This window comes from Peromyscus leucopus, chromosome 12, assembly GCF_004664715.2.
Source record: "Peromyscus leucopus breed LL Stock chromosome 12, UCI_PerLeu_2.1, whole genome shotgun sequence".
Classification (NCBI taxonomy): Eukaryota; Metazoa; Chordata; class Mammalia; order Rodentia; family Cricetidae; genus Peromyscus; species Peromyscus leucopus.
Window position 1 is genome coordinate 47,680,635 of NC_051073.1, and position 71,934 is coordinate 47,752,568.

Here is a 71,934-nt window from a genome sequence, read left to right on the forward strand (position 1 = left end):
ATCACATGTCTCACCTATATCAAAAGAACATCACGGTCTTCACCTGTCACTGAGAATTACAATATTGCCTCTCACTGGGGCATTAAAAACTTACAGAATTCCAAAGCAAAAAATAAATAAAATATTTATGATAATGTTAAGAAAGTAAACAAGTGATTGGGCATTAAGTATCCTGTAATTTTGGGGGCTTCCAATTTTGAGTCTTCACAGGAGTATAAAATTCATGTGTCAACTTTAGACTACCAAAATAATTTTAAGTAATTAATAGTGGTATGGTTATTGGTAACTTAAACCAAATTAAAATAATTGAGTATAACTACACTAAAAATCTTCTCTTTCCATCTTAATTATGGCAGTAGGTTCTTCAAAGCTAAAACTCATGAAGAATCTACTTTTTATATCTAAAACTCACATCATCTAGCCAGACATCCCAGTGTATGCTAGTAATCCAGTGTTGAAATGGCATAGACAGGCAGATTCCTGGGACTTACTGCCTAGACAGAGTAACTGAATTGACAAGTGTCAGTCAAAGTGAGAGACCAAGGTTGACAGAACCTGAGACAATGTCACAGCTGACTTCTGGCCTGATCATATATGTACACACATGCATAAACACACACACACACACACACACACACACACACACTCACAAGACACATACAGACACACATACACACACACACACAGTGAGAGAGAGAGATAGAGAGAGAGAGAAGAGAGAGAGAGAGAGAGGAGAGAGAGAGATGGGGATTAAGTGCCAGAACATAAATGTGGAATGAGAATTTTCCTCCAGGGTAGGTTAAGTTCTTGGGGTGGAGCTCCAGATAGAACAGTTCCTTGCATGAGATAAGGACACATGAGTACTTTAAAGTTTATTTATGTTTTATATGGTGATATTAATAATAGTAGGAGACCTTAGGGATAAACAATAAAGGAACAGTTAGAGGTGAATAATGATGTGTTTGTATATCAAGTTGACATGGGTCAGTTGTCCTGGTTGGTATTTTTGTCAAATTGACACAAGCTAGAGTTAAATTGAGGAGGAGCCGTGGCTCTCCTTTGAATGGGGATACCTTACTGTTTAAATGATAACTAATTTAATTTATTTAAACACTGTGCAGGTCAAGCTCTCAGACTAAATTTGCAGTGAGATTAGACTTTTTTACTTGGTTCCCAGCATTTTTTTTTTACATTTATTTTGCTCCAGGGTCTGCTCTGTTCCCAATTTCTTGTATTGTACTCCTGGTCAAGTGGCATGCTTGGAACTTGACCTGAAAATAAAGATAGATAGATGATAGATAGATAGATAAAAAATCTTTCCAAAAGCAAGCATTGCAGTTACCTTCCAGTTTTTCTATCTTTTGAACATGTTGCTCAGTCCTCCAATCCTAGGACTAGGCTTCCAAACCATACTTGACAAAAAAGTCAGGCTCCATGCTACCAAACAGTAACATTCTCCAAAATGATCTGGGTCCTTTCTACGTTTGTTTAAATATAACCTATTAATAATTGATGAGAGAGTGGAGTGAATGAGACCTGAGAATGTGAACACAATTTGTACCTGCCTGGAATAGGGAATTGAGACATTATGGAGCCTTGTGCCAACCTTGTTAACAGGGAATGCTGGGATTACATCCCAGATGTCTCAGTTGGCATCAGTCAGCTTCAATAAGAAATGTTTGTTCAAGCTGTCCCTTAATTCTGTACTCAAGTTCTAAACTCCAGAGAGGACAGCAAAGAAAAGCAGAAGTTTTGAGAGTAGAGCTAGCTCCTAGATGATCATCTATGGGCACAACACCCAGGTTTGCATAAGTGACAGTAGATAATGGCCATTCTGTTCAATAGCACTGCCTTAAAGCTTCATGTCCCACTCTTTACTGGGGTTTGGCATGGAAAAGGCAGAATAACAATGATGGAGTATGACTGCAGAGGGATATGTCAATGTGTGTAACTCCCATTGATAAGCATGTTGAGAGATGTACTATGAAAACATTAGCAATTCAGAATTCTTTTTCTTAGCTCCCACAGGTTCCTGTTTAGTTTTATAATAAAAATCAATTACCAAGCAGGAGAGAAGGGAGCCAACATCCATCACCATACACCTGTTTTTGAAATAACTTTGTTTAGGAGAATAAAACCTTGAAAGTGAGTATAAGTAGCCTTTGTGGTCTCAGGCAGTCTATGCCTAAAATGAAAACAACGTTTCAAGAGTCACCACTGGGCCGTTCAGCTGGTCAGAGTCAACAGCTGATACTTCTCCTATAACTTTGGGGAGGGTGTGAATTGTGTAAGTTTCAGCTTTTCCAAACAAGTGAAGAGGGTTGACTTCCTCAGTCTCATGAACCTCACCTCTTCTTCTTTAGACCAGTGTCTTAATTCACAGGAAATTGCTATATAGGACATCCGGGCTGTCAAAATGTACTCAACGTGTTTACACCATTGAGGTGTGCTTGTATATATTAAGGGTGCCCAGGTCAGCTATGCCACAGTGTATGAAAGCATCTCATCTGGTTCAGGCCCTGGAACCACTCCTGAGCTTCTGGTGAGTCAGTCAACTCTTGGGAATTTTCTCCGCTTCTCCAAAATGGCTAGAACAGTTACGGTCTGGTCACTCCTGTTGCCTGCTCCCTTCTCTCCCAGAATATTTCCTTTCCCTCACAGCCACAACAGAGCGCAGTGATCTCATCTTCTCTGCCTTTTTCTTCCAGCCTCTAGACACCGACGTTCAAAAATGAAGACTACAATCTGCTCCCTTCTCATCATCATCTCCATTCTTCAACTGATGATCCCAGTGAATACTGAGGAGACCTTAGATTCTCTCCTGGAGAAAAAGATCAAGAAACTTCTCAACTGTGGAGGTATGAGATGAGTAGGAGAAACCATAGCCTAATCCTTGCTCGTGCTGATGGTTGATAAAGCTTAAAATCCCTTGTACCCCACTCTGAGATCTCAACCCCTGTTCAGTCCACTTCATGCCTGCCTTCCTGACCAGGGATATCTTGAGTACTCTACCCTTTTGAATCCTTAGGTAAGAGATCAATGTTCTTGATGATGATGAAGACAAGGAGCATAGGTCCTATAATTTATGAACACATTATGAAACAGGTATAATGTTAAACTTTTAGTTAGTTTGTTTAATTTTCATTGCCACTTTAGGAGGTAAGAACACTTTACTTTCTACTACTTTCTCTTCACAAATGAAGAAACTAAATCTTAAAAGTTAGTGAGTGGACTATTATGGAAGCAGTGACACCCCCAAGATAGAAGAGGACCTATGATGGAATGTGAGAAAGATCATGGGCAATATCACTTTTTTCCTCTTACTCAGGTGAGTGTACCTCCACTGTGACGAGGACTCTCTCCTGCACTAGTGTGAACGCTAGAGGCAGACTAGCCACCTGTCCTGCTGGTGAGTATCTCCTCGAGGACAATTTGTGAATAAGGTATCCCTGTGTCCAAGCCATCAATTCCCTAATACTGCCTTCTCCTAACTCAGCTTTCTGTTTCCATGGAGCTGAGCATAGTGCCAGGTGCCTAGACATCCCTTCCTAGTTGTTCGTTACCTTAAGGATGCTGCTGAAGGACTCTAGGGTTCTGCTCTTCCTGTAACCTCTTTGTGCCCACACATGCCCGCCCTTCTTGTCCCTTGATTGTCCAGTAATGGATATGGCCTTCCATTATTTTCTAATCTATCCCATATATTGGTGAGCAGGGGGCCAGAACAGGGGTGAAATTGCCATCTATTGAAAGACAGTGAAATCCACCTTCCAAGTCATTCAATTTAAGTAATTTTTGCATTTCATTTGCTTGAAGAGAATTCTGAAGTTTGAAGAGCTTTATGCCCTGCAAAACCTAGATCTACCTATGCACCTCCTAAGAAGAAAGGACAGTTAGGGACCTTCCATTTCTTGCAGTCTAAAGGCTTTTATGTCTCACATGACTATGCAGGGATGGCTGTCACTGGCTGTGCTTGCGGCTATGGCTGTGGATCATGGGATATCCGAATGGAAATACTTGCCACTGCCAGTGTTCAGTCCTAGACTGGACCACCGCCGCTGCTGCAAACTGGCCTGAGAAGGAAGAGGCTGAGAACCCAGTTTTGAAATGACGACTATAACAAAACCTCAGTCTCAACTTGGACACCTGGCTCATGTCCCCTTAATGAATTCATATTACCCAGTAATCCTGCTTCTTGAAAAATAAAGACAAATTTTCACCTGCCTATGTTATGTCTTTTATGTTATTACCCCTAACTTGGGAAATCTCTCGCTAGAAAACATTTTCAGTACCTCACATTACATCTCAGTATGGCATGTGAGATTTGTGGTTAGGAAAAGATGGGAAAGGGACTGATCCTCCACTTCTTCTATTCCCTCATTTTTAACAGAAAGTATTGAGTACATTGTTTGGCATGAAATATAGTAAATCAAATACCATGCTCTTGATGGAGCTCACCAGCTGGAACAGTGAACTCTAACCCATGTGCAGGAGAACTTTGCAAGACGCAGGCAGGCAAGAGGAAATGGAAAATAATTTCTAACCTTTTAGTACACACATCTACTCTTTCTTACTTAAGTACCCATGATGGCATTCATCAAGGTGACTTCCTTCCCTGTAGCTTTCTTTCGAATAACAACATAAAGCCACATCTCTCACATGCCACTGAGTCTTACTATACATTTTTCTGGGTGTAAAAACTACAGAATTCCAAACAAAAAATAAGCAAGTAAGTAACCCAAGGACTTGGAAGTGACTGTGTCTTAAGTTGATGGACTTGAATTTTTGGCCTTCATGGTCCTGAATAAAACTATAATTCAGCTACAACTTTGGATTACCAAGAATGATTTTTCTTTTTATTTATTCTTCTCTCATGTATTACATCCTGACCACAGTTTCCCCACCTCCTCTCCTCACAAGCACCCCTGCTTTTCTCCCCCAGATCTACTTCTCTGTTTCACTCACTAAAGGGTAGGCCTCCTAGGGATATCAACCAAACACAGTACAACAAATTACAATAAGACCAGACATATGCCCTCATATGAAACTTGGCTGAGGCAACCCAGTAGGAGGAAAAGGGTCCCAAATTCACACAAAAGAGCCAGACACAGCCCTTGTTTTCACTGATAGGGGGCCCATGAGAACACCACGCTGCACAACTATAACATACATGCAAAGGATGCAGTCAGACCCATGCAGGCACCCAGACTGTTGGTTCAGTCTTGTGAGACCTTATGATCCCTTCTTAGTGGATTCTGTGGGTTTTCTTGTGATGTCCTTGACTTCTCTAGCTCCTTCCTCCCCTTCTGCAAGATTAACCAAGCTCCACCTAATGTTTAGTGTGAGTCTCTGCATCTGCTCCTATCTGTTGATAGATGAAGCCCCTCTGATGACAATTATGCTAAGCTCTGGTCTATGAGTACAGCAGGGTATCATTAGTAATCATTTCATTTCCTTTTTTTTTCTGGTTGTACTTTATTCTATGCTAAGTCTCTGGGCTATCCACTAAGGTTCCTGGCCCTCCATGCATGTCAGGCATGGGATCCCTCTTGTGAATTTTATTCTGTTTCCCCTTCTCAGGGAGATCCATGTGTCCCCTCTTGAGCCCCCCCCCCCCCCCCCCCCCCCCCCCCCCCCCCCCCCCCCCCCCCCCCCCCCCCCCCCCCCCCCCCCCCCCCCCTCTTGAGCCCTCCTTGTTACTTAGCCTCCCTGGTTCTGTGGATTTGTAGCATGGTTATCCTTACAGCTAGCATCCATTTATAAGTGAGTACATACCATGTTTGTTCTTCTGGGTCAGATGGAACTCAGAATGATCTTTTTCTAGTTCCATCCATTAGCCTGCAACTTTCATGATGTTATTTTTTTTAAGAGCTGAGTAATACTCCATTATGCAAATATATATTTTCTTCATCTATTCCTTGTCAAAGGACAACTAAATTGTTTCTAGTTTCTGGCTATTATGAATAAAGCTGCTTTAAACATAGTTGAGCAAGTGTCCTGCGGTAGGATGGAATGCCCTTTGGGTATATCGTTATGAGTAGTGTAGCTGGGTCTTGAGGTAGATCCATTCCAAATTTTCTGAGAAACTGCCATATTGATTTCCAAAGTGGCTGTACAAGTTTGCACTCCCACTAGCAATGGAGGAGTATTCCCCGTGCCTCCACATCTCATCAGCATGAGATGTCAGTTATGTGTTTTTGACCTTAGCCATTTGGTCAGGTATAAGATGGATTCATTTTGATTTTCATTTCCCTGATAGCTAAGGATGTTGAACATTTTTTGTTGTCGTTTTTTTTCAGGACATGGTTTTTCTTTGTAGCCCTGGCTATCCTGGTACTCACTCTATAGACTAGGCTGGCCTTGAACTCACATATCCACTTGCCTTTGCCTCCCAAGTGCAGGGAGTAAAAGCATGTGCCACCACCTCCTTTAAGTGTTTCTTTGCCATGTGAGATTCCTTTGTTGAGAATTCCCTGTTTAGATCTGTACCCATTTTTATTTGGATTATTTGGTTTGTTGATGTCTAGTTTCTTGAGTTCTTTATGGGAAAAGATTCTCACCAACTTCAAAAATGATTTTAAATAATAAATATTGAGAAACCAAGAAGAATTTAAATATATTCACCATCACTACAATAAGAATATTCTCTTCCTGTGTTTATTGACTAATGACAATGTATTTCTCAAAGCTAATAACCATAAAAAATAGAAATTCAATTAGATGCTGTGATATATCTATGAATATATAAATTACTTATGTCCTCCATTTAAAAATGCATTCATAGGTATACTGTATTGCTGAAGCCTGTGCAGCTAAAGGCGAAACTTGAAGTTTCTGGAAGAGAAGAGCAATGACCATGGGCAGATAGATACATAGACACCCTAGTACAGATATTATAAGGACACCTTTTACTTTGAAAAGAGAGCTTTCTTTAACAGTTTGGTATGTTTTAATGCAGAGCAGGGTTACTGAGAGTGTCAGCCCTTATCTTAGCAGTTGTAAGTGTTCAGAGCTACCTCCAGAACATACTGTCCCCAAAGGCACACCTAAAGGCTATCAGATCACCCTTCAATTTTCCACAGAGATGCATGCATGTGTGAAAGCCAAGGGGGTGATTATCTGATCACAGGTTGCCCTTGATTTTAAGTTTGTCCTTTATTATTCTCTCCATAGCAACAGTCTATTTCTTAATTATTTATCAAAATGTTTTTAAAAGTTCTATTCACTGCCATACTGTTAATCATTGCAATCATAGTTCAATGTTCTTATTTATAGCTACTCAATTGAGTATTTTAAAATATAAAATAGACCATGCATTATCTTGTCTCAATTATTCTAACTCTAGTGAAGGTGTTCTCAACCTGTGGGTCATGACCCTTCTGGGAGTCCCATATCAGATATCCTGCATATCAGATTCATATCAGTAGCAAAATTACAGTTATGAATTAGCAATGAAATAATTGTATGGCTGGGTCACCACAAATATGAACAACTATGTTAAAGGGTAGCAGTATTGGAAAGGTTGAGAACCACTGTTCTAGTGACAATAGATGAAAAATTATGTCCTACTTATTTGAGGAAGGCTAACAAAAGTCTGAATTCTGTGGCCCCTGAATATACTTCTGAATTCATTTCTGACTCTTGCTGACTTCACTCTGGTCATGTCTGCATTCCTATACATTACACTCACCCTCCTACTTCCTACTCAGCATGAACAAATTAATTAGTGTACAAGTCCAATTCTGAGTCCAGGTCAGCTTCTTCTCTTACTTTCTGCGCCTCTTCTTCTACCCCAGTCTTGACCATAGGGCAGCAGATAGGTTTTTAACAGATGTTTGGGTCCCACAGTATTAACAAGATTCCTATCTGTTTATAGACAGTACCTCTGAGAAAGAAAATATAGAAGATGAAGATGGAGGCCAGAGGCTAGCAATAGTAAAAGTGGAAGTCAGATTTTGTAGGTCGGGTTAACATAACTGATGACTATATGGCCAATTTCTTGTCTTGTGTGTTAACAAAAGTCTGATTTATTTCAGGGTTGTAGGGTATCCTGCCTAGGAGAATAAATATATATTAGACACAGTAATGGAACTCACACCTTTCTTGGCCAAATATTTTGTTTCTTAACCATCTCTGGATAAGGTGAAGTTACACAGACTAGAGGGTCACCTAAGTCAGACCATAAGAGAAATCTGCTTCGGCTTTCTGAGAGTATGCTTCTAAAGTTAAAACAAGCACACAACAACAAAAACAAAAACAAATCCAGGTTTAAGCCTATGTCTACTTTTTAGAGCAGGGACAAATATGGTCAAAATATATAATATATTTGAATGAAAAGCCCATAACAAAATTTGTCACTATATGCAATAAATATATGCCAGTTTAAAAAGTGAAGAAAGAAAACCAGGCTTAAAATTGTGCAGGACCCTTGTTTCTTGGACTGATCATGTAAGATGATGTCTCATGCTATGGCGGTCCTCCAGTTTGTAAGTGGGACGTGTACTGTTGTTACTCCCCATAGAGAGAATGAGTTGAGAGCAATGTCATGCTAGGCAAGCAGATGACAACCCATAATCTTTCATCATCTCATATGTTTACTGCTTTCCCTTGTTGAATCAGTAACTAAAGGGCTCATAATGAGAGATGTTCTCAAACTTGGCAGCTTTTACCAAGTGGAGATGGATAGAAGAAAATTGAGAGATGAAAAGAAAAGGGCAGGAAGATAGCCCTACTTATACACACACACACACACACAGAGAGAGAGAGAGAGAGAGAGAGAGAGAGAGAAGAGAAGAGAGAGAGAAGAGAGAGAGAGAGAGAGAGAACCAGAGCAAAGGTTTTTTGGATAGAAACTGTCTCTTGTACTTTTTGAAAACTCCATCCTCTCCAGCTGTCTTAGATCACAGGTGCTGCCAGCGTGTTTGTTTGTTGGGAGAGGGGAGAGAGGGGAGAGGCTGAACTTGTGACAGCCCACACCTCTAAGAAGTATCTATCCTCCCAACCTCTGAAGCTCTGTGCTACACTGTCAGTGATTCTGATGCATAGCAATCTTCTGGGCATCCCTGCTTCTCAGGGGTCTCTACAGAAGCTTAGCTTTGTTCAGCAGTGCAGCTTACCCTGTCAACTCCTCACAGCACCAGGTCCTATTTTCCCTACCTATTTTTTTCTTTGCTGTCCCTCCCAACCAGTCTTGAGCAGTTACAATGTTAGTGTTTTCTTAACTCTTCACTTTTATCTTAAGAGGTAAGCAGTGTTAGTTTTTCCATTTTACAGAAGAGGAAACTAGAATGTAAAGAAGTTACCTAATGCATCCGGTGGCACACAGCTACCAAGTGTCTTGCTCTTGCAGCGACTGACTGATTAATATGAGCAGAAGAGTGATGCAGGTTTTCAGCAAGGGTACTGGCCGATAAGGTTCCCTGTCACTTTTTCCCCACTTACTTTATTTTGTGCCTGTGGAGGGGGTATGCAAGTGCCATGGTGCATGTGTTAAAATCAGAGAACAACTTGCTAATTTGTGTCTCTCCTTCTACTATGTGGGTTTCAGAACTTGAACTCAGGTCACTGGGCTTGAAGCAAGCAATCTTATCCTCTGAGACATCTGACAGTCGCAATGGTTCCAATCTTAACACTTAACTGTCCCACAGAAAAAGCCTTTATACAGTCTGTAACATCTCTTCCCTGTACTGTCTTCACTATTAAAGTAATTGGACATCCTGTTCCTCCAGTGAATAACGATATGAAGCTGAAGGGCTCTCTGCTTACCCTCTACTCTTGCTGTGTACCTAGGCTCCCACTGCCATCTCCTCACTGCTTAGTATGCTGGGAGTTAGGAATAAAGCAGCCCATTCAGTAGGTAGTTAGTCTGGGCCACAAGACCAAACATACAAAAACCCTAATGGAGCCAGGCGGTGGTGGCGCACGCCTTTAATCCCAGCACTCGGGAGGCAGAGCCAGGCAGATCTCTGTGAGTTCGAGGCCAGCTTGGGCTACCAAGTGAGCTCCAGGAAAGGCGCAAAGCTACACAGAGAAACCCTGTCTCGAAAAACCAAAAAAAAAAACAAAAAAAAAAAAAAAAAAAAAAAACAACAAAAAAAACAAAACAAAAAAAAAAAACAAAAACCCTAATGGAATGGGTGTCAAACCTGAAAATACATAATAAGTTCTAGGTAACCAGTTATTAGCCTAAGGAACAAATAACCCATTCCATCTATTAGGACCCCCAACTCACCAAGATGTCATCCAATAACCAGCCTTGTTCTATTTCCAGGTTCTTTTTACCTCTTGGTGCCTTTGGCAGGCTTTTATGTCACACTTTTTCTTAGGCAGGCTTTTTTTCTGAACCAATGCCCTTCCATTCCATGTCTCCACTAGTCATTATCCTTCATACACATTCAAATGAACAAACCAGGTTTCTACCAACTGAATACCTAATTTGCTTAGAGACAGTACCACACTAGCCAAGATATAAATGGAACCAGGTCCAGAACACTCCTTGGCCACACATCTTTTAGATTCCCCCTTGTTTTGGGAGCTTCTGCTCTGCTTCCCAATAAATTATTGCACATGTGCTCTTTTCTAAGCTTTGCTCTTCATTTGAGATCATGGGCCACAAACTCTACTGCCACCTGGGAAACTTGTGGCAGACTGTCCCTAGTCTGAAAATTAAGTTATTGGGTTGAATTACAACCCATACTCATGTCTCTTCCCGTCTTTGTTTCTTAAGGAGTTAATTAACACAGGACTCAAGGTTTAGTTTCACTTCCTTCCTTCTCCATTAATCTTTCCCACTATATTTTTCCCTTTAATATCCATCCTTCCAAGCCTAATCTTACATTTTCTATGCTCCATCAGAATTGAAAACACCTAACAGGTTGTTGGTTTTTTTAGTTAAAGTAACTGAAAGGCTTTTCCTACAACCCAAGAATTTTGCCTTCCTCTTTCTTCCACCTCTATTCCTCACACTATGCAGGGTACATCATCACTGGACAGTCCTGTGGCTATGTCTGTAGATTATGAGACATCCTGGCATAACAACATGCTATTGCTAGTAGGATCCCACAGGATGGACTACTGCCCACTATTTCTGTTACTCTAAGTAAAGGATGCTGAGAGCGAACTCTATGAAGAAAGCCATAGAGTCATGACCTCAACAGGAAACTTCTACAAAGCAAACCATGATGGTTCAACACATGGCCTCTTTGCCTGTGACACTCTACATCCCAAATAAAGATAATTGGGCCATCTCTGTGTGCTTGTACATTAGTATTAGTCCTTGAGCTGAGTCTTCTCTATCTACAAGATATTTCCCCCTTTCCAGGATTCCAGCTAGTACTGAGAAGTTTATGCTATGGGGAGGATCAGGGAAACTGAAATCAACATCATGCCCTCAAGACCATCTTATCATTTTATTCCTCTGAAATCATTGAGTTTCACTGTTCTAAGCTTTGTTCCTGGTATTTGAGGTACAGGGAATTACAACCATGTGTATACCTAAAATATTTCTATTTTGAATATTCCTTAGACATCAAGGCATGTATGCTTTGATTGCCCCAGAATGACCTGAATTCATTGTCTGTCCATCATCCTGATAACCATATTCTCTTTCAAATATGGATAATAATGTCATTCAGGCCAGTGGATCAGGTAAAGTTTGCCACTGAAAAGATAATTATTCTCACATATTTAGGAAAAGATGGCATTCCATGACAAACATCTAGGAGGGGTTCATGGAGTCAGCCAGGAGGCAGAGTGCAAAAGGGAAATATGGGCAATAGCCTATAATGTGATTTCAGTATGAGGGCTCATGAGGCAGTATGAAGAGGTTTGGAGATCGAGGTGATGGCTCAGGAGTGAAGCATTTGCCACACAACCACAGATACCTGAGTTGAGATCCCCAGGACACATGTAAATGCTACTAGAATATGACAGTCTGCTTGTAATGCCACTGGTCAGGATGTGAAGATAGGGGATCCTGAGGCAAGGTGGCTAGCTAGACTAACCAAATTGCAAACTCTGGATTCAGGTGCAGGGCAATCAAAGAAGTCATCTGGCAACCACTTCTATCCTCAAATGCATGCATATGTGAGTCCTTACACATGCATGCACACAAATACATATGCATACATATATACAGATTCACATGCAAACCACATGTTTAAAAAAAAGGTGGTTAAGGTTTGGCTAGCCTCAAATTTTTCAATGGTGTCTCAGATGTAAGAGCCCTCCTTGGAAGCCTGTTATTACCTGGCCTAGTAGTAGCTAGAACAGGTACAGATTAACCTAGAGTAAATCCAAGAGAGAAGGTGGATGAGGTAATGGGCTAATGAAAAAAAACTATGAAAGGAGAGTTGCTCCCCACACTTAGGAATTAGTTAGCATGCCCTAGAGGATCAGCAATACCCCATTATCAAAACATGAGTAATTTACATACTCTTTCATAGGTCTTCAGGTTTCTTTGCATTTTATTTACCAAAGGAACTTGGTAAACAATTCTCTTTTAAACTATCTTGATGTTCCAATTGGAAATTTCCTGTGCAGTGCCCTCAGATCCTTTCTACTATGCTAGAGTCTCTGGCACAAGGGTAATATTCAGTTCTCATAGTATGAGAATTTGTAGGGCAGTTACTAGACATCTTGGCAAACCTTTTAAAGGCTTCCATGCTTATGTCTAATTCTCATATCAGATTACACTTACTGCAAAGCAGTTCTTCCATGGAGTCTGAACAGTTTTCCCAATTATTCATTCAGATCCTCAAACTGGACATCATACTTATATCAAAAGACAGCCCCAGAAATTAACCTGTAAATTTGTGATACTCAGGAAAGAACTGAGGCGGCAGCCTCACAGAGGGCAACTTGAAGAGAAAGTGGCAAGTGTCTTTGTGTCTCTAGCATCAGTCCTTGGGAACAGTCCATGATCCCCATGGAATCATGAGCCAAGATGGGTCCTTCAACTGTCGATGTTTGTAGCTTACCCCCAAAACCTGAGAGATATAATCATTGTGTTGCCTCTAGCACCCAACACAAATGAACCATCATCTGCTTCAAGCTTGAAGCTCCAGATGACCACTCCACCATGTAGGATCTGTAGCTGTTTGTGTTAGGCTGACGGGTTCTCACTGCTTTTTCAAGAAGGAAGCATAAATCATCAAGGTTACAGAATCTTTTAGGCTGTCCCACATGATTCAAACAGCCTACTTCAATTATACAATAGGAAATCAACAAAGGAAGAAAAGATTCCTAGCTACTAGGTGGGAGGAGGGGGAGAAATGAATTGAAATCACCATCTCTCCCCCCATGGGTCCAGTGTGAAATACTCTTGCAAATCTAAAAGTCATATGGAAACCTACTACTGTGGAAGCTCCCTGAACTCTATCAGACTGATTATTTCTTTAAAGCACTGCTTTCTCTGTATTCAAACATGTTAGCTTTCACACTGAAATCTCGGAAATAACTCACTGACTCAGTGGTGAGGGAAGAACAAAATATCTGTTACTGGGAATAAGAAGTTTGTTAGATAGATTAAGGACAACTGCTTACATCAGTAAACCTTTTAAATTACATGTGCGTGTTCTATGTCATTTTAATAGCTGTTATGATTATTGGTAGTGATAGATTCAGGTTTATTCATTTTCTTTAGGTTTTAAATTAGCATACAGAGTAATGAGCTTCATTATGACATTTTCCCACAGTCTTTGTTTTCCCTGATTTCCCCTCCCTATTCCCTTAACTAGGTTCCCTTCCTAGGACCAGTTTCCTGGTCCACTTTACCTGCACACCCCCACCCCAGTAGCCCTCTTGGTTTTCTCATCATATATTTATTACTCTCTTTTAATCTTTTCCCCCTCCACATTCCTAAGGCATTTTTCTTAGAGTCTTCTTTGTGGTTTCATGACTTAAACACACACTTTCTGAAGTGTAATGATCCTAGTTAGAGCACAATATACTCAAAGTAGTTTTTCTTGGGAAGTATGAAGTAACTAACCACCCATTCTTGTCTTATTTACCTTAAACCTCTCATAGACTCAGTGTTTACATTAAATGTTGGTTGAGTCTCCCCGTCATGAAATCTTCTGTGGTTTTGACTTAATTCTCCCAACTATTTGCCAATGAGTAGTTAAAACTTCCTTTTCTGGAATTTGTGATAAGTAGGGATGGACAGGAAAGGATTAACAGGAGATGGATGCAGGTACTGAAGTGGGCGGAGACTGTGCTTAGAATAACATGTTTCTTCTCAACACAGGCTGACAGCTGATTCTCACTGAGAAACATTATTACAAGTGAGATCATAGCCTTCTGTAATTATGAGATATTAGAAGCTAATCATCACTAGCAAGAGCAATCACCCCAAAGATGACCAACCTAGGATACTCTTTCCTCTCTTCCCACACTTTCAACGGCACAACCTAGAGAAACCCTCAATGTCCTCTCAGGGAAAATGAGCACGCCACAATGAGACATACAGCTATATCTAACAAACAAAACAACCCAAAATAACTTTATAAAAGTAAATTTCCATTTTGGAACCAAAAGGTCTACAAAAGTAGGCTGGAATTTGCTTTCCAAACTTCAACAAGGCAAATGTGCCTTATGATAAAAGATTTAAGTAAGAGTTTCCTAGCATAATTTTCAGGACAGAATTGCATATCTTTTATTGTATGTAAATTATAAAAAAATCACAATTTGAAAGAGAAAATATCAATTGACACCAAAGCTGATTTAAATCAGATGTTAGGATTATCAGGCTAGGACTTTAAAGCAACCATGATAAAAATGTAAGAACCAGCAAGCTTCTACTGTCTTCCTAGCTCCTGGTACTGATAGATAAGGAGTCTCTGGATTCTGAGCTGCTGGCCCACACTAATGCAATTACTCCAGATCCTGGCACTGGCAGGTAACGAATTGCAGTGTTTATGATACTTTGGAAAACCAGCCAATACTTGCTCTTCACACCTCTTCACCCACATTCTTACAATAAAGAAGTAGTTCTTCGTGAGCTCACACTAAGAAACATGAAGTCTCTGGAAGTTTACTGAGTTACAGTCATAATATATAGTTCTTCAAAAAATAGAAATTAAAGTTAAGATAAACAGTTGATATTTCTAGAATTGCATGAGTCACAGTATTCATTATACATTAACTCCAAACTCTGGTTTAACCTTCTTATTCTCTTTCTGAAAGTCAGATGTCATACAAACGAGAATTATAGATAACAATCTAGACTATTTGAATGTTCTAGTAGTCTCCTGACTATCACTGAACTCTGTCTTTAGCTGATACTTATTTCTGCTGTAATAAGTGTCTTTGGGGCAACATAATTTTTTTCTTTTATTGAAATTATAGGTGGTTGTATTTACTTTACTTTTTGGTAAACATCTTTTGACCAGAAAGATTGGTCTGTGGTTACCTTTAACTGTCAACTTGCTACAACATAGAATTACATGGATGAGAATCCCAATGAGGGGCTGTCTACATTGAGTTGGCCTGTGGACATGTCTAGATGGGATTGTATTAAATTTAAATGTGAAGACCTAGTCCATTGTGGGTTGCAATTCTCCCAAAGTAGGGTATCTTGAACATGGAATAGTAGTATGATTGGTTGAGTACAAGCAAGAAAGTGAGTATATGCCTTCATTTCTTGCTGCTCTTTACTATGTATATGAAGTAACTATCTGTTCTAAGCTCTTGCATTGACATCCCCATAATGGATTGAAAACTGAAATTGTAAGCAAAACCAAACTATTTTCTCCTCTAATATGCTTTTTTGTTTGTTTGTTTGTTTGTTTTTGTTTTTGTTTTTTGTTTTTTTTTTGAGACAGAGTTTCTCCGTGTAGTTTTGGTGCCTGGATCTCACCCTATAGGCCAGCCCTGCCTCAAACTCACAGAGATCCACCTGGCTCTGCCTCCCCAATGCTGGGATTAAAGGCATGCACCATTGCTTGCACCAGGCTCTAATATGCTTTTTGTCAGGGTATTTTATAATAGTATATATGTAGAACTAGAACAGATATGGGTAGTATGGTAGTGGGCTCAGTGCTGTAATCAATCTGACTGACCATATGGTTTTCATGTCTTTGGACTTTTTGTGTATGCATTTGGAAAAGCAGTTGAATGCTGGAAGCAGAGCTTAATGGGCCATTTTTATAGGAGCTTGGAAGATTGCTGAGAGGATATGGTCAATACTCACTGTATGAAATTCCCCAAATTCTAATAATAATACAAAAAGAATTCTGAGAGAAACATTGCCAGTTAAGGCCCCATTCAAGGGTTTTGGAGAGGAACAAAGCGTCTATCAGGGATAGGAATAGGAGCTACTCATGCTGTATTTTGACTAGAACCTGCACGCTGATTGGGCTGATCTGGGGCTGAACTGAAGCTATGGTTGTTGAAGGGATCAACACCACTGAAGTGAATCATCATACGCTCCATGGGGACAATAGGGAAGTGTTTCCTCAGAATCAGGACACAGAAGCAGACACAGCTGTGGTCCAAAGGGGTCAGGCGACATCTTGAGTCAGCAAGCAAGCAAGCATGGGTCCATAGATTTCTCTCTGCTCTTGACTATGGATATGACAAGACCAGCTCTCTCACGCTCCTGGTGCTGTAACTTCCCAGCAGTGATGGAGTGTAGCCAGGAATTGTGAGCAAAAATAAACCCCTTCTTCCCCCAATTACTTTTTGTGGGGATATTTGATAAGAGCGACGGAAGTGAAGCGAGAGCACAGGGTGACCAGGACAATCTCTGAAGCACTGAAAAGAATATCAAAGAATCATTGCTTATGAGTATGGTTTCCTATAAGGCCACCAATTTAAAAGGACAAACAAAACACAGTTGCATTTTTATGAACAAGGAAGATTAGTTTCATGACCAGTGGCAACACCTGAGGAAATATGAGAAAAATCCTTTCTCCAAATGTTCTTAGATTTCTCAGCTCAAAGGCTACCATTGCTTTAATATGGATAGGTTCAGAAACCAGAGGTTTTTAGTAAAGACACATATTCACCTTGAGCCTTATCAAACACTGCTCCATACATAATAGGAAAGGCAGGAGAACTCACAAAGAAAGTATCAAAAAGGCAAGTTTTACTGACGTCATTATTTACTCTGGTCAGCCATGGAGTCAATGCCTGGAGGGGCAAAAGGAAAGGAGCCTAAGAACACATTTATATGAAGAGATTCCTGACAGAGGGAACCCTAGCTGAGGACCAGACATTGGGAAGTATTTGCATGAAAAGGAGAAAAGCTGATGGGTGCATTTACGGTTCTGAAGGCTAATGGAGACTGGCTATGCTTAATAATATACCTTTATGAAAGGGGTAAGGCACTTCTACACACAGCTGGTGGGGAGAGGCTTGAGTGGGTACACAAAAGCATGGGCAATGTTTAAAGAAGCCTGTAAAGTCTCAAGGCAGCCTGAGGACAGATTAGAAAGAGGGCTGACTGATGAGGGAGGGACTCAGGAAAGCTGAGTCTGGGCTCACCTCAAGCACACAGGAAGAGGTTTAAAGTAGTGTTGCCTCAGCAAGAATGATCAACTTTATTTCAAAGTTGTCATATAAATTCTCTTGTTCCCTGACGATCTTCCCATCAAAATGAGAGTAACAGAAACTGGTGATAAGTGGTCCACTTTTAGCTTTGAATTTCAAATCAACATCGTTGAATCTACAATTGGACAGTATTCCTGAGAGTGAAGATTTACTTGGAAAAGATAGGGATTTTCTGTACTCTACAACACTGATTTTGCATAACAAGGGCAAAAAGCACAGGATTTACTTTAAATCACAGGACAGCTAAGATGTAGGACATGTTCTCTGGGAAGTCCTTAACCTCAGCAAAGAAAAGTCTCTTTATTCTACAAGATTGAAGACGTTCAGAGGCTGCAGAACTATTTACAGAATCGACATGCATCAACAATAGGAGATGCAGACATATACTCATGCACTTTTCAGAGCCAGAGGAGAAATGATAGCCATTTAAAGAAAATCCAGTAAAGAGTGAATCTAAGAATGTCTACACTGGTCATCTGTTCCCAAACTGCTTTACGGGGCATTTATCCACCGACCCCACGGTTCTCCAGTTTTCTTGAATGCCAGCAGCAGGAAATATTAGATAGAAGGATTTCGAATGTGGAGATAAACAGATAGAAAATAAAGGATAGCCTCGAGAGGGCCTGGAACCTTTTCCAAAGGCCCCGACTGCCTCTGCCCCAGGGTATTTATAGAGAAGCCAAGGGGTGGAGCAAAAGACCTCGCCCCAGCACAATCAAGTGCAGACCATCTCAGACACCTGCACTGAGGCCTGTGGTCCTAATCATCCTCTCTATGCAGACCCACTGGGTAAAGCCACGAGGAACCTGAAAACGGGCTCCAACACTGCCTCAGAATTTAGAAACTTGCCTGAAGTGGTACAGATGGAGAGAGTCAAATTAAGCCACTTTTTGTCCTAGGTTCAGCTGCACCTCTAACATGGGTCTCCATGGTAGCCATGTAATCCTGCTTTACTTGCTGAGACCTAATCTGCCCATCAGTGCTTTTTTATTTTTAGGTGCTTTTTCTATTGTCCATTATCACCTTGTTTTGTGAAACTATGCCTAATTATCCATCTTCTAGATACCAAGAACTCCCTATAAACATGGAGTATGATCTCAGCTCCATGTTTACGGGGAGGCAACTTGCAGGTGGAAACTCTGGAAGACATACATGCCAGTAAAATGGTACCTTCACTCTTCTGACTTGCAGATATGGAGTGAACTCGAGGACCACAGCATGTTGGAACTTTACTAAGTACTAACCATACTGGGTACCACTATAGACCCAAAGCATAGGCTAAGTATGTTCCAGTTTAGATGAATAGCTTTGCCTTGGGTGCCCAGAGGGGAAAAGGAAACTCTACTCAGCATTAACCACAAACATCTGTCTTTTCTATATGCAGCTACTTGGAGTTAATGTCATATGTAGAAGAATACAGAGAGTGTTTATCAATTAAATAACTTTAAAACATTGATTCTAGCCTTCTCCGTTGTGAATAACATGATTAACTATGGTTTAGGATATGACCAAAATTTTTCTGTCAAATATCTTCCATATAGTTGTTTCTCATTAAAGAATCCAAAAGGTTGAGAGCCATATGACAGAATCAAAAGAATATCCATTCAATCTCCCAAAATGAAAGAGGAAACAAATTGTGTCTTGATTTGAATAGGAAATTCTCACCATTGGTTCATAAAATAATTTACCCTTTAATCTGTGTAGATCTGACAGAATAAACATTCTCTCTTTCAAACCCAAACACCAAGGGCATTTAATCACATTGAAAATGTATGGCAGTAGTTCTCAATTTGCAGGCTACAACCCCTTTGGCAAACCTCTATCTCCAAAAACATTGACACTACATTTCATAACAGCAGCAAAACTGTAGTTATGAACTAGGAACAAAAATAATTTCATGGTTGGGGGTGACCACAACATGTGGAACTGTATTAAAGGGTCACAGCATTAGGAAGGCTGAGAACCACTGGTGTGGAGGGTTCCCTCTGAAAATACCTGCTTCAGAATTTCACAGGTGTTTGGTGAAGTAGTCTGTGTCCAGGTCTCAAGAAAGTAGGCTGGCCCTTCAGGAGAGAATGAGATAACGTATCATCTGTTTGTATACATGATACAACTGGGGGCTGGCTATGTGATGACAGAAAAGTCCCTGATCATCGTAATAAGAAACTTGCAGAATCTGACTCTTTACCATCCAGAGGACCACAACAGAGGTTACAAGTGTCCTCTAAGTCAATTTCTTTTTTTTTTTTCTTTAAAGATTTATTTATTTATTATGTATACAGCATGTATGACTGCAGGCCAGAAGAGGGCACCAGATCTCATTACAGATGGTTGTGAGCCACCATGTGGTTGCTGGGAATTGAACTCAGGACCTCTGGAAGAGCAGTCAGTGCTCTTAACCTCTGAGCCATCTCTCCAGCCCCTAAGTGAATTTCTAATCTGAGTCTCAACTATTAGCACCAACTATTTTGACTGAAATAGATATGGACTGTTATGATAGAGGGTGAATTGTAACCAACCAGAATGCACACATGCCTCTAAGCATTCTGAAAGATTACAGGGTTTGACATGAAATAGTATTCTGTACCTGGCATAACCAATGAGGACTTCTTTATAATCTGCCCTGCCGTTAATCATGCTCAAAGTTCCTTCATTTCAAAGATAGGTGTTCATTTAGAGCTTGACAGTATCACCTTTCAGACACATTATAGGGAAGCACCCTTGAAGAAGACAGCCTGAACAGTCTCCTGGGCTCAAACATACTAAACTATGTTCATGTGCTTGTAAATGTCTACTTATTCATATAAACCAATATGTTGTGTATCCTGACTTGTCAGGAATTTGGCTAAACAGGTTACTGTGACACTTGAGAAAGTAGGACAAAATACAAATTCCTAACTAACATCTGATTGCCTGCTTATACCTAGGGGTACATAATAGCCGTCATATCCACTCATATTCAGCCTTTAGAGAACTGTTTGGGGAGCCACTCTCTCACATGAACAGACAGAAAAGGTTTTCTACATGTGTAAAAAAGAAAACCAACTAGAGACACCTCAAAGGATTTTACTCAAAATAAAGCATCCATGATATGAGAACATTTATATGAGAGAAATCAATAATAATGATGTAGTACAAAATGTACTTGTATGTCCCTACATGCATGGAAATTCATGACGGGAAGGGACTGCATTTAGAGTGTAATCAAGTGGGATTTTCCTTCTGTGTATCGGTTTCATTCATTTATAAACAGTGATGGTTAAAACACAGACACTTCTTAGAACAGTAGCATAATCTTGCCAAGCCTCTCTCTTCTCATACACAAAGTAGGAAGAGTAAAATGTAGCAGGAATCTTAAAAGTTCTTATTAATAAAATCAAACCTGAGCCAGGTTTTGGGGTGAACACTGGAAGGTCAGAGAGACAGAACAAGCCACAGCTAACCTCACCTGGCCAACTTCTCAGCTGGTCTTGTTTCCTTAGACTGGAAGCTTCTGTGTCCTCATCCCAATGGCTCTCAGCTGAACTGCTGCTAGAAGCCTGAAAGCTTAACCAGCCAAATGCCTAACCAGCCAAATGCTTCTAGTTTCTGGTCTTCACGCCTTATATACCTTTCTGCTTTCTATCATCACTCCCTAGGATTAAAGGCTTGCTTCCTGGGATTAAAGGTGTGAGTCACCATGCCTGCCTGTTTCCAATGTGGCCTTGAACTCACAGAGATCCAGAGGGATTTCTGTCTCTGGAATGCTAGGATTAAAGGCATGTGTTACCACTGCCTAACTAGTGGCTTTTCTGTTCTCTGACCCCAGATAAGTTTATTAAGGTACACAATATTTTGGGGAACACAATACCACCACAGTAAAATGCATATCCCACAGGGTTGATGAAAGAATTAAGCAGAGTTATAAGTGAATTTATACAAAGCATCAGATAAAGGCCGTAGTTAATTGGCATATATAGTAAGTGCTCCATATGGTCATTTATCTCACTAGAGTTGACATTTCAAAAACACTGCTTCATCATTGACATTAATCTCATTTTTGTCTACAGCAAATCACTTTTTCCCCTTAGTGCAAACAGCAATGAATCTGGCAGAATAAGGCCTTTATTAAAACCAAAGAGACCAAGTGAGAAGACAGGAGTTGTTCCAGGGATCTGCCCATGTATCATCCCCAAAGAGATAAAGAAGACATTTGTGGAGCATTAACTTATAGACCTAGAATTCTAAATTACATCGTCTATAAATCTCAGCTCCCCATGAGTGAGACTTACACCCAAGCATGAAAGCTAAAGAATAATGGTGTTATTTATCTGCTAAAGTCACGTGGATGGCAGAGATCCCAGAGTTAGCACTGACAAGCAAGGCTGCCGAAGAAGCACTGACCATTGTAAATCACTTCTGGGTATTCTATCTGGTGGCAATCTCTGCAGAATAATTCAGACAGGAGGTGAGAGTGCCGGGTGCTGGCAGGAAATCCTCCCGGCTGTTTGCTTGGCTGGCTTTGCCTGGTGGTTTATTTGCTCCCCCAGAAGAAAAGGGTGCAATCAGAGGATTACCCCTTGCTGATAGGTTTTTGTCTTTTTCTTTCCTCCTTCCTGAACTTAACACTAGGAGGAAGAGGAGTTTAAATGTGGGTTCTATAGTGCCAGAAAGACATCAGAATTATGTGTTATGTTGGTTTAGTAACATTCTTTTCATGTGTGATTAAAATGTGCCATGTTGAAGGGGAGTGAAGTGTTGCCATTTAATCCCTTACTCCTCTAGGGAGAAACAAACGTTCTTGTGGTGCTAAGGTAAAACAGAAACAAAGCAAAACACCACCAAATGAAGATCAGACAAAATGGAGAGTACTCTAGATCATCAAAGAAATGTCTAGTCACTAAAGAAATGTCTCTGTGGAGAATAGAAAAAACATTTCCTTGAAAGTTCTAGACAAGCTGATAGCACATAACAATTCCCCGAAGCTCTGAATAAAAGGGTGGTACACAGTCAGCGAGGACAGAGAAATTTTGAAGGGAACTGAAAATGTGCCTGCTATTTGCTACTTTGAAAGCTATCGTCAAGGATATTTGTGAAATGTTTCACAATGGAAAGGGCATGAACTTCAGTAGAGAAATTGACATGAGCACAGCCTCCCCTGCGAAGCACGGATCAAAGCTTGCATTTTCTGTTCCTACCATGTTAGGTCCTGCAAATGGAAGAAGAAACAGTAAGATTTATTTCCCGAAAGTTCTAGAAATCTTAATCAGGTGAAACTATATAGTCAAAAGCAAATTCAAGTTAAAAAACAAAACAAAACAAAAAAACAAAACAAAACACATAGTTCAAATTCAGGTTTGAACCAGGTGTTAGTGGTAGAGTAACACGAAAAGAGATCTGAGTTTTATCTTGTTATCAACTTGTTTTTGGCTTTGAACAAGTTTCTTAGACCCCTTGGACTTCAAATCCCTGTGAAAGGAGAACAAAGGCTGGGAAGAACCATGAAAAAAGTCTAGAGATGATCCTAGTCTACCATGTACAAGGCAGTCCCCCTTTCTCTCTACGTATCTTAAGATACACAAGTGCCTGTACACACCTTAAGATTCACGAGAAAGACGGTCACAGAAGAAGAGGTGATACATGATAGCATCTCTCTACATGTTTAACAATTGAGAAGAAATGATTAACACTTCCGTACACAAGTGCATAATAATGTCAAATACAGTGCTATGCTGGGATTCACACTAGTTCTTCTATCGTGTTTTGTTACTACTGACCTGTGTGCTAGGATGCTTTTGGAGTGAGGATCAAATGGAGAAATAACTGCCTTGACAACGGGCCTTCAACCTCACTGGTAACTAAATGCACATTGTAATAGAATTTTATTTTATTAGATCGGCAAAGAATCAAACAATAATAAAGAAGTTCTAGCCTTCAACATTTCAGCAAGGATGGCAGACATATAAGCCCTGCCCCTAGCTAAAGAGGAAATGGCAGTTAATGGCTGCTGGGGAAGAGAAAGTCATTTTTCTTCAGGGAATGTAGTCATTGGTAAGTTAGTTACTCATGATTCCGTAAATAATTCCACATCCACATGTGTATGCAAGAACCTTAATTAAACTTAGTGGGTTATAAGTACTAGCATGATGTCCAGTTCTAGGCTCTGAATGAATAGTTGGGAAAACTGCATACTCCATGGAAGGACTGCTTTACAGTAAGTGTAATCTGATATGAGAATTAGTCAGACATAATCATGGAAGCCTTTAAAAGGTTCAGTTAATACCTATCTTTTGCCCAGATGTCTAGTATTTGCCCTACAAATTCTCACACTATGAGAACTGAATATTACACTTGTGCCAGAGACTCTAGCATAGTAGAAAGGATCTGAGGCACTGCACAGGAAATTTCCAATTGGAACATCAAGATAGTTTAAAAGAGAATTGTTTACCAAGTTCCTTTGGTAAATAAAATGCAAAGAAACCTGAAGACCTGTGAAAGAGTACGTAAATTGCCGATGTTTTGATACTGGGGTATTGCTGATCCTGGAGGAGCTGCTAACTAACTCCTAAGTGTGGGAAACTACTCTCCTTTCATAGTTCTTTTCAGTAGCCCATTACCTTATCCACCTTCTCTCTTGGATTTACTCTAGGTTAATCTGTACCTGTTCTAGCTACTACTAGGCCAGGTAATAACAGGCTTCCAAGGAGGGCTCTTACATCCGAGACACCATTGAAAAATTTGAGGCTAGCCAAACCTTAACCACCTTTTTTTTTTAAAAAAAACATGTGGTATTCCTTGCCTGGCGGTGGTGGCGCATGCCTTTAATCCCAGCACTTGGGAGGCAGAGCCAGGCAGATCTCTGTGAGTTCGAGGCCAACCTGGTCTACAAAGCGAGTTCCAGGAAAAGCACAAAGCTATACAGAGAAACCCTGTCTCGAAAAACCAAAAACAACAACAACAACAACAACAACAAACATGTGGTATGCATGCATATGTGTATGTGTACAAGCATGTGTAAGGACTTGCATATGCATGCATCCGAGAGTAGAAGTGGTTGCCAGATGACTTCTTTGATTGCCCTGCACCTGAATCCAGAGTTTGCAATTTGGTTAGTCTTGCTAGCCACCTTGCCTCAGGGATCCCCTATCTTCACATCCTGACCACTGGCATTACAAACAGACTGCCATATTCTAGTAGCATTTACATGTGTCCTGGGGATCTCAACTCAGGTATCTGTGGTTGTGTGGCAAATGCTTCACTCCCGGACCTCGACTTCCAAACCTCTTCATACTGCCTCATGAGCTCTCATACTGAAACCACATTATAGGCTATTGGCCATATTTCCCTTTTGCGCTCTGCCTCCTGGTTGACTCCATGAACCCCTCCTAGATGTTTGTCATGGAATGCCATCTTTTCCTAGATATATGAGGATAATTACCTTTTCAGTGGCAATCTTTACCTGATACACTGGCCTGAATGACACAATTATCCATATTTGAAAGAGAATATGGTTATCAGGGTGATGGACAGACAATAAATTCAGGTCCTTCTGGGGCAATCAAATCATACATGCCTTGATGTCTAAGGAATATTCAAAATAGAAATATTTTAGGGTATACACATGGTTGTAATTCCCTGTACCTTAAATGCCAGGAACAAAGCTTAGAACAGTGAAACTCAATGATTTCAGAGGAATAAAATGATAAGATGGTCTTGAGGGCATGATGTTGATTTCAGTTTCCCTGATCCTCCCCATAGCATAAACTTCTCAGTACTAGCTGGAATCCTGGAAAGGGGGAAATACCTTGTAGATAGAGAAGACTCAGCTCAAGGACTAATACTAAGGTACAAGCACACAGAGATGGCACAATTGTCTTTATTTGGGATGTAGAGTGTCATAGGCAAAAAGGCCATGTGTTGATCCATCATGCTTTGCTTTGTTTCCTGTTGAGGTCATGACTCTATGACTCTATGGCTTTCTTCAAAGAGTTTGCTCTCAGCATCCTTTACTTAGAGTAACAGAAATAGTGGGCAGTAGTCCATCCTGGGGGTTCTACTAGCAATAGCATGTTGTTATGCCAGGATGTCTCATAATCTACAGACATAGCCACAGGACTGTCCAGTGATGATGTACCCTGCATAGTGTGAGGGATAGAGCTGGAAGAAAGAGGAAGTCAAAGCTTTTGGGTTGTAAGAAAAGCCTTTCAGTTACTTTAAATAAAAAAAAAAAAAAAAAAAAACCTGTTAGGTGTTTTCAATTCTGATAGAGCATAGAAAATATAAGATTAGGCTTGAAAGGATGGATATTAAAGGAAAAAAATTTAGTTGGAAAAATTAATGGAGAAGGAAGGAAATGAAACTAAACCTTGAGTCCTGTGTTAATTAACTCCTTAAGAAACAAAGACGGGAAGAGACATGAGTATGGGTTGTAATCCAACCCAATAACTTAATTTTCAGACTAGGGACAGTCTGCCACAAGTTTCCCAGGTGGCAGTAGAGTTTGTGGCCCATGATCTCAAATGAAGAGAAAAGTTTAGAAAAGAGCACATGTGCAGTAATTTATTGGGAAATAGAGCAGAAGCTCCCAAAACAAGGAGGAATCTAAAAGATGTGTGGCCAAGGAGTGTTCAGGATCTGGGTTCCATTTATATCTTGGCTAGTGTGGTCTTGTCTCTAAGCAAATTAGGTATTCAGTTGGTAGGAACCTGCTTTGTTCATTTGAATGTGTATGGAGTATTCTAACTAATGGAGACATGGAATGGAAGGGCATTGGCTCAGAAAAAAAGCCTGCCTAAGAAAAAGTGTGACATAAAAGCCTGCCAAAGGCACCAAGAGGTAAAAAGAACCTGGAAATAGAAAGAACAAAGGCTGGTTATTGGATGACATCTTGGTTTGTTGGGGGTCCTTATGGATGGAATGGGTTATTTGTTCCTTAGGCTAATAACTGATTACCTAGAACTTATTATGTGTTTTCAGGTTTGACACCCATTCCATTAGGGTTTTTGTATGTTTGGTCTTGTGGCCCAGACTACCTACTGAATGGGCTGCTTTATTCCTAACTCCTAGCATACTAAGCAGTGAGGAGATGGCAGGGAGAACCTAGGTACACAGCACGAGTAGAGGGTAAGCAGAGCCTTTCAGTTTCATATCGTTATTCACTGGAGGAACAGGATGTCCAATTACTTTAATAGTGAAGACAGTACAGCGAAGAGATGTCACAGACTGCATAAAGGCTCTTTCTGTGGGACAGTTGAAGTGTTATGATTGGAACCATTGGGACTGTCAGATGTCTCAGAGGATAAGATTGCTTGCTTTAAGCCCAGTGACCTGAGTTCAAGTTCTGAAACCCACATGGTAGATGGGGATAAACAAATTAGCAAGTTGTTCTCTGATTTTAATACATGCACCATGATGGCACTTGCAAACCCCCTCCACAGGCACAAAATAAAGTAAGTGGGGAAAAAGTGACAGGGAACCTTATCGGCCAGAACCCTTGCTGAAAACCTGCATCACTCTTCTGCTCATATTAATCAGTCAGTCACTGCAAGAGCAAGACACTTGGTAGCTGTGTGCCACCGGATGCATTAGGTAACTTCTTTACATTCTAGTTTCCTCTTCTGTAAAATGGAAAAACTAACACTGCTTACCTCTTAAGATAAAAGTGAAGAGTTAAGAAAACACTAACATTGTAACTGCTCAAGACTGGTTGGGAGGGACAGCAAAGAAAAAAATAGGTAGGGAAAATAGGACCTGGTGCTGTGAGGAGTTGACAGGGTAAGCTGCACTGCTAAACAAAGCTAAGCTTCTGTAGAGACCCCTGAGAAGCAGGGATGCCCCAGAAGATTGCTATGCATCAGAATCACTGACAGTGTAGCACAGAGCTTCAGAGGTCGGGAGGATAGATACTTCTTAGAGGTGTGGGCTGTCACAAGTTCAGCCTCTCCCCTCTCTCCCCTCTCCAAACAAACAAGCACGCCGGCAGCACCTGTGATCTAAGACAGCTGGAGAGGATGGAGTTTTCAAAAAGTACAAGAGACAGTTTCTAGCCTTTGCTCTGGTTCTGTGTGTGTGTGTGTGTGTGTGTGTGTGTGTGTGTGTGTGTGTGTGTGTGTATTGGTGGGAGTAGGGCTATCTTCCTGCCCTTTTCTTTGCATCTCTCAATTTTCTTCTATCCATCTCCACTCAGTAGAAGCTGCCAAGTTTGAGAACATCTCTCATTATGAGCCCTTTAGTTACTGATTCAACAAGGAAAAGCAGTAAACATATGAGATGATGAAAGATTATGGGTTGTCATCTGCTTGCCTAGCATGACATTGCTCTCAACTCATTCTCTCTATGGGGAGTAACAACAGTACACGTCCCACTTACAAACTGGAGGACCGCCATAGCATGAGACATCATCTTACATGATCAGTCCAAGAAACAAGGGTCCTGCACAATTTTAAGCCTGGTTTTTCTTTCTTCACTTTTTAAACTGGCATATATTTATTGCATATAGTGATGAATTTTGTTATGGGCTTTTCATTCAAATATATTATATATTTTGACCATATTTGTCCCTGTTCTAAAAAGTAGACATAGGCTTAAACCTGGATTTGTTTTTGTTTTTGTTTTTGTTGTTGTGTGCTTGTTTTAACTTTAGAAGCATACTCTCAGAAAGCCGAAGCAGATTTCTCTTATGGTCTGACTTAGGTGACCCTCTAGTCTGTGTAACTTCACCTTATATAGAAATGGTTAAGAAACAGAATATTTGGCCAAGAAAGATGTGAGTGAGTTCCATTACTGTGTCTAATACATATTTATTCTTTTAGGCAGGATACCCTACAACCCTCAAATAAACCAGACTTTTGTTAACACACAAGACAAGAAATTGGCCATATAGTCATCAGTTATGTTAACCTGACCTATAAAGTCTTACTTCCACTTTTACTATTGCTCACCTCTGGCCTCCATCTTCATCTTCTATATTTTCTTTCTCAGAGGTACTGTCTATAAACAGATAGGAATCTTGTTGATACTGTGGGACCCAAACATCTGTTAAAACCATATCTGCTGCCCTATGGTCAAGACTGGGGTAGAAGAAGAGGCACAGGAAGTAAGAGAAGAAGCTGACCTGGACTCAGAATTGGACTTGTACACTAATTAATTTGTTCATGCTGAGTAGGAAGTAGGAGGGTGAGTGTAATGTATAGGAATGCAGACATGACCAGAGTGAAGTCAGCAAGGGTTAGAAATGAATTCAGAAGTATATTCAGGGGCCACAGAATTCAGACTTTTGTTAGCCTTCCTCAAATAAGTAGGACATAATTTTTCATATAACGTCACTGGAGCAGTGGTTCTCAACCTTCCCAATATTGCTAACATTTAATATAGTTGTTCATATTTGTGGTGACTCCAGCCATACAATTATTTCATTGCTAATTCATAACTGTAATTTTGCTACTGATATGAATCTGATATGCAGGATATCTGATATGGGACTCCCAGAGGGGTCATGACCCACAGGTTGAGAACACCTGCACTAGAGTTAAAATAATTGAGACAAGATGATGCATGGTCCATTTTATATTTTAAAATACTCAATTGAGTGGCTATAAATAAGAACATTGAACTATGATTGCAATGATTAACAGTATGGCAGTGAATAGAAGTTTTTGAAAACATTTTGATAAATAATTAACAAATAGACTGTTGCTATGGAGAGAACATTAAAGGACAAACTTAAATTCAAGGGCAACCTATGACTCAGAAAATTGACCCCTTGGCTTTCACACATGCATGCATCTCTGTGGAAAATTGAAGGGTGATCTGATAGCCTTTAGGTGTGCCTTTGGGGACAGTATATTCTGGAGGTAGCTCTGAACACTTACAACTGCTAAGATAAGGACTGACACTCCCAGTAACCCTGCTCTGCATCAAAATATACCAAACTGTTAAAGAAAGTTCTCTTTTCTCAGTAAAAGGTGTCTTTATAATATCTGTACTAGGGTGTCTATGTATCTATCTGCCCTTGGTCATTGCTCTTCTTTTCCAGAAACTCCAAGTTTCATCTTTAGCTGCACAGGCTGCAGCAATACAGTATACCTATGAATGTATCTTTAAATGGAGGATATAAGTAATTTATATATTCACAGATATATAACAGCATCTAATTGAATTTCTATTTTTTATGGTTATTAGCTTTGAGAAATACATTGTCATTAGTCAATAAACACAGGAAGAGATTATTCTTATTGTAGTGATGGTGAATATATTTAAATTCCTCTTGGATTCTCAATATTTATTATTTAAAATCATTTTTGAAGTTGGTAAGAATCTTTTCCCATAAAAAATTCAAGAAACTAGACATCAACAAACCAAATAATCCAATTAAAATTAGGATACAGATCTAAACAGAGAATTCTCAACAAAGGAATCTCACATGGCAAAGAAACACTTAAAGGAGGTGGTAGCACATGCTTTTAATCCCTGCACTTGGGACGCAAAGGCAGGTGGATCTGTGAGTTCAAGGCCAGCCTAGTCTATAGAGTGAGTACCAGGATAGCCAGGGCTACAAAGAAAAACCATGTCCTGAAAAAATGACAACAAAAATGTTCAACATCCTTAGCTATCAGGGAAATGAAAATCAAAATGAATCCATCTTACACCTGACCAAATGGCTAAGGTCAAAAACACATAACTGACATCTCATGCTGATGAGATGTGGAGGCACGGGGAATACTCCTCCATTTCTAGTGGGAGTGCAAAATTATACAGCCACTTTGGAAATCAATATGGCAGTTTCTCAGAAAATTTGGAATGGATCTACCTCAAGACCCAGCTATACCACTCATAACCATATACCCAAAGGGCATTCCATCCTACCGCAGGACACTTGCTCAACTATGTTTAAAGCAGCTTTATTCATAAAAGCCAGAAACTGGAAACAATTTTGTTGTCCCTCAACAAGGAATAGATAAAGAAAATGTATATTTGCACAGTGGAGTATTACACAGCTCTTAAAAAAAACATCATGAAAGTTGTAGGCTAATGGATGGAACTAGAAAAAGATCATTCTGAGTTCCATCTGACCCAGAAGAACAAACATGGTATGTACTCACTTATAAATGGATGCTAGCTGTAAGGATAACCATGCTACAAATCCACAGAACCATGGAGGCTAAGTAACAAGGAGGGCTCAAGAGGGGACACATGGATCTCCCTGAGAAGGGGAAACAGAATAAATTTCACTGGTGGATTGGGGAACGTGTGGGCATGGGAACAGGAGGGGTGTGGTTGGGGGTGAGAGAGTACTAGGAGAGATGACTGAAATTGGGGGATTTGGGGGAGGCAAGGTAGAAACCTAGTGCAATGAAAACTCCCAGGAATCTATGAAGGTGACCCTAGTGAAGCCTCCTAGTAATGAGGGATACAGAGTCTGAACAGGCCACCTTGTGTAACCAGGCAAGGCATCCAGTGGAGAGATTGGGACACCAGACTAGGCACAACCTTCTACCTGCAACTAGTCCTGCCTGTAAGATGTACTGGAGTAGAAGCATGACAGAAATTGTGGGAGTGACCAACCAACTTGACTGTTCCAACTTGAGACCCATGCCACAAGAGGGATCCCATGCCTGACACTGATGGAGGCCCAGGAACCACAGTGGATAGCACAGAGACTTAGGATAGAATCAAGCACAACCAGAAAAAAAAGTAAATGAAATGATTACTAAGGATATCCTGCTATACTCATAGACCAGAGCTTAGCATAATTGTCATCAGAGGGGCTTCATCCATCAACAGATAGGAGCAGATGCAGAGACTCACACTAAACATTAGGTGGAGCTTGGTTAATCTTGCAGAAGGGGAGGAAGGAGCTAGAGAAGTCAAGGACATCACAAGAAAACCCACAGAATCCACTAAGAAGGGATCATAAGGTCTCACAAGACTGAACCAACAGTCTGGGTGCCTGCATGGGTCTGACTGCATCCTTTGCATGTATGTTATAGTTGTGCAGCTTGGTGTTCTCATGGGCCTCCTAACAGTGAATGACAGGGCTGTCTCTGGCTCTTTTGTCTGCATTTGGGATCCTTTTCCTCCTACTGGGTTGCCTCATCCAATTTTAATATGAGGGCATATGCCTGGTCTTATTGTAATTTTTTATACTGTGTTTAGTTGATATCCCTAGGAGGCCTACGCTTTTCTGAGTGAAACAGAGAAGTAGATCTGGGGGAGAGAGGAAGTATGGGCGCTGGGAGGAGAGGAGGTGGGGAAACTGTGGTCAGGATGTAATATATGAGAGAAGAATAAATGAAAAGAAAAATCATTCTTGGTAATCCAAAGTTGTAACTGAATTATAGTTTTATTCAGGACCATGAAGACCAAAAATTCGAGTCCATCAACTTAAAACACCGTTACTTCCAAGTCCTTGGGTTACTTACTTGCTTAACTTAATTTTTGTTTAGAATTCTGTAGTTTTCACATCCAGGAAAATGTATAGTAAGACTCAGTGTCAGTGGCATGTGAGAGATGTGTCTTTATGTTTTTATTCAAAAGAAAGCAACAGGGAAGGAAGTCACCTTGATGAATGCCATCTTGGGTACTTGAGTAAGAAAGAGTAGATGTGTGTACTAAAAGGTTAGAAATTATTTTCTATTTCCTCTTGCCTGCCTGCATCTTGCAAAGTTCTCCTTCACATGGGTTAGAGTTCACTGTTCCAGCTGGTGAGCTCATGCCAAACAATGTACTCAATGCTTTCTGTTAAGTAATGAGGGAATAGAAGAAGTGGAGGATCAGTCCCTTTCCCCATTCTTCCCTAATCACAAATCTCATATGCCATACTGAGATGTAATGTGATGTACTGAAAATGTTTTCTAGCGAGAGACTTCCAAGTTAGAAGTAATAACATAAAAGACATAACATAGGCAGGTGAAAATTTGTCTTTATTTTTTTAAGAAGCAGGATTACTGGGTAATATGAATTCATTAAGGGGACATGAGCCAGGTTTCCAAGTTGAGATTGCAGTTTCGTTATAGTCGTCATTTCAAAACTGGGTTCTTGGCCTCCTCCTTCTCAGGCCAGTTGGCAGCAGCGAGCGGTGGTCCAGTCTATGACTGAACACTGACAGTGGCAAGTATTTCCATTCTGGATATCCCATGACCCACAGCCATAGCCACAAGCACAGCCAGTGACAGCCATCCCTGCATAGTCATGTGAGACATAAAAGCCTTTAGACTGCAAGAAATGGAAGGTCCCTAACTGTCCTTTCTTCTTAGGAGGTGCATAGGTAGATCTAGGTTTTGCAGGGCATAAAGCTCTTCAAACTTCAGAATTCTCTTCAAGCAAACGAAATGCAAAAAATGACTTAAATTGAATGACTTGGAAGGTGGATTTCACTGTCTTTCAGTAGATGGCAATTTCACCTCTGGTCTGGCCCCCTGCCTACCAATATATGGGATATATTAGAAAATAAAGGAAGGCCATATCCATGACTAGACAATCAAGGGACAAGAAGGGCGGGCATGTGTGGGCACAAACAAAGAGGTTATAGGAAGAGCAGATCCCTAGAGTCTTTCAGCAGCATCCTGAAGGTAACGACCAACTAGGAAGGGATGTCTAGGCACCTGGCACTATGCCTCAGCTGCATGGAAACAGAAAGCTGAGTTAGGAGAAGGCAGTATTAGGGAATTGATGGCTTGGACACAGGGATACCTTATTCACAAATTGTCCTCCAGGAGATACTCACCAGCAGGACAGGAGGCTAGTCTGCTTCTAGCTGTCACACTAGTGCAGGAGAGAGTCCTCGTCACAGTGGAGGTACACTCACCTGAGTAAGAGGAAAAAAGTGATATTGCCCATGATCTTTCTCACATTCCATTATTAGTCCTCTTCTATCTTGGGGGTGTCACTCTTTCTATAAGTAATCCACTCACTAACTTTTAAGATTTAGTTTCTTCATTTGTGAAGAGAACATAGTAGAAAGTAAAGTGTTCTTACCTCCTAAAGTGGCTATGAAAATTAAACAAACTAACTAAAAGTTTAATATTATACCTGTTTCATAATGTGTTAAAAAAAATACAGGACCTACGCCCCTTTTCTTCATCATCATCATGAACATTGATCTCTTACCTAAGGATTCAAAAGGGTAGCGTACTGATGAAATCCCTGGTCAGGAAGGCAGGCATGAAATGGACTGAACAGGGCTTGAGATCTTAGAGTGGGGTACAAGGGATTTTAGGCTTTATCAACAGTCAGCATGAGCAAGGATTAGGCCATGGTTTCTCCTACTCATCTCATACCTCCACAGCCCAGTTCCTTGATCTTTTTCTCCAGGAGAGAATCTAAGGTCTCAGTATTCACTGGGATCATCAGCTGGAGAAGGGAGATGATGATGAGAAGGGAGCAAGTTGTAGTCTTCATCCTGTTGAAAGTCACTGTCCTGGGACTGGAAGAGAAAGGCAAAGAAGATGAGATCACTGCGCTCTGTTGTGGCTGTGAGGGAAAGGAAATATTCTGGAGAGAGAAGGGAGCAGGCAACAGGAGTGACTAGACCATAACTGTTTTAGCCATTTGGAGAAGCGGAGAAAATTCCCAAGAGTTGACTGACTCACCAGAAGCTCAGGAGTGGTTCCAGGGTCTGACCAGATGAGATGCTTTCATACACTGTGGCATAGCTGACCTGGGCACCCTTAATATATACAAGCACACCTCAATGGTGTAAACACGTTGAGTACATTTTGACAGCCCGGATGTCCTATATAGCAATTTCCTGTGAATTAAGACACTGGTCTAAAGAAGAAGAGGTGAGGTTCATGAGACTGAGGAAGTCAACCCTCTTCACTTGTTTGGAAAAGCTGAAACTTACACAATTCACACCCTCCCCCAAAGTTATAGGAGATGTAATCAGCTGTTGACTCTGACCAGCTGAACGGCCCAGTGGTGACTCTTGAAACGTTGTTTTCATTTTTAGGCATTAGACTGCCTGAGACCACAAAGGCTACTTATACTCACTTTCGAAGGTTTTATTCTCCTAAACAAAGTTGTTTCAAAAACAGGTGTATGGTGATGGATGTTGACTCCCTTCTCTCCTGCTTGGTAATTGATTTTTATTATAAAACTAAACAGGAACCTGTGGGAGCTAAGAAAAAGAATTCTGAATTGCTAATGTTTTCATAGTACATCTCTCAACATGCTTATCATGGGAGTTACACACATTGACATATCCCTCTGCAGTCATACTCCATCATTGTTATTCTGCCTTTTCCATGCCAAACCCCAGTAAAGAGTGGGACATGAAGCTTTAAGGCAGTGCTATTGAACAGAATGGCCATTATCTACTGTCACTTATGCAAACCTGGGTGTTGTGCCCATAGATGATCATCTAGGAGCTAGCTCTACTCTCAAAACTTCTGCTTTTCTTTGCTGTACTTCCTCTCTGGAGTTTAGAACTTTGAGTACAGAATTAAGGGACAGCTTGAACAAACATTTCTTATTGAAGCTGACTGATGCCAACTGAGACATCTGGGATGTGATCCCAGCATTCCCTGTTAACAAGTTTGGCACAAGGCTCCATAATGTCTCAACTCCCTATTCCTGGCAAGTACAAATTGTGTTCACATTCTCAGGTCTCATTCACTCCACTCTCTCATCAATTATTAATAGGTTATATTTAAACAAACGTAGAAAGGACCCAGATCATTTTGGAGAATGTTACTGTTTGGTAGCATGGAGCCTGACTTTTTTGTCAAGTATGGTTTGGAAGCCTAGTCCTAGGATTGGAGGACTAAGCAACATGTTCAAAAGATAGAAAAACTGGAAGGTAACTGCAATGCTTGCTTTTGGAAAGATTTTTTTCTTCTCTTCTCTTCTTTTCTATATATATATATATTATATATATATATATATCTATCTATCTATCTATCTATCTATCTATCTATCTATCATCTATCTATCTTTATTTCAGGTCAAGTTCCAAGCATGCCACTTGACCAGGAGTACAATACAAGAAATTGGGAACAGAGCAGACCCTGGAGCAAAATAAATGTAAAAAAAAAAATGCTGGGAACCAAGTAAAAAAGTCTAATCTCACTGCAAATTTAGTCTGAGAGCTTGGCCTGCACAGTGTTTAAATAAATTAAATTAGTTATCATTTAAGTAGTAAGGTATCCCCATTCAAAGGGAGAGCCACGGCTCCTCCTCAATTTAACTCTAGCTTGTGTGAAGTTGACAAAAACCCCAACCAGGACAATCGCCCCATGTCAGCTTGATAAACAAAGACATCATTATTCACCTCTAACTGTTCCTTTATTGTTTATCCCTAAGGTCTCCTACTATTATTAATATCACCATATAAAACATAAATAACTTTAAAGTACCTCATGTGTCCTTATCTCATGCAAGGGAAGCTGTTCTATCTGGAGCTCCACCCTAAGAACTTAACCTACCCTGGAGGAAAATTCTCATTCTACATTTATGTTCTGGCACTTAATCCCCATTTCTCTCTCTCTCTCTCTCTCTCTCTCTCTCTCTCTCTCTCTCTCTCTCTCCTCTCTCTCTGTCTCTCTGTGTATGTGTGTCTGTATGTGTCTCTGTGAGTGTGTGTGTGTGTGTGTGTGTGTGTGTGTGTTTATGTGCATGTGTGTACATATATGATCAGGCCAGAAGTCAGCTGTGACATTGTCTCAGGTTCTGTCAACCTTGGTCTCTCACTTTGACTGACACTTGTCAATTCAGTTACTCTGTCTAGGCAGTAAGTCCCAGGAATCTGCCTGTCTATGCCATTTCAACACTGGGATTACTAGCATACACTGGGATGTCTGGCTAGATGATGTGAGTTTTAGATATAAAAAGTAGATTCTTCATGAGTTTTAGCTTTGAAGAACCTACTGCCATAATTAAGATGGAAAGAGAAGATTTTTAGTGTAGTTATACTCAATTTATTTTAATTTGGTTTAAGTTACCAATAACCATACCACTATTAATTACTTAAAATTATTTTGGTAGTCTAAAGTTGACACATGAATTTTATACTCCTGTGAAGACTCAAAATTGGAAGCCCCCAAAATTACAGGATACTTAATGCCCAATCACTTGTTTACTTTCTTAACATTATCATAAATATTTTATTTATTTTTTGCTTTGGAATTCTGTAAGTTTTTAATGCCCCAGTGAGAGGCAATATTGTAATTCTCAGTGACAGGTGAAGACCGTGATGTTCTTTTGATATAGGTGAGACATGTGATTGGGAAAGAAGTCACCTTAAAGCCATCACAGGCACTTGAATTGGAAGGAGATTTCATACATGCTGAAAAGTTAGAACATAGTTATTTTAAATTTTCTGCATCTGCCCATACTTTGCAGTCTTCCAAATCTCACTGTTGTAGATGTTGGTTCTCATAAAAGCATGCTACGTCACTTCTCTGTATTTCATTCCATCCAATATACTTATAGTTTTTTTTTTTTTATTAAAATTGGGGAGTTGGAAAATTGGATGGTGGAGGTCCATTGTTCCCATTCTTTCTGTATCTTTCCTGACCATCCATCTCGGATACAGTGAGATGAAATCATTGAGATCCTGAATATGTTTTCTGGCATTAGACAGCACAAGACAGTAGTAATAACATTGAGACATAAAATAGATTAGTGCAAATCTGTCTTTATTATTTAAGAAGCAGGAATACTGTGTAATAGGAATTCAGCACAGGGACAATCAGTCAGGCTTTCTGGGAGAGATCATAGTTGCTTTAAAATCATCATTTCAAAACTAGATTCTCAGCCTCCTCATTCTCAGGACAGTTGGCAGCAGCGGGCAAGAGTCCAGTCAATAATTGGACACAGGCAGTGGCAAACATTTTCATTCTGGACATTCCATGATCCACAAGCAAAGCCACAAGAACATCCAGTAGCAATCATCCCTGCATGGTTGTGTGAGATAAAGACATCAGAGACCTTGGACCAAAAGAAATGCAGATTCCCTAACTGTTCTCCCTAGAAAGCTCATGAATAGAGCTACATTTTGTGGATCATAAAACTAAATCAGTTTTGAGAGTTTTCTTAAAGAAAATACTCATTTAGATGAAAAGACTAGTAGTTTCACTGTTTTTCAATTGATGGAAAATTCACATCTGTGCTGGCTCCTCTTCTACCACTACAAGGGAATAGAATGGGAAACTAAGAGAGCCATATCAATGACCACACAGTTTAGGTCCAGGAAGACTGTCATATGTGGGCATGAGGAAGATGTGACAAGATGAACAAATAGCATCCTTAAGGACTGAAAACCTGGAAGTGATGACTAAAGTCCTGGAACTACACCTCATCTCCATGGAAATAGAAACCTGAGTTAGAAGAAGATGGTATTAGGAAATTGATGGGGTGAACACACGGACACCCTATTCACAAATTCTCCTTGAGGAGTTACTCACCAGCAGGACAGGAGGCAAGGTTGCCTAAGCCTTCACACTAGTGCAGGAGAATGTCTGGGTCACAGTAGAGGGACGGTTACCTGAGTAAGACAAATAAGTGATATTGCCCATTATCTTTGCATATGAATTTTTTAAAATTCCTCTTCTATCTTTGGTGTATCACTGTTTCCATAAGTAGTCCTCTCACTAACTTTTAAGATTTAGTTTCTTCATTTGTGAAAAGAAAATAATAGAAGTAAACAATACTTACTTCATAATGTAGTTATGAAAATTACACAAATTCACTAAAAGCTTAATATTACACCTGTTTCATGATGTGTTCATAAAATATAGGAAATATGCTCCTTTTCTTCAACATCATCAAGAACATTGAGTTCTTATCTAAGAGTACAAAAGGGTAGTCTACTGAGTAGAGCCCTAGTCAGGGAGGCAGGGATGAAGTGGACTGAACAGAGGTTGAGATCTTAGTGTGAAGGACAAGGGATTTTTGGTTTATCAACAGACGGCAGGAGCAAGAATTAAGCTATTGTTTCTCCTAGTCATTTCATACCTCCATCCCTGAGAGCTTCCTTGAGCTTCTTCATGATAGAGTCTAAGGTCTCCTCAGTGTTCACTGGGATCATCAGCTGGAGAAGTGAGATGATGATGAGAAGGGAGCAGGTTGTAGTCTTCATCCTGTTGAAAGTCAATGTCCTGGGCCTGGAAGAAAAAAACAAAGAAAATGAGATCCGTGCTTTCAAGCATGACTGTGAGAGAAAGGAAATATTCTGGAGAGAGAAGAGAGGAAGCAACAGAAGTAAGTAGACTGTAACTGTTTTAGCCACTTAGAGAAGCAGAGAAGGTTCCCAAGAGCTGACTCACCAGAAGCTCAGGAGTAGTTCCAGGGCCTGACCAGATGAAATGCTTAAAGAGACTGTGGGATAGTTGACCTGGACACCCTTAATATGTACAAGCACACTCTAGTGACATGAATGCATTCCATACATCTTAACAGTCCAGGTGTCTTGTATGACAAATTCATGTGAATTAAGACACTTGGCTAAAGTAGAGGAGGTGGGCTTCATGAATCTGAGGAAGTTCACCTTCATAGCTTCTCTGAATTAGCTGAAATTTACAAGACTCACATCCCTCCTCAAATTTATAGCAGAAGCAATCAGCTGTTAACTCTGCCAAGTTGAACTGCTAAGGGAAGACTCTTGGTCCCATGGAGGTACCTGGAAAATTTGCAGAGAGTTCTAAAGATGCAGTATCAGGAATTGTAAAACATTCTGGTGTGAGAGTTTCAGTAATGACTGCATTCATATTGTCCCAACTCCTGAAATTAACACACACATGCACACACACACAACACACACACACACACACAAAGAGAGAGAGAGACAGACAAACAGAGAATGTGTTCTGAATCCTAAAAAAAAGTCTCACACAACACACTCGGTACAAGAATAGAACAAAAAAGAACTAAAGCTGTTAGGACAGAGTGGCTTTATGTCTCTAAATGGATGCTGAGACTTTTTTCCCACATGGTGTAAGCATACCTCTTAATGTCGTGAGACTTCAGAGCAAATCCACCACAGAGCCAATATCCGATGCAAACACACAAGCACGGGGTTTATTGATTACCAACTCAGGCTTGTTCCTTATTCCAGCAGTCTGAGACAGCAGGTGGAGGAGGACAGCCCTGAGTTCTCAGAGTGCAGGGTTTTTAAAGGGAAAAACCACAGGCAGGGTGGTACAAGCCTTTGTGTCATAGGCTTGGGTGAGGGTATGTAAACTTTGAATCCAATGGTTGGGTTCCAGAGGAATTTTTCAACCACAAGAGTTATCAGAAGAATATTTGGAGCCTGCTGACGATGTCTTAGGGTATTTGGGGCCAACAGATGTTTATCTAAATTACTCATTGTCCAGTCCATCCTGGTAAGGTACCTTGACCTATGCCCTAGCTGTTTGTGATTTTTCTTGGAGCTGTTTGAGGTTCTTTACTGGAAGAAAGTTCAGTCCTGGCCAAGTGCTGTTTGAAATGGAATTTTCTTTAAATAGAGTTTGTCTTACTCTCACAGTGGGTTTGAGGAATCTCAGTGGACCCTCTAAAATGTTGTACCTAGAGTCCCCCAAAGACATTCAAGAGACCAAATCCAATGCAAAAGCAAAGAGTCTTTTTACTGTTGAGAGTTACCCCAGGCCTCTCTATCAGTCTAATGCAGCAGCAGATCAGGAGAGACTCCAAGTAGCAAAAGGGCAGGGTATTTTTAGGGAGTAAAGCAGTGTCTTGGGGTCTACAGACTACACAGGAACAGACCCAGAATTGGTTTATGCAAGTAGCAATCATGTAAGTAACTTTGAATTGGCTAGTGTTAGTTGGGGGTTACAGTTATCCATTTTGGGGCATGCCTGGACAATTCCTAGGTCTTGTCCTTGAGCTGCTATGGAGGCTGGCTGGCCTAGCACATACAGACTATGGAGGCTGGCTCAGTGGTCCAGGCTTGGTGTGTTCTATCTCCCTGTCCCTGCTGGTAGGGACATCAGGGATTAATTGTCTTTGTTCATGGCCCTCTCAGAAACTGCTTTCTCAGTCTCAGGAAGCTGAAATTGAGGCCTGATCTCTGAGAGAAGACTGAGCAGCCTGTTATGGTCCTTTCATTACCCCATTGAGTAGTATGTATCTCCAATCTTGGAGAAGTTTCTTTTTGGTAAAAGACTTTATCATCAGGGTAGTAGATTATTTTGGTGATTAATTGGACCAGGACATAAGACGTTTTTTGTTTGTTTGATTTGATCTAAAATTTGAACATTAAAATAGGGGATCAAGCCACAAGTAAATTTCCATCAGGTAACCTCCAGTGGGATCAGGAAGCTAGCTCCCATGGATTCTGAGTGAGACTACAGAGGTTCATATAGACATGTAGAGGTTGTTTCAAACAGAGACCATTTCACATTATCAACAGCAAAGTGAGCCTCCTCTTATTAGGTTGTTGCCATCTACAAGTGTATCATTGCTTTAGTTCAGGGGTTGATATTGGGATTCTAGCATCATCAGTTTATTTAGTACCCAGATAAGAATCATCATTTAGTTAAGGCATCAATGACATAAGAGCCAACAACAATTAGTAGAAGCAGAAGGGCCAAAAGCCCTGTGATGGCTGACAGAGTTTCTTATCCTGAAGGAACTTGGAAATCAGAATGGGGACCAGTTATTATTTTATCTCAGGTTTCCTGTGTCAAGAAATTCCCTTTTGATCTAACATTCCAGGGGCAGGGGAACAAGAGGGACGTTTTTCCTTCTGTAATTATTTCCTGTTGATGTTGGGACATTGTTGTCAGGGCCCTAAAAGACTAGAATATTAGTCAAAGGCAAGGAGGGAATTTAGAAGCATCTGGTTCATTGACCAGCTGAAGAGATGGCATTTATATCTGGTGGATTGGTCCATATCAGCTTTTATTTAGAAAATCTAGGGCTCACAGTCTTTTGGAGTAGGTTGTCTCCAGCAAATGGTGCTTGGGTGTGTCTGTCAGCCAAGTGGAAACCTGTTGAGACAGATATAAACTAGGAACAGGAGTTAATATTTATGGACTTATTTGGAGCTTTCAGACCCATAGTCTCAGTAATTGAGGAAGAGGAGGATCCCCAAGTTCAAGAGATGGAAAAATACCATCCTCAGGAATAGACAGGTGGGGAAATTTAGGCTGGATTTATCTGGGATCCTTTTGACCTGTGAGAAGTAAATCCAAGTTTTATGCCTTTCCTGATTGTTTTTGAAGTTTATGTGAATTTCCATTTCATGAAAAGTCATAAAAGTTCCAGATAGATTAGCATTCTCAATCTGTATTGAAATCTATATTGTAGAAAAAGCAGGTTACAGGTATCTGTAAAACAACAGAAGTAGACTCATACCATTGAGTCCTAGCAAAAGCTATAGATTTGGTTTTTTTTTTTTTTTTTTTTTTTTTTTCGAGACAGGGTTTCTCTGTGTAGCTTTGCGCCTTTCCTGGAGCTCACTTGGTAGCCCAGGCTGGCCTCGAACTCACAGAGATCCGCCTGGCTCTGCCTCCCGAGTGCTGGGATTAAAGGTGTGCGCCACCACCGCCCGGCTAGATTTGGGTTTTAAAAAATGTAATTTATTTTTTCTGTCTAAAGAACCAGGTATAAATTGGACTGAAATGTCTTTGTCCCAATGAAAAACAACTGTAAGTCTATACTCAGAAGATAACCAAAAGAAATCTAAAATCTTGAGCTCATAACCCAAATAGTAAGCAGTCATTGCTCTATTAGCTTGTCAGAATTCTATTAATGTTAAATTCTGAATTTTTTAAGTTTCAATGCAACGATAGTATAGCGAAGGAAAGAAATTTCATAATATCTTTTATATGTTTTTCTCTGATATTTATACCTTTACACTTTATTATTTACTGGAAATATAAGCAGTTATTATTTAAGAACAGCCATTTCAAATTATTTTTGAAACTCATTTATCCCTTATTATGAAGCTTGTGTGTAAGGCAAACCTGTTTGTCTCTCTTTTATTTTTCAGGAGACCTAGTAGCATTAATTAATTCATGCACTGATCAATGAACTAAGAAGGTGGCTGCAACCTTGTGGAAGACTCTGGTTGTCTGATGTTGCTAAGCTGACAAAGCTATATCTAGCCCAGTCATCAGTGCCATCAAAGATCTGAGAAGGATAAATTTTATCTGAGTGCAGACTTCCAAATATTAAAAATGAAGACAGAGACTATCCATTACCCAGACTGCCATCATCCCAGGCTCCTGTAGTCTTCATAGCATTGGTAGGACAGGTGTTTAGGGTAGCATTAGTTTTCAGCTGCAGGCCCATAAGGTGAAAGTTCTCACAATGGAGGAAGTCCTTGGGAAAGACTGACTTTATTTTGTCAGTGTTTCATTTATCCAGTCTGGGCCAGATTCCTGGCAGAAGTTGTTGAGTTGGGGCATCTTGCCCAGTGGTCAGTGTTGTCAACAATTCAGGTGGCTTTATCTTGTTATTCCATATCTCCTTTGGAGGACTTGGGAGTCATTGCTAGGATCTAAGAGTCTCTGTTTGTATATACTAAGCTTTTTATCAAATAATATAAATGCTATATTCATCAGATCTTTGATGGGTTTGAGGACCATCATCTATCAAATATATCTGAGCTAAATAAATCTTGAAAGCATCTCTAAGTTTGTTAACAGTAACCAGGCCAATTTGTTATCCTATAGATATATTAGTCAAATGGATCTCTAGGTTCTGTTTTTTTTTATAAGTATATTTTATAAGCATTTTTCATATGTATACATCTATCTATATCTATATCTATAAGCAGTTAGATTGCAGTTTTCTTTATAGACCATAGATGTGATATTGACAGTTTTAAGAAAGAGGTTTGGATTTCTCTATGGAACTCTGAATACCTAAGAGCTTTAGCCTTGTTATTTCATAGGAGACCTACCATATAGACTCCTACAATCAAGAGGCCTGTAATATGATGATTAATTATTAACCTGTATTTTAGACCTTAGTTCTCCTCTCTCCTTTAAAGAGCATGATTTCATTTTTAATATAAATATTTTGCAATGAAGAAACATCAGTTTTTTCTAAATGAAGAAAACTAATCTGAATTAATCCAACATGTTTAAATTCCCAATATATTTTATAGTTTTTTTTTAATTCAGCATAGTTTATATCCCTTCTGGCATTTTATAATTTTCCATTGTATCTTTAGGTCAGGCCTTTTGCTATTCTAGTACAGCCAGACATAGAAATTTTTCATTTTTCCCTTTCCTTTTTTATTTCAGTCTTATGCCTTCTCTTGCTTTTCAGATGACATACCAATTTTCATCAAAGTCCTTTCCTGTGGTTTCTAGCCCAGCAGTTTAGAATATTGTAGAGGTATAACATTTCAAATAAGAATAGAAATATATATGCATATATTATAATAAAACATATTTGCGTTAGTGTATAAAAACCTGTATAATGTGAAACATTTTATATTAGAAGTTTTTTATCCTCATCAATAGTAATTTGTAACCAGTTTTCTTGAATGATGACAAGTATTTGTAACCCATTTAATTCAAATGACCAAAATCCATGTATTTTTTTTCTCTGTTTCCTGTGGAAGTAAAAGCATAATGTTATAATGTATCTTTGACTTTTATTTTAAAGTCAAAGCTTTTCAAAGTATGCAGGCTGGTGATTTAATATTTGTTTCAAGCAGTATCAGGACAGAGAAGGGTTAAGATGGGAAGCTGCTAGTCAGCAGAAGAGACCTTGACTTTATCATAGTAAAAAAGAACTTGGCTTAGGAAGGAAGGGAGGGGGAACAGTAGGCATAGAGTATGTCTTTGGCTTCCAGTGTTCCTGAAAAAAAAATTGTTAACTCCTCTCACTATAATAATTAACAATTAATCCCAGAGTCTCTGTTCGGTGTTCAAGCAGCTTGTCAATTGTAGGCAGTCAACTCCTTGCTGCCCACCTGCACTGAGAGTGTGCACCCCCACCCTCTGTGAGAGCCATTGACTGGCTGCAGGCCTTTCCTGCAAGCCAAGACCAGCCCCAACCTGTGCTGCAGGCCTCATAGTAAGAGAGCTAGAGGGAAGTGACCCATGCTATGTCTCTCTCTCTTTCTCTTCCAGGCAAATGAGGGAGGTTAGTAGACAGAAAGAAGTAACAATACTTAGACATAAGTACCATTACACTAGCACTGAGAACATGGCCTCACTCTCAGTTAGTGAGCCCTATCTAACAGATGGCTTCTCTTGCAGTACCCAAGCCCAACCTTGCAGGAGCTACATGATTAACTCAGTTCAGTCAGGGGACCCAGTCCCCTTAAACATATGGAACAGAACAGTAACATAGTAACAGTCAGAACACAGACCAAGACCAAGACCAAGACATCAGTTTGCTGTTGAGACCTGCTCAGGGTCTCCAGAGGAACAAGGGGAATCCAATCCACAAGAGAAGGATCTCCTGACCCACCAGAAGACCCCTTGGACATCTCCAGAAACCCAAACAGCAATCAGACAATATGTCCACCATAGATCTTATGTGAGCTTCACAGACAGAGCTCCCACTGCCACAAATGGCCAGAAACAGAAACCAGAATCCCAAAACCTTGCCTGGGAAAATCCAAGTTACTTCATATTAGGTGCCATAACTCTCAAAGGATGGTGGTCTTGGTGGTGTTGTACCCACTTTGTGAGACCACAGAGCCAATATCTGATGCAAACACACAGGGTATTATTGATTATAAACACAGGCTTGTTACTTATTCCAGCAGTCTGACACAGCAGGTGGAAGAGGAGGACAACCCTGAGCTCTCAGAGTGAAGGGTTTTTAAAGGGAAAAACCACAGGCAGGGTGGTACAAGCCTTTGTGCCATAGGCTTGTGTGAGGGTATGTAAACTTTGAATCCACTGGTTGGGGTCCAGAGGATTTTTTTTTCAACAACAAGGGTTATCAGAAGGACATATGGAGCCTGCTGACATTGTCCAAGGACATTTGGGGCCAACAGATGTTATTTATCTAAATTACTCATTGGCCAGCCCATCCTGGTGGGGTTCCTTGACCTGGACCCTAGCTGTGTGTGATTTTTCTTGGAGTTGTTTGAGGTTCTTTACTGGAAGTAAGTTCAGCTCCTGGCCAAGTGCTGTTTGAAATGGAATTTTCTTTAAAATAGAGTTTGTCTTGCTCTCACAGTGGGTTTGAGGAATCTCAGTGGACCCTCTAAAATGTTGTACCTAGAGTCCCCCAAAGACCATCAAGAGACCAAATCCAATGCAAAAGCAAAGAGTCTTTTTACTGTTGAGAATTACCCCAGCCCTCTCCATCAGTCTGATGCAGCAGCAGATCAGGAGAGACTCCAAGTAGCAAAAGGGCAGGGTTTTTATAGGGAGTAAAGCAAGGGGTGTCTTGGGGTCTACAGACTACACAGGAACAGACCCAGGATTGGTTTATGCAAGTGGCAATCATGTAAGTAACTTTGAATTGGCTAGGGTTAGTTGGGGGTTACAGTTATCCATTTTGGGGCAGGCCTGGACAATTCCTAGGCCTTGTCCTTGATCTGCTATGGAAGCTGGTTGGCCTAGCACATACAGACTATGGAGGCTAGCTCAGTGGTCCAGGCTTGTTGTGTCCTATCTCCCTGTCCCTGCTGGTAGTGACATCAGGGATTAATTGTCTTTTTTTCATGGCCCTCCCAGAAACTGCTTTCTCAGTCTCAGGAAGGTGAATTTGAGGCCTATTACTGAGAGAAGATCGAACTGCCTATTATGGTGTCTGCTTGGTCCTTTCATTACTACATCAACAGCAGTAAAAGGTTTTACTTTGGGTGATAAAACATGCAATCAAGGCTGAGTTGTCTATCCAAGGGAAAGTCTGGGTAAGGAGTCTGTAGGAGAAATCCAAGTGGGGCTGTTTCCTCTAAGTATTATGGAGTAACATGCCTGCTGGATAAGTGGGGTCTGTTGTGTGCATTTAGAGGTACTATGAGATAGTCTAAAGATATAGAGCAAATTTTATGGTCCTTGAGAGCAACAAGTAAAGGAAGAGGATTGACAAGCTGTAGTGTGGTTGTGAAACCACTGCCATGTGTAGTAAAATGTGCATCTAGTGTCAAGATGGCTAGTGAGTGGGAATTTCCTTGTGTAAGGGAGAAATTACAGAGGGAAAGGAATATGTGGCTGTTATGCTCTGCATTAGCCTTTGCTTTGGGTGTAAATTTGAGAAAAGAGGGAATGACATGGAGAAATAGGCTTGGCCCTTCTGACAGCTGGCAGGATGGAAGAGAAAGAGAGTACAATTTAGGTTTGAATCACTTGAAATCCATAGGAAGAGGCAGACAGTAAAGAAAAGAAAATGCTATGAAAAGAGTAAACCAACAAAGAAACTCATGATTACGGAACTGATGGCCAATGCCTAGTTCACCAGGTAAAATAGGACTATGTTCACTGGGTGTTAAAAACACTCAACTCAAAGATCTAGATTAGTCAGGAACCACAAGACTGATATAGAGCATCAGTGGCTTTTTAAATGTCCCTTGGTGGGATGGGATCCATGAGAAATTGTGAAGTCTTTAGCAGACCTACATGATTCTAGACCAGCCAACAGACTGAGTTTATAAACATGCTGAAACACTGAGGAGGAGATGAGGAAAGTGTTGGCATTCTGGCCCGCCCCTTGGGGACCTGCCCTGAGTCCTGATGTAAATCCTCTTTGAAGGAAAAAACCCTCCCTTCTTCTTCCTCTACTCCCCTTCTTCTTTTCCCCACCATGAGGTGTGCACATCTCTGCTTTCCCTCTCTCCCCTTTCTCTTTCTTCCTCTCTCCCTCTCTTCCTCTCTTCCTCTCTCTCTCTGTCTCTCTATAACTCTTTCCATGTGGATGCTGCGCCTGGGGTGTGAGTGACTTCCCAACATGTCACACTGCAGTCCGTTGCTGCTGCTGAGTCTGCATGGAGTGTCTTCCTCACCTGCTGCGAGGCACCTTGGCTCCCTAAGGCCTGCACTCTGTATCATTACAGAAAGGAAAAAGCAAATGATGAGTCTTGTTTAGGTTACTAAATAGCAAGTGTCATAAATCCCTAGGGGGGAAACTGATAAAAGGCTATATACTGTGCGTGAGGCTTTTTGAAAGGCTTTAAAGTCTAACTAGCAAGGGTTAAAAGGAGTGCAAAGCAGGAGGGGTACAAGCAGTCCCCTGTTGTTTTTTTGTTTTTAGTATTTTGTGGGGGCCCGCCGCCACCCAGCTCCCAAATAAATTCACACATGGAGGCTTATTATAACACAAATGCGTGGCCTTTGCTTGACTTATTTTTAGCCAGCTTTCCTTAACTTAAATTATCCTGTCTACCTTTTGCCTCTGGGCTTTTCCTCTTCTCTTACTTACATGAATCTTCCATGGCTTGCTGGTTGTGTAGCTGGGTGCCTGTCCCCTGATGTCCTCCCATTCTTCTGGCTCCTTCTCGATCTCCTCCTTTCCTCCCAGATTTCGCCCTCTCTATCTTCTTTCTGCCTGCCAGCCCCACCTATCCTTTCTCCTGCCTTGCTATTGGCCAGTTCTTTATTAGACCATCAGGTGTTTTTCACAGGGACAGTAACACAGCTTCACAGAGTTAAACCAGTGCAACATAAACACAAGCAACACACCTTAAAATAATATTCTACTCTAGTCCCCACTGCACCCCATGTCATTGGATGGAAACCACAAAGCTGCTCTGACCGGTGTCCAAGGTTGCCTGTAATTGAAGGCTGTAGATGGCACCTGGGTCCTCTTGCTAAATTATGGATTCGTGGGTCTGCTATTAAAGCACAAGTTACTTAGATTTGGATGGGTATTGAAGCCCAAATTACATTAATTTGTTACAGTCCCCAGAGCGCTAGGGGTAATAGGTGGGTGGATCTGGGGATAAAACAGTCCAAGTCAAATGAACCAGCCTTGTTCTAGGTGGGAAATAATCCCCCTAGAGAAAACTGTACAAAAAGGTGTGCTAATCAGGGGCTCTCATTGAGCCAGGCTTGCCTAAGGGACAGATAGTGGAAATGGGCAGAGCTGTAGGTCAGATCAGAAGTCCACCAGACCCTGGGTGTGGTACAGTCAGGCACATGGGGTTCTGTTCCCACTTGCCCCTGGGCTAATTTGAAATGTCCCTACCCAGGCTTTGGGGATGGGGAAATGCTTGTAAGTCTCATTGAGTTGTCTCAGTATAAGAAAGCCAAACAATTGTATAAGTAGTGGGATCTTTTCAGGCTGTACTAGATCTTATTAATGCATTTTTTAGCTTCTTCTTAGCTACTGGGCATCAGGAACTGTTTGCATTTACTTGGAATGGTCACCAGTGGGCATTCATAGTCCCCAAGTTTACCTTGACAGTCACATTCTTTGCAGTAGGGTGGTGTCCTGGGTCCTTGCTGTGTCTTGGTGACAACCCTCTATAGCATGATGCTGATCTCTGAGTGTTTTTCAGATTAAATAGAATCTAAAACCGTTCATTGTACCCATAAATGAACAGGCATAGAAGATGAATCAATCCACACAACGTACAAGGGCCAGACACAGCTATAAAATTCTTGGGCCCAGATCATTTTGGGGGATGTCACTGTTTGGTAGCATGGAGCCTGACTTCTTTGTCAAATATGACCTGGAAGCCTAGTCCTGGGATTTGAGGACTGAGCAACATGTTCAAAAGATAGAAAAACTGGAATGTAACTGCAATGCTTGCTTTTGGAAAGATTTCTACTTATTTATTTATTTATTTATTTATTTATTTATTTATTTATTTATTTATTTATTTATCCATCCATTCATTCATTCATTTTTACTTCAGGTCAAGTTCCAAGCATGCCACTTGACCAGGAGTACAATACAAGAAACTGGGAACTGAGCAGACCCTGGGGCAAAGTAAATGTAAAAAAAATGCTGGGAACCAAGTAAGAAAGTCTATTCTCACTGCAAATTTAGTCTGAGAGCTTGGCCTACACAGTGTTAAATAAGCTAAATTAGTTATAATTTAAGCAGTAAGGTATCCCCATTCGAAGGGAGAGCCACGGCTCCTCCTCAATTTAACTCTACCTTGTGTCAAGTTGACAAAAACCCCAACCAGGACAATCGACCCATGTCAGCTTTATATACAAAGACATCATTATTCACCTTTAACTGTTCTTTATTGTTTATCTCTAATGTCTCCTACTATTATTAATATCACAATAAATAAATTAATAAAATTTATTAATAAATTAATAAAACATAAATAACTTTAAAGCACCTCATGTGTCCTTATCTCATGCAAGTTCTATCTGGAACTCCCCCCGCAAGAACTTAACTTACCCTGGAAGAAAATTCCCATTCCACATTTATGTTCTGACCCTTAATCCTTATGGGTCTCTGTCTTTCTCCCTCTCTCCCCCTCAATGTCCCTCCTTTCCTTCCTCCATCCCCCCTTCAGTGTGTGTGTGTGTGTGTGTGTGTGTGTGTGTGTGTGTGTGTGTATGTGTATGTGTGTCTGTGTGTGTGTCTGTGTGTATGTGCCTGTACGTATATGAGCAAGCTGGAAGTCAATTTGTGGCTTATCCTCAGGTTCTCTCCACCTTGGTCTCTCACTTTGCCTGAAGCTTGCCAATTCAGTTACTCTGGCTAGGCAGTAAGTTCAAGGAATCTGCCTGTCTGTGCCTCTTCCACAGTGGGATTACTAGTATACAATAGAGTGTCTGGCTATTTTATGTGAGTTTCAGATATAAAAAGTTGTTTCTTCAAGGTTTTTAGCTTTGAGAAACCTACTGCCATAATTTAAAAGATGGAAAGAGAAGATTTTAATGTAGTTTTAGTCAATTTACTTTAATTCTTTTTAAGGTATCAATAATCATACCACTATTTCTTATTTAAAATTATTTTGATAAAGTTGACCGATGAATTATATCCTCCTGTGAAGGCTCAAAATTGGAAGCCCCCAAACTTACAGAATACTTTTTGCCCAATCACTTGCTTACTTTCTTAACATTATCATCAATATTTTAATTATTTTTTGCTTTGGAATTCTGTAAAGTTTTAATGCCCGAGTAAAATGTATTATTGTAATTCTCAGTGACAGGTGAGGACTCTACTGTTCTTTTGATATAAGTTAGAGATGTGAGTGGGAAAGAAGTCACCTTTAGCCACCACAGGCACTTGAATTGGAAGGAGTGTTCATACATGCTGAACAGTTAGAACATAGTTATTTTAAATTTCCCCATCTGTCCACACTTTGCAGTCTTCCAGATCTCACTGTTGCAGATGTTGGTTCTCATAAAAGCATGCTACTCCACTTCTCTGTGTTTCATACATCCAATACACTTATGCTTTTTATTAAAATGGGGGAGTAGGAGAATTGGGTGAGGGAGGTCCATTGTCCCCTTTCTTTTTACATTTTTCCTGACCACCTATCTCAGATACAGTGAGTTGTAGTCACTGAGATCCTGAAAATGTTCTGGCATCAGGCACCATAAGCCAGGAGTAATAACACTGAAGACATAAACATAGATGAGTGCAAATCTGTCTTTATTACTTAAGAAGCAGGATTACTGTGTAGTATGAATTATATCACAAGAGCAGTGAGTCAGATTTCCTGGGTGGGATCACTGTTTCACTATAATGGTCATTTCAAAACTGGATTCTCTGCTTCCTCATTTCCTCAGATCGCAACATCGGGCAAGAGTCCAGTCTATGATTGGACACAGGCAGTGGCAAATGTTTTCATTCTGTATGTTCCATGATCCACAAGCAAAGCCACAAGAACATCCAGTAGCAATCATCCCTGCATGATTGTGTGAGACAAAGACATCAGAGACCTTGGACCATAAGAGATGGAGAGTCCCTAACTGTTCTCCCTGGGAAGCTCATGCATAGAGCTACATTTTGTGGGGCATAAAAGTAAATCATTTTTGAGAATTATCTTCAAGAAAAAAATCATTTAAATGAAAAGACTTGTAGTTTTCAGTTGATGGCAAATTCACCTCTGTGCTGGCTCCTCTTCTACCACTACAAGGGAATAGAGTGGGAAAGAAAATAGGGCCATATCCATGACCACACAATTGAAATCCAGGTAGACTGTTATATGTGTTCACGAAGGAAGGTGTAACAAGAACAAACCCAGAGTTCCTCAGTAGCATCCTTAAGAGAAATGAAAATCAGGAAGGCATGTCTAGGCACCTGGGACTACATCACAGCCCCATGGCAGCAAAGACCTGATGCAATAGAAGATACAGGTGTTCGAGGTTGAGGATTTCTGAGAGCTTTGAGAATTACTCACAAATTCCCCTTATGAGTTACTCACCAGATGGACAGGAAGCCAGTTTCCCCGAAGCTTTGACAGTAGTGCAGGAGACATTCTTAGTCAGAGTGGGGCGAGGATGCTCTGCAGGTAAGAGAATCAGGGGTATTGCCATAATCTCTTGTTCCTACAGCTCCCTTTCTCATTCATTCTCTGTCTTGAGGAGTCCCTGTTTTCACAAGTAGGCTAATGACTACATTTTAGGACTTAGTGTCTTCATATGTGACATCAAAATAACAGTTGTGCTTACCTTATATAATGGCAGTAAAAATTAAAATGAACCAACTTAAAGCTTTATATTATGCCTTTTCAAAATGTGTTCATAAATTACAGGTGCCACCCTCCTAGGTCTATTGATTATCAAAGAAAATGGAGCTTTTAACCATGAGTTCAAAAAAAAGATATGATTATAAAGGAAGTCCTGAACAGGGAGTTAGGGCTATAATTGATTAAATAGAGGTTTGATTTTGGAATAGGATAGAGATGAAATTATAATGTAGGAATAGGAGGCGTGAACATTGACTAAGCTCAGCGTTCCCCTACCCCATCAGTTACCTAGGCGACTGAGAGCTTCCTTGAGCTTCTTCATAATGGAGTCTAAGGTCTCTTCAGTATTCACTAGAATCATCAGTTGAAGAAGGGAGATGATGATAAAAAGTGAGCAGGTTGCACTCTTCATCCTGTTGAAAGTCAATGTCCTGGAAGAAAAAGGCAGAGAAGATGAGATCACTGAGGCCTGGGGTAGCGAGCTGGGAGGGATAGGAGGAGACAGTTATACTCTGGAGAGAGTAGAGAGGGAAGAACAAAGCAACCATGCTGCAAATGTTCTTGTTGTTTGGAGAAGCAAAGAGGGTTCCTACAGAGAAGATTCACTCACAAAAATCAGTCAGGTTTCCAAGGCCGGTCAAGCAAAGATGCTTTTATACTGTGCGGGATTATCAGCCTGGATACCCTTAACATATGAAACACACAACCCTCCACCTCCACCATATAAATACTTCCCATAGTTTCAAAGAACTCTGGCAGCTGAGGCGTAGTTTTTAGCAATTTCCTCTGAATTAAAACATTCCCTCAAGGACCTGTGAAGAGGTTCTTGAGTCTCAAGTGGTAAACACACTGCACATGGCTAGAAAATCCCAAACTTGAGTGTTTTCAAAGTGTTTCCCAAATGCCCCTACCTAGTCTTATAGGAGCAGCTAACCAATTGCTGAGGAAGAAGACTGACCAGCTGAGCTGCCAAGAGGAGAGCCTCCTACCTTTTTAGCTGCTTGCAAGTTGTACAGAGAGCTCCAGGCCCCACGTTGGGCACCAGCTATGGTGAGTCCCTGAAGACTTTACGGCAGGCAGGGAAAAAATGATCCACAAAGTGACAAGAATGAAACTCAGCTCAGCCCAATTTTCTTGTAACCAGTGCTGGACCAGGACTTCTAGAATCTAGCCAGATCATTTTACTTTAGCCATATTTAAGCACAGCACAATTTTGAAAAAAGTAGTCAGATAAAAATTAACTCAGTCCTAAGTACACAACAGTTTAAGACATGTTTACATTGTGATTCTTTACAAAGTACATTTGGCTTCTTTTACAAGAATGGGTCCTATTGACTCAGAGATAGTGCTCCAGATTTAGGGTGTAGGGAGCTTGACTGAGGTAAACATAACACCTGTGGGTGTTGGGATTAGCCTGGCCCTAAGATAACATAGAAGTCACTTAGGCTGTTGTAAAGCACAAGTGACTGGGTTTTATGGTTTAAAAGTAATGCTCAAGATTTAGGGGAAAGGATCTTGGATAAGTAAAAACATAAATTCTGGGAGATAAGGGCAGAGCCTGTCTCCTCAGACAGCAAAGTATCACTAGGTTGTCAAAGGGCATCATTCTTAGTGTTCCAGGAAGAACAGCTATGCACCTTATTCCTATGAAGAGGTAAGCGGTGTGTTTAACTCTCCTAGCTTCCCCATAGCTTATCTGTATGCACAAGGCACTTTGTTCCCTAAAATCACCCATGCATGGATGGGCTTTTCAGTAGGTCAGTTGCTTTTTATTCATCCCTTCTCCTGTAAATAACCCCTCACCTAGATGCCTATAAAAAAAAAAACTTCAGTAATTTACTGACTCACCAAACTGGACTTGGGTAGATTAGTTTTGTTGATCCATTATCAGTTCTCTCTTAGGATGAATAGTCATGTGTGTCTTCTTCTGACAAAAAAAGTACACACAATTCATTTGATACATGATTATGGATATGGTCATGAACCAAAGATGAGTTGGGATGCTGAGACATGCACCTGAAGCTGATCTGTAAAGGGTAGACATCCATGGCAGAAATCTTGATATAATTCCCTCTCCTCATACAGTATGGGGTTATATACCTTTTTGCTACATCAGGGGTTGCATGGGCCTTGCTTTGGGAGATGAGATATACAATCATGGCTGTATCTTCTATCCAGAGAAAGAGTCTGGGTGGGTAGCCTGCAGGGGAAATCCAAATGGGGCTATCTTCCTCTATATGATATGGAGTGACATGCCTGCTTGAGGAGTGGGCCTTCCATATGAAAACATAGTTGACCCAAGAGTTAAAGATTGAGAACAATTTTGTTTTGGTCCCTGAGAGTGAAAAGTAAGGGAAGACAGTATCCATAAGCAGGGTCTGAGGTAGCATAACCACTATTATTTGTAGTAAAAAGTCATATCATGCCAAGATGGCTAGTCAGTGAGGACTTGCCTTTGTAAGGTAGCAATTATAAACGCAAAGGAATGTTCTGCTAGCCTGCTTAATATTAGTTGAATAAAAGAGAAAATGAGATGGAGATGTTGATTTCTTGGCAAGACTCTAGAAAAAGAGAGTCAAAGTTAGATCTATGCTAAGAGCCTTTTCTGGAATTCAAAAACTTAAAATTCGTGGGAAGAGTCAGATAGTACAAAATAATGACCTGATGTAAAAATAACAGTAAAGAAACTAATTTTACAAAAGTGATCTTTATTACCTAGTTCACCAGGACTGTGTTCTCAGGAGAAATTTTTTTAAGTGAATTAATCAGAGACTTGGATATTTTATTGGGCTTTAGTGACTGGTGAATCCCATGATAAAACATTTTTTTTTTCTTCAATAAGGAGAGGCTTTGAAAAGCTAAATGATCAAGACCAGGATATAAATTAAATTCTTAAGGTACTAAAACACACAGTAGATGAGAGGAAAAACAATTGATGAATTCTGTATAGTTACTAAAAAACAAGTATGGTAAGACTTGTGTTGAGCTCTCAGAGTTCCTAGAAAAAAAAAACTGATTAAAACAAAATAGAACACATTCTGTGAGTTCTGAGAAGGCTTTCCAAGCCTAACCAGTGTTTCACCAACGGTTAAAAGAAGGAGCAAAACTTATGAAAGTACAAGTGATCATCACAGAAACTACAATTCTGGAGGAAACCACCCAAGCTACTTCTCTGATAAGGTGATCAAAGTTCCCTGCAGGTGAGGGCCATACATGGACTGGAGGCCTCCCATCAAACTATGAATTCACCAGTCTGCCATTAATGTATGGATTACTTGGGCTTCAGGAGATTCTGGAGCCACGTGCATCTATGACAAGTCTCAAAACACCAGGGGCAATGGGCAGCAGTGGGTGGATATGGGAATAATACAGTTCAGATAAAAAGTACCAGGTTTCACTAACATTGAGCAATGACCCATCCAGAGTAAACTGTGCATTTCTTTCCTGAAGAAAGGTAAGTTGAGGGTAGAATTTGTTCTAGCCTTGGGCTTACACTGAAACAACCCATGACAGAGATAACATGAAGAAAGGGAGAAGCAGGAGAGGAGAGGAGGGGAGGGAAGAGGTGGGGAGAGATCAGAGCTTCAGTTCAAGCAGAGTCTACCAGAATCTGGGTGGGGTGTAACCAGGCAGGTATAGCTTGAGCTAGCTCCAAAAAACTCATAGGGATTGGGGAAATGTATGGGAGTCCCATCCCATGGAGGTCCTCCATGATGAAGAAGCCAAACAGGTACAAATGAAGGATTTTCCCATGCTCAATTAGACCTTGCTAATGTGTAGGTGTGGATTTTTTGTTATTTTAATTCCTTTAGCTGTTGTTTATCAAGTCCAATTTCCATTTACTTGGGATATGGTCAACAGTGGACCTTCAGAGTACTTCAAGATTACCTTCAGTGTTCCATTAACTTATCATAGGATGGTGGCCTTGCTTTGCTATCCTGACCATCCTCTCTACAAAGCAGTTTCGTTGCCTAGATAGCATGATGCTAAATTCTAAGTGTTCTATATATTTTAAAATACATTGAAAATACATGCATGCAGGTGCAACGAAGGGAATGAGAATGAGATCTCAGTCTAAATAAGCTACAAGGACCAGAGAGATGCTAAATTGTTTGGAGAATTATGATCTTGTAAGACACATATGATATGTGACAGTTACTTTTTTTTCCCCTTTATTTTATTTTACAATACCATTCAGTTCTACATATCAGCCACGGGTTCCCCTGTTCTCCCCCCTCCCAACCCCTTCTCTTCCCCCCAGTTGACCCCCCATTCCCACCTCCTCCAGGGCAAAGCCTCCCCTGAGGACTGCGATCAACCTGGTAGACTCAGTCCAGGCAGGTCCAGTCCCCTTCTCCCAGACTGAGCCAAGCATCCCTGCATAAGCTCTAGGTTTCAAACAGCCAACTCATGCATTGAGCACAGGACTTGGTCCCACTGCCTAGTTGCCTCCCAAACAGATCAAGCCAATCAACTGTCTCACCTATTCAGAGGGCCTGATCCAGCTGGGGGCCCTCAGCCTTTGGTTCATAGTTCATGTGTTTCTATTCGTTTGGCTATTTTTTTTTTCAATAATTGAGTAAAACCGAAATTTATTATAAGTCACAGTTGTCTTAGGGACCTCCATGCTATATATATAGCCTCCATGGTTCTATGGGTTGTGGTCTGATTGTTCTTTGTTTTATATCTAAAATCCACTTATGAGTGAGTACATACCATGACTGTCTTTCTGGGTTTGGGTTACCTCACTCAGGATGATTTTTTCTAGTTCCATCCATTTGCCTGCAAATTTCATGCTTTCATTGTTTTTCTCTGCTGAGTAGTACTCCATTGTGTATATGTACCACATTTTCTTAATCCATTCTTCCGTTGATGGGCATCTAGGTTGTTTCTAGGTTCTGGCTATTGCAAATAGTGCTGCTATGAACATAGCTGAGCATGTATCTTCATGATATGAATCAGCATTCCTTGGGTATATGCCCAAGAGTGGGATGGCTGGGTCTTGAGGTAGTTCAATTCCTGATTTTCTGAGAAACCACCATACTGATTTCCACAGTGGTTGTACAAGTTTACATTCCCACCAACAGTGGAGGAGTGTTCCCTTTGCTCCACATCCTCTCCAACATTGACTGTCATTGGTGTTTTTGATCGTAGCCATTCTGACAGGTATAAGGTGGTATCTCAGAGTCATTTTGATTTGCATTTCTCTGATGATTAAGGATGTTGAACATTTCTTTAAATGTCTTTCAGCCATTTGTGATTCTTGTTTTGTGACTTCTCTGTTTAGCTCTTTAGCCCATTTTTTAATTGGACTGTTCAGTATTTTGATGTCTAGTTTCTTGAGTTCTTTATATACTGTTGAGATCAATCCTCAGCCAACAGAATGGGAAAAGATCTTCACCAACCCCACATCTGACAGAGGATTGATCTCCACAGTATATAAAGACAGTTACTTTTTAAACCCTACAATATCCGTGTCTGTAATTGTAAATGAGCTGAATATTTAACTGGGACTCCTAGAATATTAGTGGATTTTTATACCCCACCTTATTCAAGTTGTTCTTTGTCTGTATGCTATCTAGATTTTTGTTAACTTGACATAAGCTAGGTTCATTTAGGAAGAGAAAACCTCAACTGAGTAAATTCCTGCACATTGGTTTATAGGCAAGTCTGTGGGGGCATTTTCTTGATTCAAAGTTCAAAAAAAATTAATGCATAACCTTTGAATTAAGGCTCACTCCAAACTTCTGGATACAGTAGTATCTAGATACATCTAGTCTTTGTCAGAATGGCCTCTAGTCCAATTCCCAATAGAGTCCTTACTCCCCTCCATGCCTGGTGGGTCTAGTTCTCACCCTCCACAGTTCTACTGGCATTCTGACATTCCAAACCACACACACCAGAATGGGCACTAACTTCTGCTTCCAGTATCCTAAGGGCATCTCTGTCTTTCAGATGTCATCCTGGCATCCACATCAGAGCATTAGGGCTTGAAAGGTCCTTGAACCTGAACTACTTTGATGCCATCACTCTAAAGATAACTAACCCAAGACTGAGGTGAACACTGTGCTTACCTAAGGTCACAGATGAGCATCTTGTAGACTGGGAGCTGGTTTAGAACCATAGTCTCTCCTTCCCACTGCATTATCCTTTGCATGAAGCTGTCTAACTTCTCTGGGCTAAATGAAATACGAGAAATGGAAAAAGGCATGATATTTGCCAAGTTTATGTAATCCTCTAATTGTTCTATTTGACTGGGAGATTGACCATTAAAGAATAAGGTCATGTAAATTATGCTGCACTTTTAAAACACAAAATAAAAGAAAAGAAAATGATTTTTCTTTCTGGATGCAAGACTGCTTGAGGCTACAGAGGTTATTCACGCTCAGCTTCGAGGGTTTTATTCTCCTTAACAAAGTTGTTTCAAAAGCAGATGTATAGTGATGGATGTTGGCTCCCTTCTCTCACATTAGGTAATTGATATTTATTATAAAACTAAACAGAAACTTGCAAGATTTGTGAAAGAATATCAACAACTTCTAGTTCAATATTCAATTTTTTTGTAGATCATCTCCTCCAATCATATTTGTCATGTGTATTGTGATCATTGTCATAGTCCTCTGCAATTTCCATTTTAACTATCCTGTCTTTTCCATGTCAAGTCCTGGGAAGGAGCTTTCAGCTGGACATGAGGCTTTAGAGCTGCTCTACCAATCAGAATGGTCATTATCTCCTTCACTTGCACAAACCTGGGTGTTGTGCCATAGATTAGCATCTAGGAGCTAGTTCTGCTTTGAAGACTTCTGCTGTTCCCTGCTGCACTTCCTCTCTGGAGTTTAAAAGTTCAAGTATAGAATCAAGAAACAATTTAAACCACTGGTTCTTATTGAAGTTGACTGATGCCAACTGCAACATCTGGGATGCGACCTTAGCATTTCCCATTGACATCAAGTACAACATAAGGCTCCTAGTTGTCTCTTTCTGACAGAGCCTATGTTTTCTCATTCCCTGGATTTTCATCCTGTTTGCTCTTTTCACAGTAAAATGATAGGCTGTAATGTATACATCTGGAAAGAATCCAGATCTTTTGTGAGATTGTCACTGCACTTGTCATGGACCCTGACCTCTTTGTTAAGTGTGGCCTAGAAGTCTCCTGCTAGGGCTGGAGGACTGGGCAGTCTGTTGTTAAGAGACAGAAAATCAGATGGATGGCTAGAATACTTTCAGAATGTATTTATTTATTTAGTATTTATTTATTTGCTTATTTTAGTTCAGTTTAAGCTGCACATATGCCCCTTAGATCAGGTGTCTGTTAGGAACCAAGATGTCAAGAGCTATGCAGACCCTGGGACAAAGTAAGCAAAAAAGCAATGCTTGGAACTGGGCAAGAAAGTCTAGCAATTTAAAACTTGCAAACTTTGGATTCAGAGTCAGGCAATCACAGTATTTGAGAAAGTTAACTTGTCATTTAAGCATCAAGTGTCAAAGGAAGAGGCCCCATTATCCTGTTCTCAACACAGGTAAAGGAAGTTGTTCTGTCAGCTTCTTACTAAGAACTTGACTTACCCTAGGGGGAATACTCATTCCAGGTTTGTGTTCTGGCACTAACTCTCCATTTTAGTGTATCTTGGGGGTAGTGGCAAACAGGCGTATGTGGTGTATATATGTGAGTATGTGGGGGTGGGCAGGCTATTATTAGGTGTTGCCCTCAGGATCTGTCCACTTCTGTTTGAGCTTTCTCGTGTGGCCTGAAGCTTGCTAATTTGGTTAGGATGACTCGTCAGCAACACTGGACCGCAATTACACACCATCATACCTGGCTCTTTAGTTGGATTTTGGATATCAAACTCATGTCCTCAGGCCTGTACTGCAAGTTCTTTACTGACTTTACCAGTCTTTGTTTTCTGTTTCCCAGAATGAGTACAAAAACACCAACCCTTTCTCAGTTTTGTTTGTTTGTTTTGTTTTGTTTTGTTTTTTGAGACATGGTTTCTCCGTGTAGCTTTGGGCCTTTCCTGGAACTCTCTCTGTAGCCCAGGCTGGCCTCGAACTCACAGAGATCTGCATGGCTCTGCCTCCCGAGTGCTGGGATTAAAGGCATGCGCCACCACCACCCGGCTTTTGTTTTCTTCTAAAGAGAAGGTTCGTTATAAAGTCAAGAACTGACTGAAAAATAGGCAGGTTCCAATTCAGCTTCAATCTCTGCCTTGCCAGGTCCTGCCTCCAAATCTCTATTCTCTGGGGAGAGGTAACATTTGAACACCCATCTCTCGTCTCAATATCACAACTTAAGAAAACTCAAACAGGTGATCCGAACAATTTTTGTTTTACTGATTCCTGTTTAACATCCCTTAATCTTCCGTCATAGCTATTTTATTTTTATATCCATTAATACTTTGTATTCACTAAGCAAAGGAAATATTTAGTTACTGTCAGGGAACCAGGCATGAGATTATGACACCAAAGCCTCTGCTTCCATGAAGATTATAGCACAGTGGAAGAAGAAAACATTAAGCATGCCAACACTTTACAGAAATAACTACAGATTTATCATTCGTTAAAAGTTAGAGTGGAAAGTAGAAAAGAGCCTTTCCTCGGGAAATGCCGTGGTGAGACTTGAAGATTAGGAGAGCAGCCTGGGGCAAAGACCCAGAACAGGATGGAACCCGTCTGGTGAGAACTTCCAGGTGGGAGTAGCCATGCTGGATTGATAGGAAAGTAGCCCAGATATAGCACAACTGGCCAGTGTACTATTGTAAAGGCCAAGGTTTTCGAATGCCAAGTCACAGAATCATAACAAACAAACAAACAAAATTCTACTAGGGTGCCCAGAGCACTCTAGGACCTGCCTGGGATTTCATCCAGGAACAGAGAAAGGAAGAGGATGTCTAGAAGTGAAGACACCAAGGTCCATGGAGATGGGATGGCATTGCCTAATGATCCTATCCAACCCACCACATCTACTCACTTCTAGATTCAGGGAGTATTGTTAGATTAAAAATACCTACTCAGAACACATTCTCTGGCCACTATGTAGAGCATTCATAAGACAGGAGCAAGAAAACATTTTGGGAGATTCATGGAACAATCAATAATCTTGATGAAAAATGCTGGACATGTGGAGCAAAGTAGTTAAAAAAAGAAGTGAAGGTACTTGAGATGGGAATACAAATGTGAAAATTGCTAATGGATTCAGTAACACTGTTAGCATGTGCTTAATGAGCAGACATCCTTACACATTTGAAAATCATTAGTGAAAAATAGCCGTGGGTCCTCTGAGCTGCAGCTGGAAAACACAAGGATTTCAGTAGGGACCATGGTTGAAAAGAAGCAGGGAGAAGGCAATGAGGTACACCAGAGTGATGCAGGTCTGGTTTGCAGTGCAGGAAGAAGCAGGAAAAGAAAGAGGAGCTGTGATCCACCATGCAGTGGTGCCATTAATTAGTCTTTATGTCACAGCTGGCCCACACAGTGGCCTCATATCCCCAGAATCTGTCTGTTCAGTGTTCCTGCCACAATCAGCCTGATGAAGTGATAAATTTAAGAACAGAAATGGAGATCTTGATCTATGACACAGCTTTAGTTAGAATTCTTACATTCTCAAGGCCACCATGCCTTTATATAAAATACATGTATTTTAGCTATTCAAGCTACAGATCATTCCAGAAACTCTCCTGCAGTGAATGTTGGGTCTCCATAACTTGCTGGAGCTGAGGGTATCACAAAGATGCTGTGGTAGTGAAATAGATTTATCTCATTCTTTCTCATATTGTCTCTCCTAGGTTTCTATGTGTCTGATATTTCTACATCTTTTTTCCCTTTTATGAATTTTTCACTGCCAGATAAATAAATTTACAAAATTCCCCTTTATATAAAAAAACATAATTTTCTTACTTTTTTTTTTTTAATTTTTTGAGACATGGTTTCTCTGTGTAGCTTTGGAGTCTGTCCTGGAACTCACTCTGTAGACCAGGCTGGCCTTGAACTTAATCCTGCGTTCTAGGATTAAAGGCATGCACCACCACTGCCTGGCTTTTTCTTAACTTTCTAGTCCCTGACATCCTTGGGTCTTTTTAGTCATTTTTCTTTGACAAGTTATTTTCCTGGCCCCAACAAGCAATCTCAAATTCCCTGTCTTATTCTTCAATCTCTACATGGCTTCTGAGTGCACCTCAAAAGATAACATCATTTCATCTTGTCCTAACTGTGAAGGAAGAGGCTACTTATCATCTCAAGATCCCAACTTCCTCATTTTGAGAATAGCCAAACAACACTTCAAGAGCAATGCTGAGGATTAAGTAGGCTGTGTGTGTAAAATTACAGTGATACCTTATATCTAGCATTTAATAAATATTATTGTGTTTCTATGGAAAACCATATTGTTATCTCATTGTGCTTTTCCAAATCAACGCCAATAAGCCAGCCAGGTATTGGTTAATGGACTTTTGAGGCTAAATTGTCTCATTTTAAGTGTGAAGAAACATGGTTTTGCTTTATCAAAGTGGTAAATTTGTTTGGAAGATAGTCTCACAACATTATCTTTTTAGTATGTTTATAAGTCTGAGAAAAGTTAATAAATCACACCCAAACTCAGAAACAAATAATAATTTCACAGTCAAACATATTTGTTCTCTCCAGAAAATACTGTCAGCAATGCAAGAATGTTTCACATTTATCTAGTATAAAGAGGAGGGGCTTTGTATTTAACCTGGTTCTTTCCTCTGTGCTTGCATATTGCTTGCTTTGAAATTTGAAAAGTCAATCTCCTTCTTGGGTGTTGGAAATAAGCACAAGCTGATTGCTGTTTGAGTTTATCTGATTTTGTTCTTGTTCTGCTTTTAGTGAGTGTTGTGTCTCATGGGCTGGGGCCTCCCTCCTTGAAACCAATCTTTCCTCATTCAGCTACCTCCTAGTCTGTGTCTCTCAGACGGCTTTTCTTCTTTCCTTTATCTTTGGTGATTTTGTTTAGTATTATTTTTTCTTTGTCCTTGAGACTTTCATACCTCTATACAGTATGAAACTCAAAAATATCCATGCTTGTTTTCCCTTCAAACTCCCAAATGCCTCCCCAAATGGGTGGGCCCTCCCAACTTTGTGGTGTTGTTTTTGTTTTATACCTCATGGAGTTGAATTTGGAGTGCCCTTTCTGTATGGTCCATCCACTGGAATATGGACAATCTTCTAGTGTCTGTGCATGCAAAGTGAAAAACAACAAAGTGTAATCCTCCATCCTTAAAAAGCTTTTTTCTTATATGTTGAGATTCCTCATTTCCACAAGGGAAGGAAGGGCAGCAAACACATACAAGTAACGAGAAAACAATGATGAAGTTGTTGACTGACCTCAGTCTGCTTCTTGGTTTTTACCAACATGGGTTCTCAGGTTCATTCCATTCTAAGTCTTGCCATAGAGTCAGAAATGGTTCTTCATCTGTACATTTGATTCCTTGGACTGCCATTACATAGCATCATACACTAACTTATGCAATGGGATCTTACAGTTCTAGAGGTAAAAGACTGAGATATAGGTTTGGGCAGGACTCCTAGTATTGTCAGACTTTTCTCCTTGGCTGTAGCTGCCTGCCTTCTCCTTCCTTATCATCCTATAAGTCAGCTTTGATACTGAAATCTTAGAAATAACTCTGCTAAAGCAATCAGTAAGAGGACACATACACACACACACACACACACACACACACACAGACACGCACACATATGTTCATACATATATATATATTTCTGAAAATTTGCATTAATTAAACATTTTATAAAACACTTTACTCACATGAGTAAATCCTTTTACTGTCTTTCTAAATTATATGTGTATGTTGTGTATAATTTAAATACCTGCTATTATGATTATCAATAGGTTTGGATTTACTCTTTTTTATTAGGTTTTTAATTTGTCATAGAAAAGAACAGGTTTTTACTTTGACATTTGCACACATTCTTTGTTTTTGATCTTCTCCATTGCCTTCTCAGGCTGCCTTTCCTCTCCCCCTGCCCTCAGCTCCTCCTCTGCTTTTCTGTCACTTATATTCTATTTATTTTCTGTTTGTGTATTTTCTCTCTTAAGATCTCTTTTCCCTCTTTCGTAATCTTTTTTTTTTTTTTCCAATTTCATGACCCATACACAAACTCGCTTATTTTTAAAGGAATTGATTGTAGTTAGAGCAAACTGTGTCCAGTGTATTTTTCTCTGGAAGTGTGAAGTGACCACCCACCTATACTTATCTTATTTACCTTAAACCTCCATAGATTTATTGCTTACCATTAATTAAGCATGCCATTAAATAGTGCCTGAGCCCTTTCCTTGTGAAACTTGCTTCAGTTTTGAAATTCTGCCAGCTGCATGACATTGGGAGCCCACACTTTCCTTTTCCCAGGATTTGTCATTATTAGGGTGGGGCTAAACTTCACCTTTAGTTCTTTTTGTTGAAAACCAACTCTCAGCCTGTAGTGGGAGGAAACTTCCTATTTTCATCTCAGTCCTCTTCAGCCTCCTTAATTCCTCTCCTATCATTTCTTCTTTCTCCATCCCTAAAAACACACCTCACATCCCTGGCTTTTCTAGAAATTTTTCTACAGTTGTGATATTCTTCCACAGAAAGTTCTGAGTGGTAAAAAAAACAAAACAAAACAAACAAACAAACAAAAAACAAAAACAGCTTTTCCTCCATCCCCCTTCCCCATCCCCCGACTGAGGCTGAGCTTCAAAGATGACCAACGGAATCTGAAAAGTTCGTTGGCTATTACCCTGCTCAGCACTCAAATTCAGATGCATCAAGGACCTCACGTAAGGCCAGGTACTTGAACGTGCTAGAAGAGAAAGTGAGGAATAAGATCGAACTCGTCGGCACAGGAAAGACTTTCTGAACAGGACACTGATAGCACAGGTACTAAGAACAACACTTAATAAATGGGACCTCATGAGACTGAGACGCTTCTCTGTGGTAGCAGATAGTGTCATTCAGGCAAAGCATCAGGCTACAGGCTTAGAAAAGATATTTACTAAAGTATATATCTAATAGAGGGTTAGTGTCTAGAATATATAAAGAAGTAAAAAAAAAAACCCTAAACTTCCAGAAAACCAATAATCCAATTTAAAAATGGAGTATAGGTCTAAACAGAAAATTCTCCAAAGATGAAACACAAATGACTGAGAAACACTTAAAGGTTCATGACCTTTAGCCATTAGGAAAAGCAAATTAAAACTACTTTGAGATTTCCTTTTACTCTAGTCAGGGTGGCCACGATCAATAAAATGAATGACAGCATATGATGGCAAGGATGTGGGAAAGGGGAATGTTGTTGTTATTTTTTGCTCTTTTGGGGGGCCCACCACTCAGTTTTCAAATATATCACACATGGAGACTTATTCATAGTTATAAATGCCTTTCCTTAGCTTGGCTTGTTTCTTTGCCAACTTTCCTTAACTTAAATTATCCCATCTGTCTTTTGCCTCTGGGCTTTTACCTTTGCTTACTTCTGTGTATCTTATTTTAACTCTTATTTTGTGGCTGGCTATGTGGCTGGGTGGCTGGCCCCTGGAGTCCTCCTCTTTCTTTGGCTATTTTTTCTCTTCCAGATTTCTCATTCTCTTTATTCTCTCTGCCTGCCAGCCCCACGATCCTTTCTCCTGCCTAGGTGTTGGCCATTCAGCTCCTTATTAGACCATCAGGTATTTTAGACAGGTACAGTAACACAGCTTCACGAAGTTAAACAAATGCAACATAAACAAAAAGTAACACACCTTAAAATAATATTCTACAACAGGAGAACATTTATCCATTGCTAGTAGGAGTAACACCATGTACAGCCACTATGAAAATGAGTGTGGCGGTTCCTCAGGAAGTGGAGAACAGATCCACCGCAAGATCCAACTATACCACTCTTGATCATATACCCACTCTACATCTTACTACAGAGATACTTGCTCATCCATGTTCACTGCTGATCTATTTATAATAGCAAGAAATGTAGAATAGCTCGGACCTCTATCAACTGATGTGTGGATAATGAAAATGTAGTACATTTATGCAATGGAGTATTGTCTGGTGCTTAAGAAAAATGAAATTATGAAAATTTCAGGTATATGGATGGAGCTAGAAACAATCATCTTGAGTGAGGTAACCTAGACCCAAGAAGACAAATACTGCATGTTTTGTCTTTTCTGGGGCTGTTAGCTTTTTAGGTTTGGAAGTGTATGCTATAATCTGAATAACCACAGAAGTTATATACCTAGTAAGGGACAAGAAAGGACATGAAGATCTCTCAAGGAAGGAGAAATATAATATAGTGTTATGGAGGGGTAAAAGAAAAACCAGAGTAGGAGAATTGACTTGGGAGGGGAGGGGACGTAGCAGTTTAAAGGAGAGAATATGGGGAGAAACAACTACCATTAAAGGACATTTGAAAAACAATTTTTAGGTTTTTATTTTTAAAGATATGTTTATTTTTATGTGGGTGAATGTTTTGCCTGCTTGTGTATAAGCCCACTGTGTATGTGCCTGATGTCCATGGAGGCCAGAAGAGCAAGCTGGATTTCCTAGAACTGGAGTGACAGACTGTTAAAGGCTGCCATGTCAGTGCTGGGAACTTAACTGGGTCCTTTGTAAGAGCAGCCAGTGTTCTTAACTACTGAGCCAGCTCTCTAGGCCCCCTGGCAATTTTTTAAAATTTAATTTTCTATTATTCCTCCCATTATACAAACCATCCTGTTTAGAAAGACTCAGAGTGGGACTCTTTATATTAGCATATATATTTAATTAGACTCAAAGATTTCTGATCACGTCTACTTCCCAAATTAACCCAATAGTAGCAGTTGAGGGTAAAAAGAATAGACTGGGCATTTGAAGACAGGAAGGGAGTTTTAAAGTCCTTCAAACTGCAGCATTATTCGTGAAAGTAGTTTTTGATGCTAAGGTAAATGTTATTATCAGTGTGGAGCTTTACAAATACCTTCTGTTGCGTTTTCAGTCTGTTTAGCACCTTCTTGGAGTCTCTGTCTGGATCCTTCTACTCTAGCCCATAGCCCAAGGGCTTCTGTACAAATCTGAGGTTAATTTTGTCTTCCCATAGAGATGATATGTTTGGAGATTCCCTTCTCATAAATTTTTTTTTCAGAAGAAAAAATGAAAGTCTTTTCATATAAGTAAGAGATTTATTTAGCTAAAACAACACTGAACATTTCAAAAATACTGTGTGTCACAGCTAAAATGAGGAGCTTGGTGGTGGTTTACTGCAGTAGAGGTGGTTCCCATAATAGTCTCCACTTTACTGCTGCACAAAAGATACATAAGGCCTGCCCCCCGGCATATGGAGTGCGGCGAGTAAGCAAATCCACTTGGCATATGGGCCAATAAAACATGACATGCTGGTAACTCCACCTCCACGGTCAATTTTACTGTTTCTGTGGAAGTGGAAATTTGCCACTCTAAATATTTCTAATTATGTTTTAATTGGTATGTTCTTGTCGGCCAGTTGTCATAGTTTAAGAATATGCTTCTGATTGCCAGTGTCACAAGGAAGGACACACACTGATGTCAGGTATGTGACAAGTTCTCTGCCACTCTTCTACTCTATTTGGCTTGTGAGCTCATAAGATATAGAGTAGAAAAGGATATATATTAGGTTAAGAAATAGAGATGTTTAGAAGGACTTTTGTTTTACCTTTTCCAAAAACTGAACCAACATTCTTTTCAGTTAAGAAATGGACTCATCTATCTCAGGATAGAAGTGCACATTCTAGTCAAGAGTTTATGGACCTTTGTCCCCACTGATATTTCATGTGAGGAATTTCCTTGTTGGGAGGCCTCTGGGCATTGAGAATATTTCCCAGTGCTCACAGCCTAGACTCACTAGCAGGTAATTATCATCCTGTTCCTGCTAGGTACAACAACCAAAAATGTCTCCAGAAAATTCCAAACTCCCTGCTAGGAACCTCTATCGCAAAGAGGATAGAAAATGCTGTTCAAAAAACCCAAAGGATGGCTTTTTGCCCACTTGCCTCACTCTCATGGTAGGTTTATCTGCCCTGTTGCCTAGGCATACCTTCCCTGGTATTAGAACTTACTTATTTAGGATTCCAACATACGCTGAAGACTGGCAGCTCTCTAGGAACTCTGGTACTCTAGCATCCAGTTTGGGACTGCTGAGATGCCTAGTTCTATGGACTGAACAGCTACTAGATCCTTAGCCTGGCCACTGGGAGACAGCCATTGTTAGACTACTTGGACCACAGCTTGTAAATCACCCTGATCTCTCCTCTCTCTCTCTCTCTCTCTCTCTCTCTCTCTCTCTCTCTCTCTCTCTCCCTCCCTCCCTCCCTCCTTCCCTTTCTCTCTTACACACACACACACACACACACACACACACACAATTTTCTTAGTCACTTTTCTATTGCTGTGAAGAGACACCATGACCACCAAGGCAACTCTTTTAAGAGGAAGCATTAATTTGCAGCTGCTCACAGTTTCAGAGGGTTAGTCCATTACCATTATGGCAGGGAGGGAGTGTGGTAATGGGCAGACAGGCATGGAACATGGTGCTAGAGCAGTAGTTGTAAGATACATCCTGATCTACAGGCAGAGAGGAAGAGGGAGAGGGACACACACACACACACACACACACACACACACACACACAAACAGAGTAGGAAGATTGGGTCTGGCATAGGCTTTTGAAACCCAAAAATCCACCGCCAGCAACATATCTCCTCTAACAAGGCCACACCTACTAATCCTTCTAAGCAGTTAACCACACCAAGGACTAAGCATGCAAATGTTTGAGCCTATGAGGGCCATTCTCACTCAAAACACACACACACACACACACACACACACACACACACACACACACACACACACTAGTTTTGTTCCTCTAGGGAATTCTGACTAATAGAGTTGCTAAGAAACCTCCTCCCCACTTTTCTCTTTCTTTTTGTTAGGCAGGATTATATATAGGGTGGCTCCGGAAGTGCCTTAGATGGGATTGCAATTGATAGAGTATAACCAGGAGCCACTAGAGGTTCCATAAATGTTTAGGATAGTGTCTTAGTGTAAGCAGACTTTAGGGGGAGATTCTTAGAAACCTGTTGGTTTATGAGTGGAGAAGGGCCTAATGCAATGTTAATTGTTGAAATTCTATTTTAAAGCATGTGGACTTACACACAGTACTCAGGGTGCATGTATGGAAGTCAGGGCAATTTGTGGGACTCATTTCTCTTCTTCTACCGTGTGACTTCTGGGAATGTAGCTCAGGTCGTCTGGCCTGGCAGAAGCACCTTTACCCCCTTTACCCACTGAATTGTCCGCTGCTCCATTTTGGAATTGAGCTTCTTAGCTTATTCGAGAGCTTTCAGCCAGTCTCTGGGACGAGGCTCCTTTCCCTTCCATGTCTCCATAGTTCTTCCCTCCTGTCCTGCCTTGTTTCTGCACTCTGTTCTAAACCCTCTTGTCTTTAGATTGCCTAGGAACTCCTAACACAGAGTCTGGCTTTGGAAGGCCTTCTGCGTGTAAGCCCATGGTGGATGCTGTAATCAGACCTCACTGTCTGAGTGAGCCTACCCCACAGGTCTGTGTACTTCACAAGTGTTTCTTGGACTTTCTCTTCAAGTAATACAAGAAGGCTGAGACATACATGAGAGGATTTTTCTTCTGTATTTATCATGAAAATGTGATGGGGGTCCTGAAGGTAAAAACCAAGCAAATGTGCCTCCAGGAGTTTTTAGACTCTCCACTTAGTCTGTCTGTAACCTCTCACAATTCATAAAAAATATCCTACAGCCTTTTTGTTGTTGTTTTTTTTTTTTTTTTTTTTTTTTTTTTTTTTTTTTTTTTTTTTTTTTTTTATGAGACAGGATTTCTCTGCGTAGCTTTGCACCTTTCCTGGAACTCGCTTTGTAGACCAGGCTGGCCTTGAACTCACAGAGATCCGCCTGCCTCTGCCTCCCAAGTGCTGGAATTAAAGGCATGCACCACCACCGCCTGGCAAAAAGGCAGCTCTGTTTTTTTTTTTTTTTTTTTTTTTTGTTGTTGTTTTCTTTGTTAGGCAAACTCTCTACCACTGAGCTAATTCCCCAACCCCATCCTACAGTCTTCTACCTGTTACTGGTTTCTGCTTCAGGTGAACTGATCCACATTCTTTTTTTTTTCCTCCCTGGAGCTGAGGACTGAACCCAGGGCCTTGTGCTTGCTAGGCAAGTGCTCTACCACTGAGCTAATGTTCTTTATAGTTTTCCCAACACCTGTAGCTTCAATTATTCAATGTTAACTATATTGTTCAGGGAAAAAAACAGAAGTAAACAATTCTTGAGTTGTAACACGTACAGTGCTTTGAGCCACAGGCTGAAATCTTGTGCTCTGCCCTACCAAGGATGCAGATCATCCCTTTGTCGAGGCTACCAAGGCTATATAAGCATCCTGCCCCTAAACTATTTAGTAGCCATTTTGGTTTAAACCCTATCAGGGGTATGTGCATATAGGACAATATGCTAAGTGTAGGGGTGGTACTGTCTGTGGTTTTATGAAGATTTGGGATGAGTCATTGTGGGTAAGTGGCTGGCATATTCACCAGCCTCCTTAGTTTTCAGGGTGTTGGTTCGTCCAGTGACCATGGCCCCGTGATAGATCTAAGGAAAGCTACAGATTTTTCAGTTTCTTCAGTTTGTTTTTGTTGTTATACTGAGGAGAGAGACTGTGCTAAGGTTTTTGTTTTATATTTAAACAAATAAGGAAGTATGCAGACATTTAAATTTGCACCAGAATTACATGGTAGTAACTTATGAATGCATGGTTTCTTTGAGACAACACAACCTTTTTTTTTTTTTTTTAATGTATCTAAGCTATCACCCTCACCCCTTTTCTGGCTTCATTTCCCTAGTTTAACTCAATCAATCTTCCCCCAAATTAAAAAGGAATGCAGAACTAACTAAAGGAATCTAAAATTTAGTGGCCTGGTACCAGTGCCTAGAACCCTTGTCCCATCCACCCCACGATAGGGAGGTACTCTGAGATTAGATGTGGAAGAGGCTGACCCAGTGCCTCAGCTCCTCACTATTTAAATCCAGGCATTGGAGGTTACACAGGAGGAAGCAGAAGGCATGTCCTGTAAATACTTGATCTCATCTCTGCACTGTCACCGACTTTAATATAAACATTTGTTTACCATCTTCTGAATTTTGCCTCCCCAAAGCATACATTGCAGTCCTAACCCTTGGTACCTGTGAATGTATCCTTTCATGGCAACAGTATTTGGAGATACTGTTAAGGTGAAGTCATACCTCAGTAGGGATGTTCTTCCCCTATATCCTTATAAGAGGAGACCCAGACATGCCATGTACTCAGGTAGTAGTTGAAATGAAGCAGCTACAAGCCAAACAGAGCCTAAAATTTGTGGCCAGTGCCAAAATCCAGGCAAGGCAGGGGAAGATGCAGGAACTGTCAGAGAAAGCCTGATCCCACAGACTCTGGGGTGAGGATTTCTAGCCTCCAAAGCTGAGATAATACTTAATAATAAGTTTCTGTTGTTTAAAGTTTGAGGTACTATGTCACAGAAACCCCAGGAAATGAATGAAGCCATGTAACACTGTGCCGTAGGGTCATTTTTCTGCTTGTGTTTGTGAGGTCTACCAAGTTATCAATAGACCAGATCACTTCAGGCTAAGGCAAATCCTCATCTCACCTTGCTATTTGATTTAGGAGCATTTAGACAAAAATAATAACAACAGGGATGGAGGGATAGCTCAGAGATGATGAGCATTGACTGTTCTTCTAGAGGACCCATGTTCAAATGCAAAAGGGAACATGTGAAGTTCATGTGGAACATATTGGCTATTAGGGTAATACTTAAAGAAAAGTAAATATATATTTACTTTTTTCCCACTTCCTTTCTTGAATGTTCCACCTTTATCACCCTATTATAGAAGTAATACATTGCCAACAACTGCA

The 71,934-nt window shown here is 40.4% G+C and overlaps 4 protein-coding genes and 1 pseudogene across 4 annotated transcripts in view; 2 read left to right on the plus strand and 3 right to left on the minus strand.

Moving 5' to 3' along the window:
* The first annotated feature begins 2,680 nt into the window (after positions 1-2,680).
* LOC114685166 lies at positions 2,681-4,224 on the plus strand (annotated as a pseudogene).
* A 28,202-nt stretch (positions 4,225-32,426) lies between these two features.
* LOC114685171 (resistin-like gamma) lies at positions 32,427-34,226 on the minus strand. Its single transcript, XM_028859787.2, has 4 exons — positions 34,116-34,226; positions 33,804-33,949; positions 33,251-33,331; positions 32,427-32,705 (listed from the first exon to the last, which is right to left on the minus strand). The coding sequence occupies exons 2-4, from the start codon at positions 33,922-33,924 to the stop codon at positions 32,578-32,580; spliced, it is 330 nt and encodes a 109-aa protein (XP_028715620.1). The 5' UTR covers positions 33,925-33,949; positions 34,116-34,226; the 3' UTR covers positions 32,427-32,577.
* Positions 34,227-37,139: 2,913 nt separating this feature from the next.
* On the minus strand, positions 37,140-38,869 carry LOC114685170 (resistin-like alpha). Its single transcript, XM_037209729.1, is given in 5 exon segments — positions 37,140-37,418; positions 37,929-37,955; positions 37,958-38,008; positions 38,479-38,627; positions 38,790-38,869. Coding segments are annotated over 4 exon segments (330 nt in total). The 5' UTR covers positions 38,603-38,627; positions 38,790-38,869; the 3' UTR covers positions 37,140-37,290.
* Positions 38,870-51,012: 12,143 nt separating this feature from the next.
* On the minus strand, positions 51,013-52,691 carry LOC114685165 (resistin-like alpha). Its single transcript, XM_028859780.2, has 3 exons — positions 52,277-52,691; positions 51,725-51,805; positions 51,013-51,205 (listed from the first exon to the last, which is right to left on the minus strand). Exons 1-3 carry the CDS (start codon positions 52,398-52,400, stop codon positions 51,075-51,077), a joined length of 336 nt encoding a protein of 111 aa, XP_028715613.1. The 5' UTR covers positions 52,401-52,691; the 3' UTR covers positions 51,013-51,074.
* Positions 52,692-64,687: 11,996 nt separating this feature from the next.
* Positions 64,688-71,934, plus strand: part of LOC114685172 (resistin-like beta) — a 29,904-nt gene continuing 22,657 nt past the window's right edge. The window contains exon 1 of the mRNA XM_028859788.2: positions 64,688-64,881. The gene's annotated coding sequence lies outside the window, so the exon portion shown is untranslated. The remainder of the gene's footprint in view (positions 64,882-71,934) is intronic.

What these genes read in the sequence shown, in the direction of transcription:
- LOC114685171 (XM_028859787.2), bottom strand. Translation starts at nt 33,924, where the DNA reads ATGAAGACTACAACTTGCTCCCTTCTCATCATCATCTCCCTTCTCCAG. An exon ending in CAAGGAACTGGGCTGTGGAG is followed by an intron (nt 33,332 to 33,803) that starts GTATGAGATGAG and finishes CCTCTTACTCAG; the next exon opens with GTGAGTGTACCTCCACTGTG. An exon ending in ACTAGCCTCCTGTCCTGCTG is followed by an intron (nt 32,706 to 33,250) that starts GTGAGTATCTCC and finishes ATGACTATGCAG; the next exon opens with GGATGGCTGTCACTGGCTGT.
- LOC114685165 (XM_028859780.2), bottom strand. Translation starts at nt 52,400, where the DNA reads ATGAAGAGTGCAACCTGCTCACTTTTTATCATCATCTCCCTTCTTCAA. An exon ending in GGAAGCTCTCAGTCGCCTAG is followed by an intron (nt 51,806 to 52,276) that starts GTAACTGATGGG and finishes TCTTACCTGCAG; the next exon opens with AGCATCCTCGCCCCACTCTG. An exon ending in ACTGGCTTCCTGTCCATCTG is followed by an intron (nt 51,206 to 51,724) that starts GTGAGTAACTCA and finishes ACAATCATGCAG; the next exon opens with GGATGATTGCTACTGGATGT.